This window comes from Dromiciops gliroides, chromosome 2, assembly GCF_019393635.1.
Source record: "Dromiciops gliroides isolate mDroGli1 chromosome 2, mDroGli1.pri, whole genome shotgun sequence".
NCBI classification, from domain to species: domain Eukaryota; kingdom Metazoa; phylum Chordata; class Mammalia; order Microbiotheria; family Microbiotheriidae; genus Dromiciops; species Dromiciops gliroides.
Window position 1 is genome coordinate 467,694,691 of NC_057862.1, and position 60,107 is coordinate 467,754,797.

Genomic DNA, 60,107 nt, shown 5'->3' on the forward strand with positions numbered 1-60,107 from the left:
TTACAAAAAACAGTTTTTTCAGTCCAGATCCATGCCATTCTTTCTCTTTATCTATATATTTTATCACCTCCACCTCTTCCCCACTTGTGTCCTTTAGATGCCCCAGTTTCATTGTACTGCACCTCCATTTTCTCTGTAAAATGGGAATAACGGGAGGTGGCCCACAGAAAAGCATTTTGAAAAGCAAAAACAAAGCAAGCATGAAAGGGCTCATTCTCCACCAACAGAGGGAGTACCCCGCTTCTGATTAGTTAAGAACAGATCCAGAATCAAGACTACTGTTAGCTCCTGCATCTCAAACCCAGGCCCTTTGTGCTCTGGCCACGGGAGCTGGGATGGGGATAAAGAGGAGAGGGGAGGGGTTTCCAGGCACTCAGTTGAAGATCCCAGGTGAGAAACCGGGTTATAGGAGCGCAGCGCGGGTTTTGCTAGAGGTGGGGAGGATCTCTGCGTTTCAGCCCGGCTAGATCGTGTGGGTATGGGCAGGGGGTGAGGTGGGGTGTGGAATGAGAATAGAGGCGCCCGGCCCCACATCCCCCGCAGGGCACCTTCTAGCACCGCCCAGAAAGCAGTAGCTTTAAGAGAAGCAAGACTGACGGAAAATTAGCAAACCGTCCCCGCAGTGGTTGGCCAGCTGCGGTGTCACTCAGAACAGTGCGGGGGTGGGGAGGGTGTAGCGTGGGGTGGGCTCACGCCTGAGTCACCCGTGGGGAGGGGCCAAGGACAGTTTGGAAAGTTTGGGAGCTCAGGGCCGCGCGTCAGACCCGGGACGGCGGCATGGAGGCGGGGGCCGGCGGCGGCTCTGCGGGGCCGTCGCCTTCGTTCAAGGAGGAGCTGCTCTGCGCCATCTGCTACGACCCGTTCCGCGACGCGGTGACTCTCCGCTGCGGCCACAACTTCTGCCGGGGTTGCGTGGGCCGCTGCTGGGAGCTGCAGGACGCGCCCGCCTGCCCTGTGTGCAAGGAGCGGGCGTCCCCAGCCGGGCTGCGCACCAACCACACGCTCAACAACCTGGTGGAGAAGCTGCTGCGCGAGGAGGCCTGCCCGGCCCGCTCGCGGGGGCCCCGCTTCTGCCGCCTGCACCACGGCCAGCTCAGCCTCTTCTGCCTGGACGACAAGGAGCTGCTGTGCGGCTCGTGCCAGGGAGACCCGCGGCACCAGGGCCACCGCGTGCAGCCAGTGCAGGGCACGGCCCGCGACTACCGGGTGAGGGGTGCGGCCCGCCGGGCCACCAGTGGGCACTTCGGCCACGTGGGTGGAGTACTGGAGTGGGCGCACCCGGGGAGGCCGCACCGCACGCTTAAAACCCGGCGCCTGGGCTGGGCCCCCGGCCGCTCCTCGCCAGCCTGGAGTTCCCCTGAGCTTGAGCTTGAATTTGGCCCGGCCCAGCTTGGCCCCGCCCCCTGCTTAACTCGCTCTGTTCCCGCTCTACTGACCGCATCCCTTCCTCCCCGCCCCGGGCCGAAGCGCACGAGGGGCCGGCGGGATGAACATAAAATTTTAGAATTATCCATAATTGTTAGAGGTCTCAGGAAGCCTTTCCTGGTCCCCCTCAGTCTTTCTTGCAAAAAGGGACAGGATTTTCTGTCCCAGGGCTCTTCTGCTTAATATTCACTTTCCAGCTTGCTTAGGGCAAGTCTCTTTCCCGCTTTCACCTTAGTTTCCTAATCTGTAAAATGAAGCAGTTGGACTAAATAACTTCAACGCTTGCTCCCTTCTAAGGCTGTACACACGATTCTATGACAGAATGAGAATTTGCAGTTATATAGTGTTGTATACTTAAAACATTTTCCTTACCCTGTGAGATAAGATATCGTCACTGTTTTACAACAGATCAGAAGATTTAGGCTCAGAGGGGAGTAAGGGTCAGGGCTAGAATTTGAACCCAAATTTAACGTTCTTTCTTCTTGATCACACTACCTTTACATCAGTGTGTGCCCCAAACCTGAAAATGACAGGATAATTTCATGTGGTTTTTAGCTATTGTTGGGTAAGCCTGGCAAGCTGAAATACACCATCTGAGATTCCCTTCCTCCTCCCTCCAGAGTAAAAGGTCAGAGCAGTTCCCTCCTGTCCTGACCAGGTCTTAGGTTTTCTGTAATTGGAAGGGGAAGAAAAGAAGGGAATTAATTCAGTGGCCTATGAGTATATTGCTTATAAGATTTTAGTTAAATCCCTTGACTGGGTAAAGAGGTGTGATGTCAGCCCCTGTCACTTCTTGGTATTCCTATCCACCTTCACTAGGCCTGCAACTCACATACTATGAAAGATGCTGAACAAATGCCACTATGGGGCTACTCAAATCTGTCCTGTTTCAGGGCCATGCCTGAAAATCCAAAGAATGGCAAAAATAGACCCTTCTTCCAAGGAGCTCACAACCTAATGGGGGGAAAAACATGCAAACAAACCGTGTCTATACCAGATCCATACAAGATATATAGACACTAACACAGGACATATACAGCAGTAGTGATCTGGAAAGAACAGCCAGAATGTCCCAGGGGTTGGGGAGTCGAGCCCCAGGAAAATCGATAAACATTCTAGAAGCAGTGGGAGTGATTTGTTTCCTGTTGCCAAAGTAAGAGGAGGGAGCCTTGATGGGGAGCCAGTCATAGGGAATTAAGTGTTGGACAGTCAAATGGGAGATGAAGCAGAGTCCAGGGGTCAAGGACCAAGGAGCTACAGCAGGCCATGCGCATCCACACTGACTGATTTACCGATTGGGCATTATAGATTCAGGGTCACCCAGGGCATGGTCTCAGGAGGAGAAGCCTCATTCATTTTCCTTGGAGGAGAGCAAATTACAGGAAAATTTCAGTGGATGCCACATTGGATCTGGAGTGAAAGGACCTGAGACCACAACCTATCTCTGCCACCTTTGTGACTTCAGGCAGGTCACTTCACCTATGGTTTCATCTATAAAATGAGGAGAGGAGATAAATGTTAATATTTAAAAAGCATTTAGTAACATTTTCCTTCCTGCCAGGCTCCAGGGATACTCATAAATGGAAGTGAAACACCCCTTGCCCTCAGGGTCATTATATTCTAATGGGGCAAGAGGACACATAGGGGGAGCCAGAAGGGAGGTCAGGGGGAAGCCGTACTCAAAGCATCCTGCTTTGGAAATGGCTGGAAAGTGATGTGAAGACCTGGCTCTGGGAAAGATAAAGACAGAAAATCGCCTTTCAGGGCCCACGGTGGTCTTGTGGGAAGAGTCCAAGGTTCAGTTGGGAGGGGGATGAGGCTAGATTGCCGATGACATGGTTCTGCAATGTGAGGGAAGTGTTGGACTGGGTGACTTCTAATATCTCAGCTCGAAAACTTTGATCCCAGGAAATTGAGCTTCAAATGCCTGCCTCCTACAGGACATATGTAGAGCTAGTGGGGACTATGGAAGTTATCTACTGCAAGCCCCTCATTTTACAGATGAGAGAACTAAGGCCGGCAGAGAGATTGAGCAATTTGCCTGCAGTCACACAGGTAATAAGGAGCAGAGCCCAGGTTCCAACCCTTGATTCTCTGACACCACCTCCAGAGTTCTTGCTGACTCTTCCCTGCCATGACCATGGAATACCAGAGTTTGAGGTGTACCTCATCCCTTTCTTCCAGCAACATCTAGGACCCTGGAAACTAAGTCTCTGGCCACTTTTAACCCTTTCCTTTGAGAGGAGCTCAGATAATCAAGCAGTGTAGAAAGAGGGCTGGCTTTGTCTCTAGCTTGGAGGAGCTGGACTTAAATTCTAGTTCTGGGACTGAGTACCTATGGGGTCTTGTGTGGCAAGGCCTTTCACCCTCCTGACCTCAGTTTCCTGCAGTATAAAATGAAGGGGGTGGACTAGATGAGATCCAAAGTACCTTCTGGCTTTAAATCTGTTCCTACATATTGGATGAACCCCCCAGCATCCCTTTACCCAGGCTTACTTCAATTCAGTGAACATTTACTATCTGTCTTTAGTGCTGGAGATACAAAGATAAAACCAAACCAACTCCTGCCTTCAGGAAGCTTCAATTCTATTACATATGGGGAGTGAGGAAGGAGATATCAAGAGAAGTAGGATGTACAGAAGCCAGCCAAGACAGTAGGTTGAGAGAAACAGAAGGAGATATCAGAGGGTAGAGGGTAGCCTTGATGACAGGAAGTTATCCTATGCTGTGCAGGGGACTTTGGTAGTGTTTACCTTAATGGTAGTGTTTTCCCTTTGGTGAAAATCTCTAGTTTATCCTGTATGTATCTTGTTTGTTTCCATGTTGTCTCCTTCAGTGGACTGTAAGCTTCCCCAGGGCAGGGACTGTCTCTTGACTTTTTTTGTCTTCCCAGTGCTTATCACAAGGCCTAGCACATAGTAGGCACTTATTAAAAGCTTGTTAGGGGCAGCTAAGTGGTGGTTAGAGTGCCAAGCTTGGAGTCAGAAAGACTCATCTTCCTAGGTTCAAATCTGGCCTCAGACATGAGCTGTGTGACCCTGGGCAAGTCACTTAAACCTGTTTGCCTCAGTTCCTCATCTATAAAATGAGCTGGAGAAGGAAATGACAAACCATTCCAGTATCTTTGCCAAGAAAACCCCAAATGGAGTCATGAAGAGTCAGACATGACTGAAAAAATGACTAAACAATAACAGCTTGTTATCTGACCAAAAGGCAATAGAGAGGCATGTGGTGGGCATAAGCATAGTACCTGGCACCTAGTAAGTGCTTAATAAATGTTTACTGACTGCTTGTCTAAAGAGTCCAGGATCTGAGAACTGAAAGAGGCCATCTGATACAACCCCTTCATTTTATAGAGGAGGAAACTGAGATTTAAGTTAAATGACTAGCCCAAGGTCACACAGCTAGTAAGTGACAGAAGCAGGGCTCAAACTCTGGTCCTCTGATGCCAAATCAATGCATTTCCCACCATTCAAGGTTTCTTGTCCAGGGACTTGTTGTCCTAGGTATTATTTATCAGCAGCATCCAACTGCTTCCAGAAAGAGTCTCAGTGCTAGAAAGGACTTATGTAAGAGGATGCGTACGTGAGACTGGAGGCTTCAGAGGGGAGTGGCAGCAACCAGATCAGGAAAGAAGAGCCTCGCCCAGAATTCTGTAAAACATGGCAGACAAGGTCAGGGACAGCCCAAATAATGATATATATGAATGTCAGGGACTCAGAAAAATAGTGGACCAGCCTAGAAATGGCGACAAAATGTCTTTAAGGAAGGAAGTTTAAATGGGAGTAGCTTGGGAGAAGCTCAACTCAGAGGACTGAGAGGAAAATCTCATGCAGGCAATTGGTAGAAGTGAGAGGCTTTGAAGGACAAGCCAACTCTGGAATTATCACTTCCTAGGACAGAACAAAAAGGCTATGCTACCTAGTTTAGCAATAGGATCTTAGAATGTTAGTGCTTGAAGGGACCTTAGGATCTAATCAATTGCTGAGAGTTAACATTCTACAAGAGGAAGACAACAATGTATACAGATTCATATAATATGCAAAATATATCGAGGTTCAGTCCAGTCTGACTCTTTGTGACCCCATTTGGGGTTTTCTTGGCAGAGATACTGGAGCGGTTTGTTATTTCCTTCTCCAGCTCATTTTACAGATGAGGAAACTGAGGCAGACAGGGTTAATTGACTTGCCAGGGTCACACAGCTAGTGTCTGAGGCCAGATTTGAACTCAGTAACATGACTCTTCCTGACTCTAAGTTTGACACTCTTTCCACCGGGCCACCTAGCTACCCCTATAAAATAAGCAGTAGCGATTGTTCCTCCAAAAAGCCACTTCATGTCTCTGCTCTGGCCATTTTCCCAGGCTGTTTCCCATGCCTGGAATGTTCTTCCTCCTCATCTCTTTCCATTTCCTTCAAATCCAAGCTAAAATCCCACTTCCTACAGGAAGCCTTTCCCAATCCCTCTTATTTCTAGTGCCCTCCCTCTGTGGATTATTTCCTATTTATCCTGGGCATTTGTACATAGTTCGTTATGGGGCTGGGACATAATCTGGCCAGCTAAACTAAAGAATGTAGGTCTGGGGTAACTCTCCTTGAGGATCTAAACTAAAGGACAGACACACCTTGGAAGTAAGGGAGATAAACCCATTAGGCTTGGCTGCTGCCCAGTCATTGCCAGGGGCCAGAGAACTCCAGAAATCAGAACAACCATCCCTCACCTGACTTCTCCCAGCCCACCCTCAATAAGGGTTCAGGTGATCACTCCATTTACCCCCTATAAAAGCTTCTGCCTTTCTCCTGTTCGAGGAGATAGGTACCTCAGAGAATCATCTCTGAACCATCTTCCCTTGAGAGAATACCTTGGCTTCTCTCTCGGTCTCCTTTCTCTAGTGCCTAAATAAAAGATTATTTTATTCTAATTGAATTTTGTGTGCAAGAGGGTGTGATTCTTTAAAGAGGAATACCTAAGGATCCCCACCAACAATTTCCCCCGTGACAGTTTGCATATTGTCTCCCTCACATTAGAAAACAGGCCCAGACAGCTGGATATCTGACAGCTAAGAAGTGGCAGAGATATGCTGGGAATGCTGGGAATGCTGGGCCTCTGGCCCCAAACCTGGCCAGTCCCACCCTTCCCACACCTTGCTGGAGATCATCTGAGCCCACCTTTGTCTTTCAGCGAAAGAAAACCTGAGGCCCCAAAAAGCTCATTGATTTGTCCCGGGTCAGTCAACTAGCAGTGTGGCTCTGTGTGGGTCACTTCCTCCTTGGGCCTAGTTTCTTTAGCTTTAAAACTAGGGGGTTTTAGACTGATCTCTAAGGACCTCTTCAGGTCCATGACTCGGTGGTATCTTCTGACTCAGCTCAGCACCACTCATAACCACATCTGAAATGGCTTGATAGGTCAGCTTGCTAAAGGAAAGACATATTTGCTGCTAAAATCATGATAGCAGAGTATAACGTGAAAAACCACTGGGAAATGACATAAAAGGAAATTACAGAAGTATTGCAGGAGAATGAATTCATTAGGTCTAAGAAGAAAAAAGGAAAATGTTGCCTCCTAGAGGAGGTTGGAAACTTCTCTCCAGGGGATATGGAAAGAAGGCTGAGTGTTATTCTTTTCTTTTCTTTTTTTTTTTTCCTTTGGTCCTCAAAAATTTAGAGAGCTACAGTGTGGTAATGGACCAGGAAAATATGTAAGCCTCAATTGGTTAAGGCCTAGATTATTTAAGGAACTGTGCAAAGTCATATAGGAACTTGTAGGATGGATAGTCATCTTGCTTAAAGAATGAAAAAAGAGAAGTATTGTTGGGGAGTGGATAGAGCATCACACTTGGAGCCAGGGAGACCTGGGTTCAGATCCTGCCTCAGATACTTATTTGCTGAGTGACCTTGAGCAAGTCACTTCACCTCTCTGAGCCTCGGTTTCCTCATCTATAAAATGGGAACAATGACAGCATCTAGCAGTTACCATATGCATCTTGCTCTTTATGAGAAAACAAGGCTAAGAACTGCACATGGTGGGAAGGAGTAGATAGCTTACAATCCGCACAGTTGAAGGGAGAACCCACCTGAATGAGAGCTGTTGGAGAAGTTGCTAATCAAGCTGTTCCCCATATAGATCTGTCATCCAGCCTGTCATGCCTAGAGAATCATTGAAATATATAATTAAATGACTTAAGTTTCTGGGCACCTTGATAATGATAGAGTCTTGGGGCTTTGTGTGTGTCTCTGTGCTTGTCTATACATGTATATAAACAGTGTTTCAGAGTAGCAATACTCCAGGCCCCATTTGCAGACAGATATCAGCTGTGTGCATATATGAATTGTTATCCTTGGATTATAAGGACATATAAGCTTTTTGTTATTGTTATTTTTTAGTTTTATCTGATTCCTCATGAACCCATTTGGGGTTTTCTTGGCAAAGATACTGGAGTGCTTTGCCATTTCCTTCTCCAGCTCATTTCACAGATGAGGAAACTGGTATAAATAGGGTTAAGTGATTTGCCTAGGGTTACACAGCTAGTGAGTGTCTGAGGTCAAATTTGAACTCAAGGCTTCCTGATTCCTGGCCTAGTACTGTATCCACTACTCCACCTAGCTGCCCTTCTGTTTATTAATATTTAAAGAAAAATATTGTATGGTACATATGTCCAAGGGAAGAGGCCTGAGCATTTAGCAATCCATTTATTTAATACTGATATCTTTTGGCATTGTATTTTTCTGCACTACAGTGCAAAATAACATTAACCTTTGAAATACATTTCTCAACCCTTATGGAATCATTGTTTCAAGCTCTTATCTGGTGCAAGAATCCTGTGTACGCCATCCTTGGCAGGCAGCCAGCTAAGCCCACATTTTCCCCCAAGGTTCTAATGAGCAATTTTTTCATATACTTTGCTGAAATCCAGGTATATGCTTGTCTTCAACATTCAATGTCACTCGCCAAGGATTTATGAAATTCCTACCTTGTGCCAAGGCTGGCTGTGCCAACTGCCAGGCTGGCACTTATTTAAGTACTTTAAAATGGGTTAATGATCATGATCTAGATTTTGCCTCCAGTGGTGCCAATCTACCTATCCTTATGTGTGTGTGTGTGTGAGTGTGTGTGTTTTTCCCTAGGGCAATGGGGGTTAAGTGACTTGCTCAGGGTCATACAGCTAGTAAGTGTCAAGTGTCTGAGGCTGGATTTGAACTCAGGTCCTCCTGAATCCAGGGTTGATGCTTTATCCACCGCGCCACCTAGCTGCCCCATACCCATCCTTTTATCCTATATGATTCTTGTGTAAGTCCTCTCATAAATGTTTTACTGAGGATCCGCCTGTTGGGCCAGAGATCTTCCCATGAGCCTTTTAATATTCAGAATTATCAGTGAAGTGCTCAGGGCTGTTCCCATGTTATCTTCTGCTCTCACCACATGACTGATGTACTTCCTTTTCTGATCATGCATGAAATGGTTCTCGCCACTTCTTGTACACCAGTCATCTTTGGTAATACATTACAATCTCCTTAATTCTACCATGCCCCTTGGACCACCTACCATTTTGATTCTTTAGAGATTGCATTACCAAAGATTCACGGCATCATTGAATCTACTAACCAGTTTAACACAATTGTTTTGAGACTGGATCTCCCTATTTTGCCTAGGCTTTCTTAGGCAGCCTGGTGGCCCTCTGCTCCTGCGGGGTTAGACTGAGAGTTGACGCTTGATCGTCTTTAGCCTTGCTGGAGCTCAGAACTCCCAAACTCAAGCAGACCACCAGGCTTAGCCTCCCTTGGTAGCCTGGATTAAAATAGTGTGCTGCCACACCCAGCCTCTAATGTGATTTTTTTAAAGTGTGTACATATATTATGTGGGATACACAGCAGCTCTGAGATTAAAAGTCATAGAAATTGAAAGTGACCTCCAAAACTTACCAGAAGTCATGTCTTTTCATCTAGTCGATTTCTTAAGATATATTATATTATACTGCCAAGTTTGACACCATGTGTGTTGATGTACAAATATGGAACAAGAAAATGAAAGGGTGGGGGCAGCTAGATGGCACCATGGATAAAGCACTGGCCCTGGATTCAGGAGGACCTGAGTTCAAATCTGGTCTCAGACACTTGACACTTACTAGCTGTGTGATCCTGGGCAAGTCACTTAACCTTCATTGCCCCACAAAAAAAAAAAAAAAGAAGAAGAAGAAGAAAAGAAAATGAAAGGGTGGAAGAAGGCAGATAGCAATCTAATTAGCCAATGAAGCCTGGAAAGCCCAATTTTCATTAAATAATAGAACATCTAAAGTAGAATACCCACCTTTCTTGTTTTTAAAAATGTTATCAGGGCAGCTAGGTGGCGCAGTGGATAGAGCACCGACCCTGGAGTAAGGAGTTCCTGAGTTCAAATCCGGCTTCAGATGCTTGACACTTACTAGCTGTGTGACCCTGGGCAAGTCACTTAACTCCAATTGCCTCACCAAAACAAAACAAAACAAACAAAAAACCAACCAACCAAAACAAAACAAAACAAAAAACAACCAAAAATGTTATCTTTTGTTTTTTTATCACCTATATTTCCCATTGTGTCCCTCCCCACACCCTTTCCAAGAACCATCCCTTATAATAAAAAAAATTTTTTTAATGAAGAAAAAAGTTGAGAAAGACTTAACCAAGATTTTCTCCCCTATTCCTTATCCCACATCACCCATATATGTGTGTGTATATCCTTTCTGACACTATTTCCTCCTTCACCCCTGTCACACATGAAAAGTGTGACTCTATCCCAAGTCAAACTCTTCTTCATATACAAGTGTTCCCATTCCATCCTGTTCTCTCCTGCAAAATGCTCCTATCATCCCTACTCTGTCACTGATCCTTATTCACTCCCAATCTACAGGCTGCTTAGTGCCTATCTTTAAACATGTCCATATCACCAATGCTCAAAAAACTTGATTTCTCAATCCCTACAATTACCCTATATCTCTCCCCGCTTTTTGTGGCCAAACTTGGAGAAGGCTATTCCCAATAAATGCTTCCACTTCCTTTCCTCTCACTCTCTTTTTAACTCTTTGTAGGCTAGCTTCAGATCTCATCATTCAACCAAAATGGCTCTCATCAAAGTTACCAATGATCTCTGAATTGACAAATCTTATGGCCTTTTCTTAATTCTCATCCTTCTTGACCTCTGGAGTCTTTGAGATTATCATTCACCCTCTTCTCATTCATACTCTCTTCTCTCTAGTTTTTTTTTTTGTGAAATTGTTCTCTCCTGGTTATTCTTCTACCTGTCTTACTGCTCCTTCTCTGTCTCCTTTCTTGGACCTCCAACCAGGTCATGCCTGCTAAAAATAGGGGTGCACCAAAGCTCTGTCCTGGGCCCTTTTCTCCCTTTATATTATTTTACTTGATGATCTCATTAGTGTTTATGTTTTCAATGATCATTTCCATTGAGATGATTCTCCATTTTATTGTCCAACCTTAATTTCTCTCCCGACCTCCAGTCTCACATTTCCATCTGCCTATTAGACATCTTGAAATGAATGTCCATTAGACATAGTAATTTCAACATGGCCAAAACTGAAATCATTCCCTATTATAGTTGAGGGTACCACCACCTTCCCAGTCACCGAAGCTCAAAACCTAAGTGTAATCTCAATACTTCACTGTCTTTTATACTGCACCCCACCTCACCATCCAATCAATTGTCAAGTCCTATCATTTCTACCTTCATAATATCTCCCTTGTAAGTCCCATTCTCTCCTTTGACTTGGAGCATGCCTTCATCACCTAATGCCTGGACTGTTGTAATAGCTTGATCTCCTTTTCTCAAGTATTTCCCCATTCCAAGCCATCTTCTACTCAGCTGCCAAAGTGATCTTCCAAAAGCACAGATCTGACTGTATCACCCTACCCAACCACCACCAGGCCACTCCCTGTCACCTCTGGGATCAAATATAAAATCCTCCATTGAGCTTTTAAAGCTCTTCATAACCTGCCCTCTTCTCACCTTTCCAGACTTCATACACCTTCCTCCCCTCTCCAGACTCTGTGAGCCTGTGATGATGGCCTCCTTTCTGTTCCTGAAACAAGTACTCCATTTCCTGACTTTGAACATTTTCACTGGTGCCCCATGCCTAGAATATTGCCCCTCTTCATTTTTTCCTCCTAGATTCCCACAAGCTTCAGTTAAAGTCTCACCTCTGCAAGAAGACTGTCAGTCCACCTCAACCTCGATATCTTCTTTCTGAGACTAGCCTCAATTTATTTTCTATATTATAGATCTTATTTGTATTGTACTTTGACATCAAGTGGTTATTCAATAGCTAGTTGTTGAAATAACCAGCTCCCTGAAAAATGTTCTTATGACACACTTTTAATTTGAATGGCATCATTAACATTTTCTCCATCACTTTCTTAAATCTAGACAGTCAACAAAATAATTAATCAAGCCCTGATTTATAGTATTTTCCAATTTCTGAGGTATAAATGCCCACACTGAAAAATTTCACAGGTTCAAATTGGCTCCAGCACACCCCTGATTGTTTCCCTCATTAGACTATGAGCTTCTTGAGAGAAAGGACCTTTTTTTGGCCTTTCTTTGAATCCCCAGCTCTTAGCCTGGAACATAGTAGGTGCTTAATAAATGCTAATTGGCTGACTGACAAATATATATATATATAAAAGACTGATCTTATATGTAGTGTCCCAAATTGATCATCAAAGGTAAAGGAGGTTTCTTTTTCTCTCTCGTCTTTAGGGCCACCAATTTTCTAAAGTTGTAAGATAAATGAATCATTCTGATTTCAAATACACTTTAGAAAAAAAAAGGCATAAATATAGGTATAGGGGCAGCTAGGTGGCGCAGTGGATAAAGCACTGGCCCTGGATTCAGGAGTACCTGAGTTCAAATCTGGCCTCAGACACTTGACACTTACTAGCTGTGTGACCCTGGGAAAGTCACTTAACCTCCATTGCCCCGCAAAAAAAAAAATAGGTATAATTTGTTTCTCAGTGAAGAATTCACCTTGCTATGTGTTGCTACCTTTAGTTGTTCCTTGCTTATTAACAGGACCCAGAAATTCCACATCCAATGGATTCCTGGAATCATCCTGACAGAAGCTATTTATTATTGTCTCTAAGTAGTATGTGCAATAAATATGTTTGATGAATCAAATAGCTTGATGGAAGGTATTATTATTATTGTATATAAGCAGCATATACAGAAAATCTTTTTCATTTAAAATTAAACAATGGGGTGCAGTGGATAGAGCACCGGCCCTGGATTCAGGAGGATCTGAGTTCAAATCCGGTCTCAGACACTTAATAATTACTAGCTGTGTGACCCTGGGCAAGTCACTTAACCCCAATTGCCTCACCCAAAAAAATTTAATTTAATTTAATTAAACAATGTAGTATCTCCCCCCCACACACACCTGTCTCCCTCATGGTGTAGTAGACTTTCATTTGAATGATCAAAAATGATAACAATTTTGATGACTTCTTATCATGGGATCAGAGATCTAGAGCTGGAAGGGAACTCTGACACCATCTCGTCCAACCCCCTCATGTTTCAGAGAGGGAAAGTTAAGTGACTTGAACAAGGTCATACAGGTAGTAAGACTTACTGTATGTTAGTTAGATTTTGGTTTTAGGTCTAGATCAGTCATGATCTACTTGGACAAGTCACCTTAACTCTTGCAGCTTCAGTTTCCTTATTGGTAAAATTCAGCCATTGGGCTGGATGGTTTCTGAAACACTTCTCATTTTTCAAATTCTATCATTCAAAAATTTTTGAATGATTTTTGAGATATAGGTGTTAATATGTGGCAATGTAATATGGTGGTGGGACGGGGAAGGGAACAAGCATTTATTCAGTGCCTACTATAAGTCAGGCATTGTGCTTAGTGCTCTCATTTGGTCCTTAGAACAACCCTGTGAGATAGGTGCCATTGCTACCCCCATTTTAAAGTTGAAGAAACTGAAGCAGACAAAGGTTAAGTGACTTCCTCAGAGTCACTAGTAGAAAGAATACTGGTCTTGGATTCAAAAGATGCAAATTCTAATCTTGGTTCTGACTCCCAACCCTTCTTTTCAGCTTCATTGTATAGTATTTCCCCTCCTCCTATGGAGAATATATCTACCATCAGGCCAAACTGGCCTTTTCTTTATTCCTTGGACACGTGACATTCCATCTCCCATCTCTATACTTTAGCAGTGGCTGTGCCCCATGCCTGGAATATACTACCTCTTCACCTCTGCTTCATAGACTCTCTGCCTTTAAGATAAAGCTCAAGTACTTCCACCTTCTACCTGAAGCCTTTCCTGATATCCCTAGCTGCTAATGCCCTCTCTCCCTTGTATATGTCATATATATTGGTATATGTACATATACACACATGCGTGTATATACACACATGTATGTATTGTATATAAAATACAATATATTGTATTGTTGTATATACACAGATTCCTTCCCCCCTACCAAAAAAAAATTAGAACCCTCCAGAGAAGGGATGGTTCCCTTCTTTGTATTTGTATTTTTAGTCCTTAGCACAATGCCTGCCACATAGTAGGTACTTCATAAATCAATTCGACCCCAAAATTCTAGCCCACATCAAATGCTTGTTGATTGATTGATATTTACCATCCTGTGTTAGGCTATGTTACTCCAGGCAAGTCACAGTAGTTCTTTAGTTTCTTCCTTGATCAAATGAAAATTATAATACTTATACTACCTGCCTCACTGAATTGTTGTGAGGAACCATTTTGTAAACCTTGAGGTGACAGGCCAAGGTGTGTTATTACTGTTTATTAATCACAAAGGATTTTAGAAATATCAATGGCTAACATCCTTGCTTGTCGCGGGGACCTAGGAGAATGGAAGATTAGCAAAGATGAACATACCTGACTCATGACCTCCTTTTTTCTTGTCTTCTTTTTCATCCAGGCGAAGTGCAGGAATATGGAGCACTGTCTTCGGGAGAAGGCGAAAGCCTTCAGAGCTATGCGTCGTTCTTACGAGGCCATCGTCAAGCATAATCAGGTGAGTGTCCCACAGGGGAAGCTGTGTGATGCAGAGCTTCTGCTCAGGACAGAAGGCAAAGGGGAAAGCAGAATGGTAGGCAAAGGAGCTGGGTAGGCACCGAACGTGGCACCTGGCTGATACGGTAACCTAAAAAAGAGGGCAATAACTTTGCCTGGCCCTAATACAGTGTGGCTTTTTGTACAGAACTTCTCCCTCTGCATCCTTCTGTTTTGGGAGCCCTAAAGCTTGCCCTACAGTCTCTGCCAGAGATAGAGGTACAAGAAAGAAGGAAGGAGAGCAAAAACAGTGTAGACACTTGGATGAAAGGAATAAATGAATGAAAGGTGGAGCTTGGAAGATCAGGACTATAACTTGGGGCTATTCCCTCTTCCTGACTCCTGCTGCAGCCGGCTTTGTCCAGGTCCTCATCTCTTCTCTCCTAGTTTGATGCAGTAGCCTCCTAACTGGTCTTCCTGCCTCTCCTCTATCCCCTCTACAACTCTCCTTCACTCTGTCACTCATGGAATCTTCCTACCTAATGCATTGTTCTGATCACATTACTCCTTCATTTAAAAAAAAAAAAAAAACCTTTTGGTGGTTCTCCATCCCTTCCTGAATAACATAAGAACTCCTGATCCTGAAATTCAAGCCTCTCTACAATTTTGGTCCAACCCATCGTTCTCAACTTAGCTCACTTTATTTCTCTTCAAATACATTCCAGCCAAACCAAACTATTCTCCATCCCCTGTTCTCGTTCAGCCCTCCTCAAACTCTGCATCTTTGCTTGAGCTGCCCCTTCCTTGCTTCACAGGGTTGTCATGAGGATTAAATGAGATAAAATGCATAAGATGCTTTATGAAATTTATATAAATGTGAGCTATCATTATCAAGTTTGACACATTATTCCTGGGCTCACAAAGAGTCAGGCATGACTGAAACAACTGAACAACAATAGGGAGTCTAGGGTAAAATATTGTCTTCCCAGCCTGGCAAAGGAAACTCTTCATGCTCTGGCTTCATCCTGCCTTTACCAGTGTATTGTATATATTCTGTATTCCAACTAAACTGTTCCCTAACCTTGCCCTATCCCTTTGTCTTTGCACAGGCTTCCCCCCATACCTGCAATCCAGTCCATCCTCACTCTGCATTTTACTATACTTTGCTTCCTTCAAGGCTCAGATCATGTGTCATCTTCTATGAGAGACCTACCCTGATCCCCTTAGTTGTTAGTATTCTCCCTTTGCCTATCTATTTATATGTTGTATTTCTTCTCCCCGCAACCTCAACAGTAGAATGTTGGCATCCTGAGGGCAAGGAATTTTTTTTTCTTTTTAAATAGTATTTTGGTTTTTTCCAATTACATGTAAAGACAACTAACATTTATTTAAAAAATTTTTTAGTTCCAAATGTTTTCTCTCTCACCCTCACCTCCCCCCTCCTCAAGACAGTAAGCAATTTAATATAGGCTATATATGTGCAACCATGTAAAACATATTTCCATAGTAGTTATGTTGTGAGAGAAGAAACAGGCCAAAAGAAAAAAAACGTGAAAAAATAAAGTGAAAATTGTATGCATCAATCTACATTCAGATTCCATCAGTTCTTTCTCTGTAGGTGGATAGCACTTTTCATATGAGTCCCTTGGTGTCTGGGTCATTGTATTACCAAGAAGAGCTAAGTCACTCATAGTGGATCATCACACAATGTTGCTGCTACTCTGTACAATGTTCTCCTGGTTCTTCTCACTTCACTTTGCATCAGTTCATGTAAGCCTTCTCAGGTTTTCTGAAATCTGCTTGCCCAAAGGACTGGTTTTTTTTTATTATTATGGCTTTGTATACCCAAACACCCTAGCATAATGTCTTGGACATACTAAGTGCTTTATTTTTTTTTCTGATACCAATTTTTATTTTTTAAACTTAAAAAAGTTTTTATTTTATAATTATTCTTTTTTTATTGTCTACAGTTATTTTATTTTATTTTATTTTTAGTTCTCAACTTTTGTTTATACATGCTTTACAATTTCAGATTTTTCTCCCTCCCACCCCTCCCTCCCCCCCTCCCCTAGACAGCAGGTAATCTGATATAGGTTATATCTATATATCTCTATACATATACATATAGATATATATATATACACACACACATATATATACACATAATAACATTAATCCTATTTCTGCATTAATCCTGTTACAAGAGAAAGAATCAGAGCAGTGATGCAAAACCTCAAAATAGAAAGAAAAAAAAAAACCAACAGCACCCAAAACAAAAGAAATAATATGGTTCAATCAGCATCTATACTCCACAGTTCTTTCTTTCTTTTTTTTTCTTGGATTTGGAGATCCTCTTCTATCATGAGTTCCCTGGAACTCTTCTGTACCATTGCATTGGTGAGAAGAATATAGTCCATCACAGTAGGTCAACACTCAATTACTAAGTGCTTTATAAATACTCATTAGATTGCCTTGGATTGTTTTCTGGAAAGTTTCCTTGGTCAGTGTTAATAATAAATGTAAGTTTACCCATTATTTGCTGACTTCTTGTCTGATGTTTTACTTTGTGGAACAGCAAAGGAACATAGCATGGTAGCTCAGGATGGACTGGAATAAATTGGCCATAGCAATGGATAAACAAGTGTGGGATGTGGAATGTGTCCAGCCACTACCAGCCTGCATTGAATTTCACATGGCTGTTGGCACTTTTCCTAGCCCTGATCACTACCTACCTGAGCTCCTATAATTTGTTCCTCACTAGCACATATAAAATACTGTTGGTGGACCCTTTTTGATATTGGGTTACCCAATTCAGAGCTAGACCTATTTGTTGTCTGTGTGCAGCTGGCTAGAAACACTAACCTGTGACTAATGAAGAAGCCAGTTTAAATTTTTTTTCAAAAACCTTTGTATAAATTTTGTTCAAAATATTCTGTTCTGCAATTTGGAAATGTGTCCAAAGGGCTATAAAACTGTGTATATCCTTTGACCCAACATTATCACTATTAGGTCTATATCCCAGAAATCATAAAAAAGGGAAAAGGATCCACATGTACAAAAATATTTATGGCAGCTCTCTATGTGGTGGCAAAGAATTGGAAATCAAGGGAATGCCCATCAATTGGGGAATGGCTGAACAAGTTGTGGTATATGAATGTAATGGAATGCTGTTGTGCTGTAAGAAACAATGAGCAGGCAGATTTCAGAAAAATCTGGAAAGGCGTAAGTGGATTGATGCTGAGTGAAGTGAGGAGAACATTATACACAGTGATAGCAACATTGTACAATAATCAACTATGATAGATTTAGCTTTTCTCAGCAATACAGTGATCCAAGACAATTCCAAAAGACTCACAGTGGAAAATGCTCTCCACATCCAGAGAAAGAACTATGGAGTCTGAATGAAGATTGAAGCATACTATTTTCACTCTTTTTTGGGTTGTTTTTTTGCTTTTTCTTTCTTGTGGCTTTTCCCTTTTGTTCTGATTTTTCTTTCACAACATGACTAATGTGGTGTGTCATTTGAAAATATATGAGGGTGCCTATCCCTGTCCTAAGTTTTAGGGAACTTAGCTGGGGTTTCTAATATATTGACACATAAATTAGAGGCTATAGCACCAGTTTGGGGCAATAAGCATTTATTAAAGCATATTAAATGTTAGAGAGAGAGCGAGAGCACATTGCTCAGAATTAAGAGTTCAAAAGCCCTGCATACTTAGATAGAAGAGAGAGAGAGAGAGAGAGAGAGAGAGAGAGAGAGAGAGAGAGAGAGAGAGTGGGGACCGTGTGGCCACCACTTCCAGTATCCCAGGCCCAGCATAAAATCCCAGGATGGGGAGAGGCACAGCGAGAAGAGCAGGGGAGATAAGAGAGTGACCCCCTTCTCCCCAAAGATCTTAACCTCGCTCAAGTAGAGGCGGATCACTGCATCTTGATCCAAGCTAATTGGCCAGTAACATTCAAGTCTATTGATAGACATGACTTAGGGTGTCACCCAGGTGAGTTAACTTCCTTTAGGTAGTCAGGAAGGTCAATCTACATTTCTTTTGCAATTCTACTGACTCTGAGTTGGCCCTGCAAAACCAGCCAGAGTTCCTGTGTGTGTGTGTGTGTGTGTGAGAGAGAGAGGTGTGTGGGGGGAGGGGTCTCTGAGTCCCCCAGAACACCCCATTATTAATAATTTTCTCACATTGGAGATATGTTAACATGATTGTACTGGATAACATATATCAGATTGCTTGCTGTCTTGGGGAAAGGGGAAGGTAAGAAGGGATAAAAATTTGAAACTCAAAAATCTTACAGAAATGAATGTTGAAAATTATCTTGGGGCAGCTAGGTGGCGCAGTGGATAAAGAGCCAGCCCTGGATTCAGGAGTACCTGAGTTCAAATTTGACCTCAGATACTTACTAGCTGTGTGACCCTGGGCAAGTCACTTAACCCCCATTGCCCGCAAAAAAAAAGAAAGAAAGAAAGAAAGAAAGAAAGAAAGAAAGAAAGAAAGAAAGAAAGAAAGAAAGAAAGAAAGAAAGAAAATGATCTTTATGTGTCATTGGGGGAAAATATTAAGTGAAAAAGATAAAACTTTTTATATACTACTTTGGAACATAAAAATGTGATTGTGACAAAATATGTTTGAAAAATAAAAAATGAGTAAGAAAAATGTAATTAGGAAATGTTTACCAAAATAAATAAAAATGCAATAAAACAAAATGTTCTCTTCTGTCCTTATGAAAGTTTCTTTTGTATTTTATTTTTCTTAATTACATGTAAAAACAATTTTTAATATTTACTTTTAAAATGTTGAGTTCCAAAACCTCTCCCTTCCTCCCCTCCCCCCTCATTGAGAAGGCAAGTAATTTATTATAGATTATGTATGCGCAATTATGCAAAACATACTTCCATATTAGCCACAGTGCAAAAGAAAACAGATAAAAAAAACCCAAGAAAAATAAAGACAGTGAAAAATAGTATGCTTTGATCTGCATTCAGATTCCATCAGTTTTTTCTCAGTGACCTTAATTCCTGTGCCCGTGTCACATAGCTAGCAGGTCTTTGAGATAGGGTTTGAACCCAGGTCTTCTTGACTTTAGGCCAGTGCTCTCTCTATTCCACTATGCTGCTAGCATTAATTACATTAGATGGCCGTTCTGAAAATGCAGAGCTACAACTCATGTAATTCTGACAGAGAGGTACCATAACAACCAAAGCTGATGAGGTCAGGGGCAGCCTGGAGACACTCAGACATTTCATCAGCTGTCAAAACCATATCTCTGCTTCCTCCATGAAAATATCAGTTCTGTTGGATCTAGAGGCTTAACTAGGAAGCTGCCTGACCCTGTCAGCAGTGGTGCCTCCATGAAAGACTGTGACCAAGGCCAGGTCCCCACATCCTGGCATGCTTTGTCAGGCCTCATCCCCAGCAGTGACAGTGTTATTAAGAAATTCTGGGAGTCAGTGCTGTCTCTCCGATTTCCCCTTCTCTGTGATGAGGGTAAACCTTGTCACAGCCCAGCCATAGGACGGAGAGTCTTTTCACAGTTGTGTAGCAGCTGGGCACTGTGTACTTACTGCCTGACATTTCTGAAGATTCCACCCCCTCCCCCAGCCCCCACTGAGTGGGAAGGCAAGAATTATAACTGACATCTGGATAGCACACAGTGCCTGGCATATAACAAATGCTTAATAAATGCTTGAAATGAGACATATATGATCTAATTTGAGCCTCAGGACAGAAAGAAGTACAGGGAAAGGAGGGCTTGGAGTCAGGAGACCTGGATTCTAATCTCAGTCCTTTCACTTATTACCTGTGTGACCTTGGGCAGCTAGGTGCTGCAGTGGATAAAATTCTAGGCCTTGAGTAAGGAAGACTCCTCTTCCTGAGTTCAAATCTGGCCTCAGATACTTACTAGCTGTTTGACCCTGGGCATGTCTCTTAACCCTGTTTGCCTCAGTTTCCTCATCTGTAAAATGAGCTGGAGAAGGAAACCACTCCAGTATCTTTGCCAAGAAAACTTCAAATGGGGTCATGAAGAGTCAGACACAACTGAAAACTGAACAACAATGACCTTGGGCAAGCAAGCCATTGGATCTCTATGTGGGCTTGGTTTCTTCTATAAAATGAAGGAGTTGTACTAGATGATCTTTAATGTCCCTTCCAGCTCTATATCTATGATCCTGTTAACCCTGTAAGTTGGTACTTGAGGTGAAATTATCCATTTTATAGAGAAGAAAACTAAGGCTCTTAGAGGGTACTTGCCCAGCACTATTTTGGATGCTGACCAGCAGGTACTTTCTCTGAAAGAGGTTTCCTGCTCCAGGGTTTTAGGATTACTGTAAGCTAGTAATGACAGTAGTGCTCCTAGTACTTAGCACGGTGCCTAGCGCATAGTAGGTGCTTAATAAATGTTTACTGATTGTTGCTTGCCCAGGGTCACATAGATAGTAAAGATCAGAGACCAGTTTTGAATCCAGATCTTCCTGAGTCCAACTCCCACAATCTCTCTACCATGTTCCATTTTCTCTTCCTTGTGCTCTTTAAGCAGAGACTGGGTGACCATCTGTCAAGGAGGCTGTAGGGTAGAGTCTCACACAGGTTAGACTAGTGGACCTCAGAGGTGTCTCATCCAGCTCTGAGCTTCTTCAGTCTGTCATACCCAACTAATTCATTCTCTCCCTCTCCCTCCCTCTCTCCCTCCCTCCTTCTCTCTCTCTCTCTCTCTCTCTCTCTCTCTCTCTCTCTCTCTCTCTCTCTCTTTTTCACCCCTCCCTCCTTCTGTGTGTGTGTGTGTGTGTGTGTGCGTGCACGCGCGTGCGCCTCAAGCAAGCTTCAGTGCTGGAACATTAGGCAGGAGTCTTGCCTCAAAACCCCCAAATTCTGACATGCTCCAACTTGACTGGCTGGTTGTATTTGCTTTTTAACTCAGTCTTCATGTTATTGAGGAAGATGCAGACAATCACCTCTCTTATCTGGGTCAGGAAGTACTCCAAGGTGTTGGCCATGCTTTGAGCTTCTTGACCCCTGGCCTAGATGGCATCCATTAACAGGGCTGGGGAGCCCACATCTTGGGGAGGTGCCTGATCACAGTTCGTTTTACCTCCTGCCGCAATGGAAATAACAAAGTATTAGTTTCAGCTGAATTGCTCGTGGGCCCCTTTGGTTTTGGAATGTTCGAGCTAAACATACACATCAATGTAGGATTATAAATGGAGAGATGAAAGAGATTATCCAGTGTTTCCAAACCCCTTTCAGCAACAGCAACAACAAAGTGAACTCCCACAGTAATTTAGTATAATGCTCATAATGTTCTTTGAAATTATTTACTGTTTAAGCCACCAATAAAGAATTTGTAGTGTGAACTCCCATGATCCATGTCATGAACTCCCTTAAGTATTCAAGAACCGCTAGATGGGAATCACTGAATCTTCTCCAGTGCCCCTCAATTTAGAGATGAGGGAACTGAGGCTAAGAAAGGATATGGGACTGGTCAAAGGTCACACAGCTGAGATTTGAACTCAGGTCCAGTGATACCAAGTTCAGCAAGCATTCACGGTCTAGCACTTGTTTTATTGAACTCCTAGACATACTTTTCTTGTCTTAGTCTCTGATTGAACTTTGTTGCCACTTGTGATGTATTTACCACAGCATGGCAGTTAGGTGATGTAGTGGGTAGAACACTGAAGTCAGGAAGACTTGAGACAAAATTCACCCTCAGCCACTTAGTAGCCACATGAATGTGCCCTCACTCAGTCTCCATTTCCTCATCTGTAAAATCGGAAGAATAGCACCTGCTTCACAGGGTGGTTGTGAGGGTCAAAGGAGATGATAGATCTAAAACACTGCAAACTGTAAAGTGCTGTGTAAATGTTAGCCATTGATCTTATCACTTACTGTCATTTTGAAAACTTTATTTACCAAGTCATCCTTCTTTAAACACAGAACTTCAGCCTCTGCTTCAAGGCCAGCCTTCCTCAGCCTTGGCAAACCTCCTCTCTGCTCCCATTCCTTGTCTGCCTCCAGCCTAACTTGGGCCCCTTTATCCTTGCCTCCTCATGCCTGACTGGACCTTCTCCCAGGCTCTTCTAACCTCTCCTCCCAGCTCACATTCTCCCCCATCTGCCTTAGGTGGAAGCTGCCTGGCTTCAGGGCAGGATCCGGCAGGAGTTTGAAAAACTGCGAGAGTTCTTGAGAGTAGAAGAGCGGGCAGCCCTGGATGCCGTGACCGAGGAGGCCGGGCAGAAGCTGAGGCAGGTAGAGGAAAAAATGAAACAGTTGGCAGAAGAGACAGAGGCCTTGGCTCATGAGATCGGGCGGCTACAGATGGAGATGAAGGAAGATGATATCTCCTTTCTCATGGTAAGGGGCTCAGCCCTGAGGCCTGGGGGACGGAAAGAATCCTATAGGGCTGGTTGGGATGAACATGAAGTTCTTTGTGTGAAGAGTATCAAGTTGCCCAGCAGCACGGGCTGATCCCACTAACTCATGCCCCACTTTTGGTGCTGACCAGCAGATATTCTTGCTGAAAAAGGGTTTCTTGCTCCAGAGTTTTAGGATTGCTATAAGCTATTAATGACAAAAGCACTCCCTGTGAGCCTACATTTCTCCAAGAGCCTTTGTAATGAACCCAGCGTCCTTATAGCAACCTGCTTGCTCCTCTCCTGTCATAGAGAAACGGGGGTGCTGCTTTGGGTGGTGCTGGTGCCAGGCTCTGGAGAGAGAATTAACTGGAAGCATAAAAGGTTCTGTGAAGTTAGGAACCTTCCATATTCTGTTTATATCTAAGTTCCACAGTCTAACCAAGGGTTTGGCTCACCTGGATGGAGTCAATAAAAGAACAGCAGAAATTAATAGAAATTATAAAAAAGGTTGGGGGCGGCTAGGTGGCACAGTGGATAAAGCACCAGCCCTGGATTCAGAAGGACATGAGTTCAAATTCGGCCTCAGACACTTGACACACTAGCTGTGTGACCCTGAGCAAGTCACTTAACCCTCATTGCCCCCCCCCAAAAAAAAACCTGATGAGTGGAACAGTTTGTAATCCAGCTAAAATGGTCTATTTGCTGTTCTCTGAACATGTTATTCCATCTCCTCCTGTTTCAGTACTTTCATTCAGCCTGTCCCTCAGACCTGGAATTCACTCCTTTCACATTCATTATCTTAGAATCCCTAGATTCCTTCAAGGAAAGAGGGAAGGAAACAAGCATTTATTAAGCACCTGTTGTGCTAAGTGCTTTACAAATATTATCTCATTTGATCCTCATAAAAACCCTGGGAGGTAGGTACTATTATTATCCCCATTTTAATAGTTGAGGAAACTGAGGCAGACCAAGGTTAAGTGATTTGCCCAAGGTTACCCAGTTAGTGTCTGAGGCTGGATTTGAATTCAAGTTTTCCTGACTCCAGGCCCAGCACTCTAACCATTGTACTACCTAGCTGCTTCAAGGCCCAGCTCAAGTGCCACCTCCTGCATGAGGTTTTTCCTGATTTCCTTAGTGGCTATTTTCCCTCCCCCTAATTTACTGTGTATTTTGTTGTTCTTCAGTTGTGTCTGACTCTTCATGACCCCATTTAGGGTTTTCTTGGCAAAGATGCTGGAGTTGTTTGCCATTTCCTTGTCCAGCTCATTTTACAGATGAGGAAACTGAGGCCCAAAAGGTTAAGTGGACTTTCCCAGGGTCACACAGCTAGAAGTATCTGAGGCTAGATTTGAATTCAGGATGATTTACTTTTCGCATATTTTGTATTCACTAATCTGTGTTCTTTTTGTTTCCTTCCAATATAAAATAAGCTCTTTGAGGGCAGAGATGATTTTATTTTTAGCTTGGTAGCACAGTACCCAGTACATAATAGGTGTTTAATAAATTCTTGTTGAATTTTATATTTTTCCTTTTAAAAATAAACCATTCTGGGCTTTTTAATTAGTCTCCTTGATTTTTTTCCTTTTAATTATTGGCTTTTAATAAAAAAAAAAAAAAGGTTCTCTACTTCTGATCTAAAATGTCCTGTGGCTTTAGTCTTTATAAATGGCCTTCGAAACATCTCTGTACAATATGGGGCATGGATAGGTTGGTTTAGGCCGAAAAGCCAAAGGGCTGACAACAAATAGTACTATTGCGACACCCTCACTTCCTTGGGCTTGGGAGGTGAGTGAGATTTTTCTGGGGCCTCTGTCAGTTTCATACCATGTGTCAGATGAATGTTGGCTTTTAATGAGTCCAGATGCTTATATTGTTACTGTATATTCTTTTTTTTTCTTTCAGAAACACAAGAGCCGTAAACGTAGGTAAGTTCCTAGAAGTAGCTGGGGAACAAATAAATCATAGAGCTTTCTTTCCTTCTTGCTTCCTTTTTTCCTCCCTTCCTATTACTTTCTTTCCTTTTCCCCTTTCTTCCTAGCAAAAAGTCACAGGATGTTAAAAAGAATCCCAGCTCAATATATTTAGCTGTCCCAGTTTGTGGCTCCAGCCACGTCCAGACATGTAAGAGTTCCGATGAGGCAGTAGCCAAAGCCCATCGAAGGCACATTCCAGAACCACCTTTGGAGCCAACAGAAACATTTAAAATGACTATATATAACACAATAGTGAATATTTGAGGACAGGAAGTCTGTATAATACAGATCTACCCATAGGATTTGAAGCCTCTTCTCCTACCTCACCATTGTTCCCACCCCCTTGCCCCTCATCCTATAGGTCTTGGCCAGTCCTTGAACCTTCAGTCTAATCTATGTCCTATTCAATTTGCTTTCCTTCTGTAACTGATGGTCCCTCCTCTCTCCCACCCTACAGCCCTCCCAGCGCCTACCTTACTGAACCCCCAAGTGTGACTGATTTTAAGGTGGAATGGTTTTAAATCAGGCAGGAGGACTCTAACTTTGCTCAATGGAAAAAAAGGAAAAGTGAATGATCCTTCTCCATAAGCACATCCCACCATGAGATTCTCAGAGCCCACTAAATTTCCAGAATGGTCAGTGGATCTAAAGAGCTCAGCTCTGTCAGGATGGGGATGTTTTTCTGATACAAGTACCCAAGAGGGCAGTTGACCCAAGAACATGAGCTCCTGAAGCTCCTGGACTCAACAACCTAGGGGCAGAGCCACAAAGACTGAGCCCTAAATAAGAGAAGTAGGCTTAGCCATCTCCAAGGAATAGATGCTACCTAGTTCTGTTGGTATTACCCATGGATACCCATAACGTACCTGAGCATCAGGGAAACAGGGGAGATAGTGTAGTTATTGCTTCTGAGGACTCCCATGTCACTGAGGGAATGACACCCACTGGACAATTACTAATGAAAACTTTCCTCCAATGAAATGACTTTGGCTCAGCCACGGTTTTAGGACTGGCCTGGGTGCTCTTACCCATGTGTGGCTTAGCAGCAGCAGATATTTCAAAGGGTTGTTCCCCCCACCCCCAGGGGCTTTTGGAGTCACTGTTTGTTATAAGAGGAGAAGCAGTAGAGCTTTGGGGATAGATCATAGCACCTGGCACACTGCCCCCACAGAGTAAGTTATCCCAATGGAGCACTAGGTGAAGAATTAGGGCTGCCACAGACTTGCCCATAAGGAAGGGTGAGAGAGATAATATAGTGCAGCATAAAGAGTGTTGGACTTGGAGTCAGGAAAGAGTGGGTTGAATCCTGCCCCAAAACACTTGCCAGCTGTGTGACCATAGGCAAGTTATTTAACCTCCTAGAAGAAGGGAGGGAGGGAGGGAGGGAGGGAGGGAGGAAGGAAGGAGGAAAGGAAGGAGGGAGGGATGAAGGAAGGAGGGAAGGAGGGAAGGAAGGAAGGAAGGAAGGAAGGAAGGAAGGAAGGAAGGAAGGAAGGAAGGAAGGAAGGAAGGAAGGAAGGAAGGATAAATGGGTGGATTATTTGTTAAGTACCTACTATGTTCCAGGCAATGTACTGAGCGCTTTACAAACAGTCCATCATTTGTGACGCTCACAACAACCCTGTAAGTGCTATTAAGATCCACATTTTACAGTATGAGGCAACAGAAGTATTTAAGGTTGGATCTTGAATTCAGGTCTTCCTGATTCCAGGCCCAGCACTCTATCCACTGTACACCTAGCTGCCTTTCAGTTTCCCTCACGTGTAAATGAGGGAATTGGACCTTTTGACTTCCAAATCTATGATGCTTTTATCTCTGATCCTGTAAAGTCCCTTCCCTCTCAGAGCCTGAGGAAGTATAGTGCTGGATTAAATGGTATTGAGTTTAAATGCAGACAGTTTCTATTTAGTAGTCATAGATTTATTCTATTGACTTCAAAAACCTCCAGAGGGCAGAACTAGGAGCACTGGATACGAATTATAGGGAGATAGATCTTAGCTCAATGTAAGGAAGAGCTTTCTAATAATTTCACTTGTTCAGCAGGTGTTTGAAGTGTTCTGGACCGGCCCTGATTTGCACTAGGCCCCTGGAAGTTCAAATTTAATACTGTAACAAAATAAGACATTCATAGGTCATTCAGCATTTAATCAAAGGAGATTTACTTAACTGTAGCCATGGCAGAGAGAAGGATGAGAGGCAGCTAGGGTGGCACCATGGAATAGAGCACTGGCCCTAGAGTGAGGAGGACCTGAGCTCAAATGTGGCCTCAGACACTTGACACTTACTAGCTGTGTGACCCTGGGCAAGTCACTTAACCCCAATTGCCACTAACATCCGGGGCCATCTCCCATCATCTTCATATATATCTTGTCACTGGACCCAGATGACTCTGGAGGAAAGAGTGAGGTTGCTGACTTTGCACAACTCTGCCCTCACCTAAATCCAATTCACTGCAAGTTATGGACATCACCTCCTGATGTCATGGTCCTTTTCAAGAATGAAGGACAAACAACAAAAAGTAGGAGAAGGGTGTTCAAAAAGGATACTGAGTGGGGCAGCTAGGTGGCGCAGTAGATAGAGCACCAGCCCTGAGTCAGGAGCACTGGAGTTCAAATCCGGACTCAGACACCTAACACTTACTATCTGTGTGACCCTGGGCAAGTCACTTAACCCCAATTGCCTCACTAAAAAAATTAAAAATTAAAAATTAAAATTAAAATTTTTAAAAAAGGATACGAGCATCTCACAAGCACTTCAGCTGAGTGAAGCTATCTTGCCTAGCTGCTCACTGGGCTCTACCAGCAAAGCCTTTGAGAGTGAGTGCTGTCAGCTTCTTGAGGCCATTTTGGGAATTTTTAGGAAGTAAACTCATTATGAGTTAGACAATATGGAAGCCAAAAAAGAGAATGCAGTCCTGAGGCTTCATTTAGAAAGGCATAACATACGGGGCAAGGAGGTGATGATAATTCTCTAATTCTCCAGCCTGGTCAGATATATGTGGAGTATAAGTTTCAATTTAGGCACCTTTTAGGCAGAACATTGACAAGTTGAACAAGATTCTACCAGGGAAGGGCTGCTGCTAGTGTGTTAAGGCTGTGTGAGGAATGGTTGAAGTAACTGGGGATTTTTAGCCTGGAAAAGAGAAAGACTTAGGAAGACGTAGTAATTGTCTTCATGCATTTGAAGAGCTCTTGCATTGAAGAGGGAGTAGAAATATTCTATCCCTTAGAGCCAAGCAGAGCTCAAACAACAGGCAGAGGTGGCAAAGAGACAAATTTAGGCTTGATGTAAGGAAGAACTTCCCAACAATTTGGAACTATCCAATTTGAAATAGAAACAATCTGTCTCAGGACATTGAGTGGGTTTTCCTTGTTGTTGTTGTTGTTGTTGAGTAGTTTCAGTTGTGTTTGACTCTTTGTGACCCGATTTGGGGTTTTCTTGGCAAAGATCCTGGAGTGGTTTGCCATTTCCTTTTCCAGCTCATTTTACAGATGAGGAAACTGAGGTAAACAGGGTTAAGTGACTTTCCCAGGGTCACACAGCTAGTAAGTGTCTGAGGCCAGATTCTCCATCCACTTGAGCTACCTAAGTAACCCCTCCTCCACTATGGGTCTTTTTTTTTTTTTAGTCTGAATTTGGGTACATTGTAGATTGATTTTTGTTTAGGTTCAGGGTGAACTACATGGCCACTGAAATCCCTTCCAGTTCTCTGAGTCTGATGCTCTGAAAGTGTCAGAGAAGCCTAAGTAGCAAGAGAAATAGAAGGCACCCCTTTCCTTTCTTTTCACTTCCCTGGTGCCCTTGTAGCCCCTTCTATTCCCTTATTTCCTTGCCTAGACTTTCCTGCACAACGAGCAGAGCCCATCCAACAGGAATGCTTATCGATGTCAGCAAGTACCTGGATTCCCTGCAGTACCGTGTCTGGAAGAAGATGCTGAGTAGTATCGAAGCTGGTGAGTGGGGAGGGTCTTTGGACTTCAAGGATGGAGGGAAGGAGGGAGGCGGGGGGGGGGGGGGGGGGGGTGCATAGTGGAGAATTCATTGAAATAGGAGTCCCCAGGCCTTCGATCCACCTCTGCCCCTAACCTAGAGGCAGGCTACTTCCCTAACTTTGAGCCTCAGTTTCTTCAACTGTAAAATGAGAAGATCAGACTAAATGTCCTGAAGTCTCTTCCTGCTCTAAACTTCTGTGACTTTGCTTCTGGGTGAGCACCATCACATACAATTGAGTCACCTGATGCCATTCTGTTTTGCCATGATGAGAAGGTCTTTAGTTCTGAGGCACGTGTTTGGATTTCCTGGAGAGAAGTGGAGAACTGGGAAAGCCTCCAGAACAGATTATTATCAAAATCCAGAAAACAGGCTTTATGAAGGCAAAGGAAATGAAATGGGTATTGGGTAGCAGAAAGCCAAGCCGATTCTTAATCATTGTCTGCTGAATGTTGTCGACCTGAGCTGAGCATTAATGAAATCTGTTGGTTTGAACCTAACTGACAATTTTGCCCTCTCAGCTTGTGTGAGCTGCATTTTCCATCAGGGCTCCCACCTGGGATGAGCAGAGACCTCCCCTAGTTCATTCAAAGCTCTAACCCTGTTCCTCCCACCAGCTCTGACTCAGCCACTGATGCTGTGGTTCAACCTTATTACATAGCTGCTGGTGGGCTCTGGCCTTTGAGAGAGCACACTCTGCCAGGCCTCTTCTTACCCATAATGCTGGGGCAGCTCCTGTGGCAATGACCAACTAAAAGGTGGTCAGGAGGGGAAAGGGGGTGTGGGAGGTGGAGAATAATAGAGGTTTCTTGGATAGGAAAAGGGGAAGGGAGGGGAAAACAGTTCTCCCCATCTCTCCTCCCTCATACCAGATCCTAAAACAGGCACATAGCAGCAAGTTTAACCTGATAAGATGTAAACACCTTACATACATTCTGTTTGTTAGGGTATCATCTTAGTGGATTTGGCCCACAATTTTACTCTATTCAGATCTTCTTGGTTGCCATCCAGCTAGGTGGCAGTTCCTATTTTTTGGTTTCCTTTTTGTATTCTCAAGGTTCTTAGCATCCAGTACCTTGTCTATAATGAGTGTTTTTTTTGGATATAGATTAATACTGATGATTTTTTACATTAATCCTCATTAATACTGATAAATGCCCTTTTGGAATTAAAGATCTAAAAGTGTCTCTGAAAGCAGGAGGAGATCCCGCATTTCGCCTAGTTTCCTATTGCCATCCAGATGATACCATTTTTAAAACACCCTATGTCTTTTCTTGCACCTTACTCTTCTGGTTGGCCCCATCCTGACAATACCTCATCCAAGTGCTAAACAGGACACCACCCTCTAAATCAAAACAAAAACCCTTCTAGGACCCTTTTCTCTCCTCTTAAGCCCAAATCTCCCCAACTGCAGCTAGATTTCAACGTCTCATCCCTACTTTCTCACTAATCTTCGATGTCTTCGTGTCTTCTACTACCTACAAACATGCCCTATGTCCTCCTCAAAAGACCTTGATTTAATTTGTCCATCCCTTCTAGCTATAAACCTATTATCTCTCACCTGTTTGATGGCTGAAGTCCCTCAGTGGGCCATCTAAAAAAGGTGTCTCCACTTCCTGTCCCCTCGCACTCTTCTTAACTCTCTCCAGTTTGGCTCCAGACCTTTGTGTTCAACTGGAATTGTCCTTTCTAAAGTTACTAGCCATTTCTAATGACTTTTTCTCCATCCTCATCCTTCTTGACCTCTCTGTAGCCTTTGATACTGTTGATCACTTTCTTCTCCTTAATACTGTCTTCTCTGTAGGTTTTCGGACTCTGCTCTCTCCTGCTGCTTCTTCTACCTGTCTGAACAATTCTCCTTAGTCTCCTTTGCTGGATCTTCATCCAGGTCATGTCCCCTAACTGTGAGTGTTCCCCAAGGCTCTCTCCTGGGTCCTTTTCTCTTTCCCCATCTATACTGTTTCACTGGTGATTTCATCAGCTCCCATGGATTGAATTATCTCTCTGCAGATGACTCTCGGATCTGATTTATCCAGCCCTAACCTCTCTGCTGACCTCCAGATTCATATATCCATCTGTCTATTGAACGTCTTGAAACAGATGTTCCTTAGACTTAACATGTCCAGAACTGAGCTCATTATCTTCTTCTATCCCCTCACTTCCTCCCATCCCTGCTTCGACTCTCTCTATTCTAAACTTCCCAATAATTCTCAAGGGCACCACCATCCTCCAAGTCTCCCAGGCTCACAATTTAGGTGTCATCCTTAAATCTTCACTCTTATCACCCCATAATCCAGTATTGCTTGTTGTTGTTCAGTCGTGTCCAACTCTCCATGTCCCCATTTGGGGTTTTCTTGGCAAAGATACTCGGAGTGGTTCTCCATTTCCTTCTCCAGTTCATTTTACAGATGAGGACACTGAGGCAAACAGGATAAAGTCACTCGCCCAGGGTCACACACCTAGCAAGTGTCTGAGGCCAGATTTGAACTCAGGAAGATGAGCCTTCTTGACTTCAGACTCAGAACTCTATCCATGGCACCATCTAGCTGCCCCAAATCTATTTCTAAACTCTATAAATTCTACCTTTGCAACATCTCTTGTATATGTCCCCTCCTCTGCTTCTGACACTCTCACCACCTCAGTCCAGACTCCTCATCACCTCAAGCCTATACTACCATAGTAGGCTGCTGGTCTCTCTGCTTCATTTCTCCCTACTCCACTCCATTCTGCATGCAGCTGCCAAGGTGATCTTCTTCAAGCATAGGTCCTTTCCTTCCTCCATAAACTCCAGTGGCTCCTTATCGCTTCCAGGACTGACCATAAAATCCTGTTTGGCTCTTAAGCCCCTTCATAAGCTGGTCCCTTCCTGCCTTTCCAGTCTTCTGACCCTTTACTTCCCTCCATCCAGTGACACCGGCTTCCTTGCTGTTCCTCCCATAAGAAACTCCGTCTCCCAGCTGAATGCATGGTCACTTACTTCCCCCCATGGTGGGAATGCTCTCTGCCCTCACCCCCACCCCCTGGCTTCCCCCAAGGTCCAGCACAAATGGTACCTTCCATAAGAAGATTTCTCCAGGCCCCTGCAGTGCTAGCGCCTTCTCTCTGAAATCACCCCCAGCTCACCCATGTGTATTTCCTGTGGACTTAGTTGTTTGCATATTGTCTCCCCCATTAGAATGTGAGCTCTTTGAGGGCAGGGACTGTTTTACTTTCATATCCCCAGAGCTTATTGCGTGCCTGGAACACAATGAGGCCTGAATAAGTGCTTGTGGTCTACCTTGCCCAAAACAAAACGAAGCAGTCCCTACTCTGGAGGAGCCTATGTGCTCGTGAGGGAGATAACAAGTACATATACACCCCCCACCTGATCCATCCTTCCCCCACTAACCTCCCCACAATTCACTGAACAACCCCCACTAACATCCTCCATGTTCAACTCACCTCTCCTAGAGCACTCCCTACAGTACCTGCCGCTCTATTTACTTTCATCTCTTATTCCTTACCACCATCGCTTTCACCCCCTCCTCCTTCCCCCACCTCAACTAATCTCTGTCATCCTACTGTCTCTCCTCTCTACTTCCTGGCCTGGAGTCCTCTACTTTTCCTCTTGTTCACCGCACTCGGCTTATCCCACATACCCCAACCTCAGATTCTGCCGGGTAGGAGGTTTTAACAAGAGGGTGCAAGTGGCAGATGTGGTCGCTAAGACTTGGAGCCAACTCTAGCCTGGTTGCTGTTTTGAGTGATGCCCGCCCATGCAGATCTAGGAGCATCCACCAGATGGCAGCAGCAGCAGCCTTTCAGAGAAAAACTTTTGAGGTGCTCAGTTCAGATCCCTGCAGTGCTGGGGGAGGGGGTTCTCCACCATTTTGGGGTCATGGACCCCTTAGGTGATCTCGTAAAGCCTATGGACCTCTTGTTAGTATATAAAATACATAGGATTGCAAAGGAAACCAATTGTGTTGAAGTTCAAGGCATCAAAATATTTAAAAAAAAAAACAAGGTTGCAGAACAAAAGTTAAGAAACTCAGCTAATAGTACACTGGTCTGAATGATTACAGTTTTAGGGATCTTCGTGGGATCAGAGCATGTTAGATCTCAAAGAGACCCTTCCCTAGGGCAGGGCTTCTTAAACTTTTTCCACTCACAACCCCTTTTCATCCAAGAAATTTTTACATGACCCCAGGTGTACAGGTATATAAAATAGGTATACATAACCTCTTACTTTTTGGGGGGGTGGGGCAATGAGGGTTAAGTGACTTGCCCAGGGTCACACAGCTAGTAAGTGTCAAGTGTCTGAGGCCAGATTTGAACTCAGGTCCTCCTGAATCCAGGGCTGGTGTTTCATCCACTGTGCCACCTAGCTGCCCCCTAACCTCTTACTTTTGCCAAACTTTTCACAACCCCCACATTCAGTTACATAATGCCATATGGAGTTACAAGCCCAAATGGAGTTGTGACCCACAGTTTAAGAAGCTTGGCCCTAGAGGGCATCTTACCCAATAGCTGAAGTGCAAGGTGGGTCAGCCTCCACAAAATAGGTCTAAGCAGGCAATTAACATTCATCAAGCAATTGCTATCTGCTAGGCACTATGCTAAGTGCTGGGATAAAAATACAAGCAAAAGAAAAACATTCCCTGACCTCATGCAGATTACATTTAATGGAGGAAGATGACCATAAAGGGAGAGAAAAGTTTAGTGGGACTATGGGGTATAGTCAGGGTGGAGAAGGTACCTGCTCAGGGGAAATATTCCTGGGCTACAGGTATAGTCCCCTACCTACAGTGTTTGTTGGCCTTCAGAGTAATACATACATATACATATATATTTGTTTATTTATCTCTCTATCCCTCCATCTATCAAGCAGATCTCTCCCTCCCAACTGTGCTTCTTACTCTCTGCACTTCAATGGACACATCACTCTCTCATCACATGGACATGCACATACATAGACATAGACATAGACAGACATACAAAGAAACAGACACAGAGCTGGACAGAGAGAGAGAGATCTCTGAAGGTCAACCTTCATACACACACATATACAATACATATATACACACATACACATATATATGCATACATACATATAATATGACGTGACCAGTAATAAAGGATGATCTCCAGTTTTTGCTAGGGTCTTAAGCACTCCCTAGGACCAGGCTAGGACTGCCCACTAGCGCTGGCCTCTCATGACAGCTAAGGAAGGGGCACCTATGGGATGGACAGTTCTGCCAGATGGATACTTAAGGCAGTAGTAACTGCTAACACTTAGTGCTTAGCCCAGAAATCTTGACATGCTCTCTATAATCAACATCCCTTAGGTAATGGTGCTCCCTTCAATTCAGTCAACGTGTATTACATGCCTACTATGTGCTGTTGTTGTACTTGCTGTCATTCTGCATTGGTAAAAATTAAATGGAAAAAATTTTAATTTAATTTTTAAAATTAAATGCAATCCTTTATAGCCTTCATCGCTCTGGTCTGACATACCAGGAGCTCCTGGCAATAGAATGAAATCATTCTGAGCCCCAGCACTGACCTATTTGCTTGGAGACATGGCCTCTCCCCATCAGACGGCACAGCCCCAGGGATGGCCCTGGATGCCTCAGGGGCCCTGGAGGTCAGGGGACAGTGACCCCTCCAGAGCCTGGAGCTTGTATGAAGCCACTTGGGGCACTGAATGACCTGCCCATGTACCTCAGTAGTCAGTGCCATAACCTTGGAGGGCATCGTTTTAACCCTTTCTCATCCACTGCAAGAAGCCTGAGGCAGGCCCAGCTCCTCTGAACCTTTGTTGTGTCGGACCCCCTCCCGGGCAGTCTGCTAAAGCCTATAGATCCCTTTTCAGAACAATGTCTTTAAATGCACAAAATAAAATACACAGGAAGTCAATTATGTTGAAATAGTTATTGAAAGATTTAAAAAACCAAGTCAACGCAGGCCAGGTTAAGCATCCTACTCCATAGTCTCTTGGAACGGAGACAATGCTGATCTCTGGGATGGCTGATTCTCTGATCCAAGGGGGCTCTCAGAAACCTGGGAGAAGCGGCATGGTGGCCATCTCTGACACACATTAGCTGGGTGGCCTTTCCACTTCTCCATGTCCGGGCAACTCTCAGACTATGAGTTGTAAAGCAGTTGCCAGTCTCCCCCGGTAAAAAGAATCTCTTCATGGGGGATTCCACCTGCCTTTAAAATCACAGGGATGGGAGAAATCAGAAGGCGGGGAGTGTGTGGGTGCGTGTGGGTGCGTGTGCGTGCGCCCCGTGGCTGAAATCTCTCTCATTCATCTCTCCTAGTGCCCTTCAGCTTTGACCCCAACACGGCAGCCGGCTGGCTCTCCGTCTCGGACAACCTCACCAGCGTCACCAACCACGGCTATCGGGTGCAGGTGGAGAACCCCGAGCGCTTCTCAGCGTCTCCCTGCCTGCTGGGCTCCCGTGCCTTCTCCCATGGCTCCCACACCTGGGAGGTGGATTTGGGTGGGCTCCATAACTGGCGGGTGGGCGTGGCTCGGACTCGTCCAGAGTCTAGTGGGGACGGGCACTCCCACAGCTGCTACCACGATGCCCGCTCGGGCTTCTGGTACATCTGCCGTACCCGAGGAGTGGACGGGGACCACTGTGTGGCATCCGACCCTTCAGCTTCCCCCCTGGGCCTCGTATTGCCCCAGCGCCTGCGGGTAGAGCTGGAGTGTGAGGAAGGTGAGCTGTCCTTTTACGACGCGAGCGCCAGTCCCACCTCTACACTTCCACGGCCGCTTTGGGAGGTGCGGCCCTATTTCTATATAGGTGGGACACGCAGCAGACACTCCCCCTAAGCCCCTGCGCTCTGTCCACTCCATATCCAGGTCAAGGAAGAGCTCTAAGGCCGAGTGCTTTGGAGTTGAATCTTCTCCCTCTCTAACTCAATGTCCGTCCCTCCCACTCTCCCCCATCTGGTATCCCTTTTCCTTCTCTACCTCTCCACTGCCCCTATCTTCTCCCCAGTGTGGTATAGGGGAAAGAACACGGGTTTTAAGTCACAAGGCCTGTGTTCAAATTCCAGTTTCACTACTTACTACCTGTGTGACCTTGGGAAAGTCACTTTCCCTCTACTGGTCTTAGGTCTTTCGATTTTTATTTTATTTTAATTTTATTTTTTAGAGACTAAATCTCCATATCTCACCCAGGCCAGAAGTTCAGTAGGCACACCAAAGCCCAATCCAGGTACAAAAAGCTTTAACCTGCCCCCATTTTTCTGGCCTAGGACAGCTTGCCTCTCCGCAGCCTGGTGCCTCTCCTTTACTCTCAGGGGTTTCTCATATTGATAGCATAGCCACCCAATCCGCTTTAGCTCCACTGCAGCCCAGAACCCCCACACTCCTGTGACCCACCAGCCTCAGCCTCCCCTACTAGCAGGGCTTACAGGTGTGGGCTGCCACTCAGCAGTCCCCTCATCCATAAGATAAGGAATTTGGAATGGATGACTTTCAAGGTCCCTTCAGGCTCTAATAGAGTCTGGGATGCTGGGATGCCTTCCCAGTTTGGTCACCAGATTTTCCAACTTGTTCTGTGAGTGATAGTCATAGAATCTAGAACCAGAAGAGACCTCAGAGCAACTCCATCTTACAGAGAGAGGGTAAGTGACATACCCAAGGTCACTTAGGTAGTAATTGGCAGAACTGAAACCTGGGCCTGACTATGAGAGGATAAAGAGCAGAAAGAGCAGGGTTTTTTTTTTTTTTTAATAAACATTTTATTTAAAGTAAAAAAATATATAGGTGGGAAGTAGCAGTACAGAACTAGAAAACAATGGGTCCAAATTTTGGAGAGCAGAATCCATCTGTTGTAAAGAAAATTATATACATTATAGTAACATGGCAAAATGGGATGCTTTGGAAAGCAGTAGGTTCCCAATCACTAAAGGTCTTCCAAAAGAGCTAAATTATCACTTCTTTGGGTTTTTTAATTTAATGCTGCATTTAAAAAGCAGACAATTTCCATACATAAATCAAACATGCAAAAAATAGGACTGTATATGAAATGTGAATTCTATCTCATACAGTTGCTCTAAGTATAATTTTAAAGTTCTGCTTGTCATGTATTTGATCTTCCCTTGAGTGAATCTGAAATATTACAACTCCTTAAAACTATTATTACTAACAAAAACCTCCCATTAACCTTACTTTCTTCCTCCCAAATTCTCCCTCCACAATGGGGAAGTGGAGGTTTGCAGGGGTTTTTTTTAAAGCCTGAGTGCTCCTTCCTCTCTGACCTTTTGGGGGTGGGGGAGCAATGAGGGTTAAGTGACTTTCCCAGGGTCACACAGCTAGTAAGTGTCAAGTGTCTGAGGTCAGATTTGAACTCAGGTCCTCCTGAATCCAGGGTTGATGCTTTATCCACCGCACCACCTAGCTGCCCCTTTTTTGGTTTTTGGTTTTGGTTGGGGTTTTTTTTTTGGGGGGGGCACAACCTTCTTTTTTTTAATTGAATTTTATTTTATTTTCACAAAGATTTGTCTTCTCTCCCTCCCTCCCTCTCCCCCTCCCCTGACTGAGAAAGCAAGAAAAGTAAAATGCTTGTTAAAACATGCACAGTCGTGCAAAACAAATCGCCACATTGGCCATGTCCCCAAATATGTCTGTTTTCACTCTTGAGTCCACCACCTCTCAGGAGATGGGCAGCATGCTTCATCATGAGTCCTCTGGCATTCTAGTTGGCTCTTGGGTCGACCGAAGTAGGGTTCCTTCTCTTTCTTTTCATCCTCCCTTCCCCAGCACCTGAACAAAGTTGCCACAGCTCAGTTCTCACCCCCTCTTCTCTGCACTTCCTTCTTGCTCTTGACTTTAACTCATCTATAATCAGTTCCCAATTTACACCATAACATGTTGCCCAAACCCGTGTCATAAAGAAGATGGTTGGGGCAGCTAAGTGGCCCAGTAGACAGAACACCAGTCCTGGATTCAGGAGGACCTGAGTGCAAATGGGCCTCAGACACTTGACACTTACTAGCTGTGTGACTTGCCCAGGCAAGTCACTTAACCCCAATTGCCTCCCCCAAACCCCCAAAATAAAAACAAAATAAAGAGGATGGTTGACGCGTCACCCATGTCTATATAAGAATGACACCTGAACTGTAAGGTGTGTTCTTCACCATAGACTCAGTATCAAATCATAGAAATAACCAGCAGGATGTCTTATGGGATAAAACTTCCATGAACCTCTACAATCATGTTCTAAATCCCCTAAAATGGGTATAGATGTATTGTTCACTTTGCTTAAAGCACCCCAATATACCATAAGGTATACATGCTGCATGTAAAAATAAAATTACTGTATCTTAGATTGCACCTATGACATGATAAAAATAAATATTGGACATTTAATTACCCATGCTACTTACTGCTTTAGAATCTGGGGTGGCTATCTGGGGAAGACTCATCTTGCTAGCTGTGTGACTCTGGAAAAGTAACTTACCCCTGTTTGCTTCAGTTTCCTCATCTGTAAAATGAGCTGGAAAAGGAAATGGCAAACCACTCCAGGATCTTTGCCAAGAAAACCCTAAACAGGGTCACAAAGAACCGGACACGACTGAACAGCAACAAAATCTGGGGAAACCTGAATTAATGCTTTGTTTTCCTCTTAATAACTTCCCAGATGTATTAGGGAATAACTAGAGTCTCAGAAAAATTGAAATTGATATTCAGCCATAGGGCAATGGGGAGGTGCATGTGTTAGCAGGCTGCAACACATTTTAAACACAGAATTATGTAGAAAAAGTGACTGCATTTTCTCCCAGAGACCTAGGTACAAGTGGTAGCTCGAATCTCTAGTAGAGAGGTATCTAACACGCAGCCCAGCACTGTGAGAACCAGATTAAAAATGTAATTGGGAAACATTTGACCAAATAAACAAAAATACAATAAAACATAGATAATATTACATTATAAAACTAAGTCGATATGCGGCCCACAGGGATCCTTCTGTACAGATGAATGGCTCCTGATTCTATTTCAGTTCGATGCTGCTACTCTAGTACCATCACTATAGTCCTGGATTTCCGATACTTTATGGGTTAAATAGGCTTTGGAGGCCTGTCCTGGGGCCCTAAGCACCATTCACTCCCTTGCTTCTGTTGGGGTTGTTGGGGTTTCTTAGGAATTCCTCTTTATTTTTTTATTTTTATTTTTTTTAGTGAGGCAATTGGGGTTAAGTGACTTGCCCAGGGTCACACAGCTAGTAAGTGTTAAGTGTCTGAGGCCGGATTTGAACTCAGGTCCTCCTGAATCCAGGGCGGGTGCTCTATCCACTGCACCACCTAGCTGCCCCCAGGAATTCCTCTTTAAAGAATTATACCCTCTCACACACAAATCCAATTAGAATAGAATAATATTTTATTTTGGCTCTAGAGAAAGGAAAACCTTGAGACAAGTCTCAAGGGGAGATAGTTCCAGAGAGGTGGTTCTCTGAGATATCTATCTCCTCCAGCAGGAGAAAGGCAAATACTTTTATAGAGGACGAATAGTGGAGGGACTGATGGTGTGATCATCTGACTATAGAAAGTTCCCTTATTGGGGGAGGACCATTGCCCACCGGTGGTGGCTGGGGGAAGTTGGGCAAGAGACTGCTCTGATCTCTTCAGCCATCTCAGTCCCCCTCATGCCACCCAGGCAGCAAACTCGCCTAGGCTTATCTCCCGGAGCGATGGGAGAGACTGGAATGAAGGGTGGTGGTCCTTGAGTTAACTCAGTCCCAGTTGGGTGCTGCTTATCTCTTTAGGTGTGTCTGGCCTTTGGTTTAGCTTCTCAAGGAGAAGGTTCCCTGATTTCCCCCAGAAAATGTCTGAGGTATCCCAGGTCCATAACACTTCTATAAGGAAATGGCTTCTAAATTCTAAACAGCCACCTCAGGAAGAATCTTTTCCAGCAAACTTTTTAAAGTTGGGGACTGCCTGTAGAAAGCCACAAACCAACATGTTTTGAACAAATTAACAAATAATTATTTTAGCTAACATTTCTATGAGGCTTACTATGTATGTGCCAGGTACTGTGCTAAGTGCTACACAAATATTTCATTTGATCTCACAACAACCCGGGGAGGTAGGTAGGTGCTATTATTATTCCCATTTTACAGGTGAGGAAACTGAGGCAAACAGGTGAAGTGACTTGCCCAGGGTCACACATCTAGTAATTATCTGATGTGAGGTTCATATTCAGGTCTTCCTGACTCCAGACCTGGCATTCTATCCACTCCACCACCTAACTGCCCTTAGTATTTTTTACATATTTTAGTACCATAGTTGTCTAGTATTTCTATATATGATAGTTGTAGCCCTGAAACCTCCTCTAGGACCTTCTTTAATGAGCTATTTAGGTGATCCTCAGTCCTCTAAGATTATCCCAGTGGAGCATAAGCTATGGAAGTTCTATCAGAGAGAGGCAGTTCGGCACCGTTGGATTACTGGCCTTGAAGTCAGGAAAACATGGGTTCAAATTCTGCCTCAGGTGCTTAATTAACTTTGTGATCCTGAGTGAGTCACTTAACCTCCAAGCCTTGGTTTACTCATTAGTAAAATAGAGATAGCACTTGCACCTAACTTTCTGTGTAATTGCAATGATGAAATGAGAAAATACATGTAAAGTATTGGTCACATCTTAAAGTATAATAACAAATGTGAACTGCTATTATTCCCAGCCAAAAAGGGTTTTCCATTAGAGTCCCAAAGGTGGAGTGGATGTCTACTCTCTGAGGACCAGCCTTGCTAGATTCAGAGACCCTCATCATCAGGTTAACCCCAGGGTGAGAAGTTTTTGGCCCAGGTGAATTCTCAAAACAACTAAGTTGTAGCAAAAGCGCTGCAATCTGACCTGGTGGAGGGAGAGCGGATACCAATGAACTCACAGATCCTTTAGGTCTGTATGTATCATGCACATGTTGGTATGGTGAGATATTATGGTAGAAAGTGTAAGGGGCAGCTAGATGGTACAGTGGATAAAGCACCAACCCTGGATTCAGGAGGACCTGAGTTCAAATCCAGCTTCAGACACTTGACACTTACTAGCTGTGTGACCCTGGGCAAGTCACTTAACCCTCATTGCTCCACCCCACCCCCAAAGTGTACTGGAGTAGGAGGCAGGAAACCTGGGTTCTTAGTCCTACTTTTATCACTAAATAATAACAGTTCACGGAATTTCTATCACCCTTCGCAATTTACAAAACACTTTCTGAGGCTTATGATCTAATGGTGACAATGTGCAAATGATTATGTGCAAATAAGATCTATATGGGATAAATTGGAGATAATTTGTAAGAAGACTGAAAATTTAGGAAGGAACCAAGTTATGAAGAATTTTAAATGTTTAATAGAAGAATGTATGTTTGATCCTAAAGGTAATAGGGAGCCACTGTCATTTACTGAGCAGTGGGGTAGCATGGTAAGGTATACTGTGCTTTAGGAAAATCTAACAAATATGCAGAGAATGGATTATAGGCAGAGAGACCACCCAGAAGTCTGTTTCAACAGTCCAAGAAGGAGGTGGCAAAGGCCTGAGTTAGAGTTTGCATAACTAGACAAAAGGAACCATATCCAAAAGATGTTATAGAGAAAGAGTTAACAAGATTTGGCCTATTGAACAGGTAACAGAAATGAGTCTCAGAAAGGTCATGGCTTGTCCTTTATTAAATAGTGAAGTCTAGACTCAGAGCCAGGTATTCGGCTAGAAGCTCTTTTCTCTTTTCCATTGTACCACACTACTCTTAACCTGCTGTGTGGCCTAAGGCAAATCACTTGACCTCTCTGTTTCCTTATTTGCAAAACCAGGGGCTTGGATGAATTGGAGATATCCTGGCACAGGGGAAAGAGCACTGACTGTGAATCCGGGGAGATCTTGGTTCAGATTCTACTTCCAGCCCTGAACCTATGATCCGAAGAGTCCCATAGCCAGGCATCTTGTACAAAAGAGTAAATAATACAAGGAGTAGAGACAAAGGAAAGACTAAGGGGGGAGTATGGTAGGTAGCTGCCTAGGATGCAATACATAAGCAGTATAAAACAAAGGACACTGTTTAATCCACCCTTTTATAAATGCGCATGGGTTGCCATATATTATGGAACAAATAACCCAATGAGATCATAGAACCATTTGAGTGTGTGAGTAAATATACATATTTTAATGTCAGGAAATTTTGCTCTCCGTTATGTATCTATTTTGTGATAAATCAGGTTGCTTGTGTAACAGCTAAGACTCTAGAGGACAATAGCCCAGGGGGAGGCCCCTACAAGTTCCAAACCTCGCCTGGGGTACACATTTGTGCTTTGTCCTAACGACTGGACAAGCTTACATGCTGTCCAGGCAACAAGTCAGCCAATAAGAATTTATTAAGCACCTACTATGTGCTAGGAACTGTACTAAAGCTGGGGGTAAAAGGCTGAAGATAACCCTTTGCTGTCAAGGAGGTCACAGTCTAACATCCATAAAATCAATCAACAACTCTGAAATATATAACAAAAATGTTGTCACATAGCAGGGCACTGGTGATTTGTCAGAATTGTTGAGACTGAAGAGATCAAATAGCTAGTCTCTTTGTCCAAGGGGGATAGACTGCAGCTGGAGAGATTTCAACCAGGCTAAGGATTGGGAGGTGGGTCAACAGGTTGACAAAGGCACTGGATCATCTTCTTCCCTTAAAGGTCACCACAAAAGGAATGAACTCCTAGCCGGACACAAGGGGAGGGATGTGGTAGCTCGGATTAGAGGGAGGCTTGGGGCATAATTGGGCTGGCTCTTTTCCAAGTACTGTGGGATCTCCATATCAGGAGCTGCTGCTATGGGGAATGCATTTAGATTAAAAGCTGATGTCATCTGACACACAGAAGGTCTCCTGAGCTGCCTGCTGTTTATTCTGGTTTGTTTGTGGGTGTCAGCTGGGTGGGTCTTTTCTGCCATGGAAGAACTTACTGCAGGGATGAAGATGAGAGGGCTTGGTTTCTATGGTTACTAGGATGGCTGGGATTTGCATAATGCTCTCCATCCAAGAGGCAGTTTAGGAGCAATGTGAGGTGGGAAAAGATAGAGCAGGAGCTATCTGAAAGGCCAGGGTCATGGAGAACAGCTATGGGGGTGCTTGGGTTCTTGCCCACAGCTCCACAAACCTAATGGATCCCCCCTTGCCTCTTCCCTCCCAGACCTCCCCCCACCCACTACCTCAGTCAATCAGTCGCCAAATGTGGCTGATTCCATTCTGTTTCTGTAATCTCTCTCCCTTGGCCCCCTTCTCTCCATTCCTGAGGCTACCACCTGTTTTCTTTCCTTTTTTATGCATTATTTATTTATTTTTAACTTTTTTTTAAAAATTTGAGTTTTGGATTGTCTCCCTTCCTCCCTCCAACAACTCCTCCCCCACCCACTGAGAAGGCAAGCTATATGATATCAATTATACATGGGAAATCATGCAAAACATATTTCTACATTAGTCATATTGCAAAAAAAGCAAGAAAAATAAAGGAAGTGAGAAAATTATACTTCAGTTTTTAAGCAGAGTTCATCAGTTCTCTCTTGGGAGGTGAATAGCATTTTTCATCCCACCACCTGAGTGTTGACCTTCATCACTTCTTTTCTTGGATTCCTATCTCTCCTGTCTCTAATCCAGCTTCTGCTCCTGCCAAAATATTCTTCCTAAAGCCCAGATCAGGCTGTTGTACCTCCCTGATGCTCCTTCCTCTCTTTATGTCAAACATTTTTTCACTGACATCCTTTACACCACCTCCTTTAAATTGTCTTGCTTTAGACCTCCTCAGGTTCCCTTTTTCCCTCTATTTGACTCAGTTCAATTCAGCTAACATTATCAAGGGCCCAGTGATTAAGGATGACAAAAAAAAAGAGAAAACATCAATAATTTTTAAGTACCTATCCCATGCAAGATATAAAAGCAAAATAGAGATCAGTGTCAAGGAGCTTACATTCTACTGGTCTTATTTAACAAAAGAAAAAAAAAATAACCAGATCAGACTGGCCTTTAAGTCCCTCTGGAATTTTGTTCCAGTCTTATCTCACACGACCTCCCTCCATGAACTAGACATTCCCCCACCCCTAGAATCCTACCTCCTCATCCCAGGCTCTCAGAATCCCAGTTTTGCTTCAAGGACTAGCTTTAGTGTTATATCCTCCAAGAAGCTGTCCCTGATTTCCTAAGCTGTTTCTGCTCCTTTCCTCCTCAAATGACCTTAGATTTCTGAAGCCCTCTCTTTGAGTCCATCCAATCCCAGCTACCTTCACCTCCCCTTTGTTCTAAAGATATCTTGTTGCTGTGCATTCTGAGATTGGTCTACCTCACAAAAGACTGGAACAGAGACCTCAGAAAGGTCATGTGTGGAAGTGACCCTGGGCAAGTTACTTAACCCCAAATGCCTTACCAAAAAAAAAAGAGGTGGGGACAGTTGATGTGTATAGTGATAGGGAAAATAAGAAAAAAAAGGATTAATGAAACATTTTTCAAAATACAGAAAAGAACAGAAGGAGGTTCGAAAAGGAACATCAAGAAGTAGAACAATTTTGTTACCACCACATTAAATTAATAAATACTTTTAAAAAATTTTTTATATAATAGGGGCAGCTAGGTGGCGCAGTGGATAGAGCACTGGCCCTGGAGTCAGGAGGACCTGAGTTCAAATCCGAGCTCAGACATTTAACACTTACTAGCTGTGTGACCCTGGGCAAGTCACTTAACCCTCATTCCCTCACTAAAAAAAAAAATTAAAAAAATAATTATATAATAGAAATTCATAGCTTCCTATAGAATCTTGTCTGTTCTTTGTATATTGAGATGTTCATGTTCATTGACATTTATTTAGTTGATAAAAACAAATTGTTGTTTAAAGTGTCTAGTCTAGGGGGCAGCTAGGTAGCATAGTGGATAAAGCATTAGCCCTGTATTCAGGAGGACCTGAGTTCAAATCCAGCTTCAGCCACTTGACACTTACTAGCTATGTGACCCTGGGCAAGTCACTTAACCCTCATTGCCCGGAAAAAAAAAAGTTTCTACTCTGCCATCTTGGCTGTTTCCTCTCTTCTGTGTCTTAAAAAAAAAGTTTTACTGATGCCTTTTTTGTGTATATTTATTACTACCAACTAAGCTACCATTATCTACCTAAAGCAAAAGCCCTTAATTTCAACAAAGATGTATAATAAAAGAAAAAAACCATATTGGCTATATTTGAGAATACAAAACTCCTTCATTTCCAGTCTAATACCTCTCTTTCAAGTGGCAGAAGCTATGTTTTATCATTAGTTGTTTGAAGTCACCACTGATCCACTTTGATCAGAGTTCTGAGCTCTATCAAAGTTGTCTTTCTTCTTATTATCACAATCATGTAAATTGCTATCCTGGTTCATTTATCCTACTCATTAAACTCTGCATAATTTCATATAAGTCTTCCCATCTCTCCCCGAATCCAACATATTCATAATTTCTTAAGGTATAATAATCTTCTATTACATTTACATACCACAATTTGTTTAGCCATTCCTGAATTAATTGGCACCACTTTGTTTCCAGTTCTTTGCTACTATAAAAAATTGCTGCTATAAATATTCTTGTACATGTAGTCTGTAGTTTCTATCCTTCACCTCCCTTGTGTTTATATCTGTATGTATACATATACACATATGTGTATATATGTAGGTATATGTGTAAAAAATTGTTATATTACTGGGCAGCTAGGTGGCACAGTGGATAGAGTGTTGGGTCTGGAGTCAGGAAGACTTATCTTCCTGGGTTCAAATCCAGCCTCAGAAACTTCCTCACTGTGTGACCCTGGGCAATTTGCTTAACCCTGCCTGCCTCACTTTCCTCAATTGTAAAATGAGCTGGAGAAGGAAATGGCAAACCACTCCAGTATCTTTGCCAAGAAAACCCCAAATGGGATAGCAAAGAGTTAGACACAACTGAAATGACCAAACAATACCGTAAGGGTCAAAAATAGCTAACAGAGGAGCCAATGGCCTAAGAAAACAAAGGATCAGGAAAAGAGGAACTTCATAGGATTCCATGCCAGGGTAGAACTTTTGAGTCAGTCACACGCCTGCGAGATATACACACACACACACACACACACACACACACACACACACACACACACCCCAAATCACTAAGTCAAAGTGTATGCACAGTTTAGTGACTTTGGGGGCATAGTTCCAAATTGCTTCCATAATGGTTGGATCAGTTCACAGCCTCAGTAGGGCATGAGTGTGCCTGTTCTCCCCAACAATTGCTGATTAATGTTTTGCTACCCTGCATTCCCAGGGTTGGTGAGCTCACTTTTTTAGAACCCATTTTTGGGTTATCCAGTCATTCCCTGCTAGTCTCCAGAACCATACCCTGGTTCTAATTCAAAACTACTCTCCCCATAGCTATCTGTCCACTGACTATACTGTCATGGAGTTCTGTGGAGTTCTTCTTTTCCTGGTTCTTTATCTTTTCTTGGGCCACTGGCTCCTCTAGTAGCCCCCATTTTGGACCACTGTGGTGGTGCACCCAGGGTCCAAGCCTTCCCCAGAAGATTAGCCTCCAGGCTGCAAATGGACTCCAGAATGCCTCAGGAAAATCCACAATCTTTGCCAAGTCATCTTTGATAAAGGATGTTACCAAATCCCCCCTCACCCTGTTTTCTTACATCTTTTGACTCTCTTCTGAAAGCTCTTATATTTTATCGAACCATTCCTTCCATCTCCCAACCAGAATGTCACCAGGGGAGCTTTATTCTCTCATTTGTCAATATGTGGTTCAGTAGTTCATCTAATAATTCCCCATAAGTCATTCTAAACCATGCATATAAAAACACACATGCATACATACATAAGAGTATCTAAACCTCTAATCATAATAGATTTAAATTCACACACATACACACACACACACACACACACCCATATGGCTTTCTGGAGACAGCTACATCTACTTAAAATCATAGTTCACAAGTCTCCACCAATATATATTTTTAAGAAATCCGATCATTAGAGCCCATGAATTTAAGTGAAATAAGTGACAAAGAGGACTTCCCCATAAATAAAGGAGTAGACTTTCACACAGATTGTTATATTTCCCACAGGGGGAGAAACACAATCATATACTCATGACCAAGAAATACTCATGGATGTGAAATGTATAGAGAACACATGTATAGGAGCACGTGTGGTTGAAGAATACACATAAAGTGGCACATGTTTAAGGAAAACATATGGCCAGTGAACATGTATGAAGAGGCACATTCAGTACAGGATAATCACTCCTCTGAGGCAGCAAAACCACCAATGCCCCTTTTTTTTTTTTTTAAGTGAGGCAATTGGGGTTAAGTGACTTGCCCAGGGTCACACAGCTAGTAAGTGTTAAGTGTCTGAGGCCAGACCTGAACTCAGGTCCTCCTGACTCCAAGGCCGGTGCTCCATCCACTGCGCCACCTAGCTGCCCCCTGATACCCTTTTAGAAAGGCCATCAGACTTTGGTGTTCACCAGTGGTCCATGGAGGTGAGGTACTTTGCTGCTCTGTTCCCTCTGACCTGCTGCTCTCTACTGCTCTCTGCTGTCATTTGCTGATCTATAAGGCTATGCAAGCTCTCAATTTTTTGTTGCTCATTGAGGCTCTCTACAGGAATAGGACTGCAGTGTACAGAGAGAGGATTAAGTCCTTCTAATAATAGCCCAGGGCAATTCCTGGTGCACTGAGTTATGTTACAGCCAACACCAGAAGAAAACCTCTTTACTAAGACCTTGAGGGAGGGGCAGCTAGGTGGTGCAGTGAATAAAGCACTGGCCTTGGATTCAGGAGTACCTGAGTTCAAATACGGCCTCAGACACTTGACACTTACTAGCTGTGTGACCCTGGGCAAGTCACTTAACCCCCATTTCCTGCCAAAAAAAAAAAAGACCTTGAGGGCTGACTTGTCCAACCAAGGCTGCACTAGACTCAAACCCAGGACCCTTAATTCTTGTTGCTCCACATATTCTCCCATAAAAGGGGTCAGTAAGGCTAGAATTCTTTTTCTTTAAAAACAAAAACAAACAAAAAAACAACAGGGACAGCTAGGTGGCACAGTGGATAAAGCACTGGCCCTGGATTCAGAAGGTCCCAAGTTCAAATCCGACCTCAGATACTTGACACTTACTAGCTGTGTGACCTTGGGCAAGTCACTTAACCCTCATTGCCCCACAAAAGAAAAGAAAGAAAGGAAGGAAGGAAGGAAGGAAGGAAGGAAGGAAGGAAGGAAGGAAGGAAGGAAGGAAGGAAGGAAGGAAGGAAGGAAGGAAGAAAAAGGAAAAAAGAAAATAGAAAAAAAACTAAGGAAGTTTTATTGGCCTTTCCTTTCCTTCCTTCCTTCCTTCCTTCCTTCCTTCCTTCCTTCCTTCCTTCCTTCCTTCCTTCCTTCCTTCTTTCCTTCCTTTCTTTCCTGCTACCTTACCTGCTCTGACCTCCCATCACATCCTCACTCTCCACTAAGAATGTCTATTTTCTTCTTTGCCTATCTGATGGGTGTGAGATAAAACCTGAAGATTTTTTTCAACCTGTTTTTTCTTATTTGGATTTTTTTTTCATATGGCTTCTGATAACTTTCATTTCTTCTTTTGATTTGGCAGAATTTCTTTTCATAAAATTCTGAGGAATATTGTTTATTTGGTTCCTAACCTTTAAGAGTTTTCCCCTCACAAGCTCAGAGTTCTTGAAATAACTGTGGCCAGAGTTTAATACTATATTCAGATGGGCCTATGTGAATGTGTATGGCCCTGCATACAATAATCTAACTGAATATGTGCCTGTACATGTTCATATCTATGCTTTTCATGTGTAAATGCCCCTTTATACACCTATACAGCAACCCTTCTTTGCCTCTACCTCCTGGAATTCCTAGTTTTCTTCAAGGCTTAGTTCCTATGCTACCTCCTGTGAAAGGCCTTCCCTCATCCTTTGAGTTCTTAGTGTTCTCTCGCTCCATCACAAGTTGTCATTTATATTCTTATTTGTTTCTATGTTGGTCTTTGACTCCATCAGAATGTAAGCTCTCTGAAGGCAGGGATTGTTTTTCATTATGTCTTTGCATCCCTAGTGGCCAGGGTAGTAGCTTGCACATTTGTTTAGTTGTTTCAGCTGTGTCTGACACTCCATGATCCCATTTGGGCTTTTCTTGGCAGAGATACTGGAATGGTTTGCCACTTCCTTCTCTAGCTCATTTTACAGATGAGGAAAACTGAGGCAAATGGGATTAAGTGATTTGCCCAGGGTCACACAGCTATTAAGTGTCTGAGGCTAAATTTGAACTCAGATCTGACTCCAGGCCCAGCACTCTAGCAGCACCTAGCTGCCTATAGGAAGACCTTAAAAAGTACTTGTTGGATTAGAAGGGGAATGTAGGGGGCAGGAAGGGAAGGAAGTATAGGGAAGCAAAGGGAGAAGCTTCATTAGCCCATCCTGACATCCTACCCCATCATCAAGCAAAATACTCTCTCCATAGTAAGGTCCCCACATTCTTTGTGGTGAGGATCAGAATATCTCAAAGAACACTGATGTAGAGCTGAATGGGAACTTAAAGACCATCTAACCCAACCCATTCATTTTACAGATGAAGAAACTGAGGCTAGAAATAGTAAGGTCACTCAGATAGTAAGTGGAAAACTAGAATTTGAACTCAGGTCCTCTTATCTAAATCCAGTTCAGCCCATAGCCTATCTATTCTCCCAACACATGAATGAATGAATGATGGAATGAAATAGAAAGTATTAATTGTCTACTATGTTCCAGGTACTATGCTAAGCACAATAATAAGCAAAAAAAAACAGTTCTTATTTCTACTTAATTACATTCTAATAAAAGAAGGCAATACATTTAGGGCAGTGGTTGTCAGGGAGGAGTAGCAATTGATTCATATATTCTTTCCAAGAATGGTGGTGATTTGATTATTGTTCTTTTTTTTTTTTTTTTGGTGAGGCAATTGGGGTTAAGTGACTTGCCCAGGGTCACACAGCTAGTAAGTGTTAAATGTCTGAAGCCGGATTTGAACTCAGGTCCTCCTGACTCCAGGGCTGGTGCTCTATCCACTGCGCCACCTAGCTGCCCCTGATTATTGTTTTTGGAGCCAGAGTTGAAAAGCGTGGAGTGGGCATGTGCTCAGCAGCATGCATGGCCTGGCATGGAGATAGCCAGGAAGTGGTGTGTATGCTTCTGTCTGGGTGAGAATCTGCCATTCAGAGCTCAGAGTCCCAGGGATGGGAATCAGAGCTTCTTGTGGAGAAGGAGAAAGAGGAAGAGGGAGATCCTGGCATGCAAAGTACCATGGTATGGAGATAGTGAGTTGTACATTTTTACAGGATTGTACATTTTAAAGCAGAAGAAACCTCAGGGTTTATGCAGTCAAAAGAGCTAGGTTCAGAATGGCCCTGCCACTTACTATTGACATTGGAACAACCATTTAGCATTTCTGGGCCTCAACTTCCTCATTTATAATAGCTGATGATGAATCCGAGGTCCTTTCCAGCTCTAAATCTATGATCTTGTTATTCTAGTCCAAAGCCCTCATCCATAAGATAAAGAAAATGAAGCCCAGAGGACTTGATCAACAGTACTCAAGTAGTAATTAATTTTCAGAGGTGAGATTTGAACACAAGTCCTGACTCCAAATATAATGTCCCACATCTTTTGCGTGACCTCTTATGTACAATTCACCACTGGTAATACACTGCAGCCAACTGACACCCACCTTTCTTCTCTGCCCTTTGGGTGACCTGCAACTTTGCTCAGAAATTATGGTGTTTCATGATTCTCAGCCAGATAGTATTCCCAGAAGAACATTGGCTGTTGGTGTTCACATGATGGCTTTTGGTTCCAGGGAGAAGTTTGGGGTTGTTGAAAACATGTTGAGGGATTAGCAAAATGCAGTCTAAGCTCTCTCCCTTCCTCCTGTAGAATTCTGGATCCAGCTCATTGTCCATTTGCAATGTCTAATCAAGATACATGTATTGATGAGCCAACTAAATCCATTCCAACTGCATCTTAGACTATGCACTAGGAGACTTCTTCAATAACGTGGTTTTGGGAACACAGTGTTTTTGTTTTGTTCCGTCATTTCAGTTGTGTCTGACTCCACATGACTCCATTTGAGGTTTTCTTGGCAAAGATAGTGGAATGATTTACCATTTCCTTCTCCATCTCATTTTACAGATGAGGAAACTGAGGCAAACAGGGTTAAGTGATTTTCCTAGATCACATAACTATTAAGTGTCTCAGGTCAGATTTGAACTCAGGAAGAGGAGTCTTCCTGACTCCAGGGCTTGCACTCTATCCACGACATCTAGCTTCCCTGGGAACACAATGTTTAGATGAATTTGGTGATTTTTTTACAGAGGCCATGTAGGGATACCATGAGGAAGATTTTTGAGGTTGGGGAATAAAGCTCTTCTCAAGAGTCTTGTTGCCTAAAGGAGGCTTTTAAAAACCTGCTTTGTTGACATCTCTTGTACATGCAGATCAAGGCAAACAGACCTCAGGGTAGAAATTGATCCAGGAATCTCAGAGCCCATGTAACTCAAGCCACTGTTTAGCTCCACAAAAACCACAAATATTCTTTGGGCTGCACACAGGCCCACTCTTCCCATCCTCTCATCCTGGGCAGAATGGAATGAAAGCATGGTACAGCAAAAAGAAAACTGTCTCTGGAGACACGTACCCAGGAATCTAACATGACTTACCTGTGTTACCTTGGTCAAGTCCCTCAACCCCAGAGACTTTGGTTTCTCTTCTACAAAATGATGTGATTGGCCTAGGTAGCCTCTGACAGCCCTTCTAGCTCTAGACCTATGATAATGATCCTATTTTCTTATTTTGTCTTTTTATCCCCCAGCACTTAGCAGGATGGCAGGCACATCAGAGACATTTAATAAATGGCTCTTGAATCGAAGTCAACAGACTTGAGTTCAAAACCTGCTTCAAACATTTAGCTGTTATAGTAGGTGAGTGATTTGATCTTGCAGGACCTCATTTTCTCTGGTGTAAAATAGAAAGAGGAATGTTTACACTATCTACCTCAAAGGATTATTGTGAGGAATGGGATTTAAAAGGAATTGCCTTAAACTACTTCTCAAATCTAAGTTGCGGGGCAGCTAGGTGGCTCAGTGGATAGAGCACTAGCCCTGGAGTCAGGAGTACCTGAGTTCAAATCCAGCCTCAAACACTTAACACTTACTAGCTGTGTGACCCTGGGCAAGTCACTTAACCCCAGTTGCCTCACTAAAAAACAAACAAAAAAAACAAATCTAAGTTGCCCTGTGCAAGTTGGGATAGCTGCAAGCTCTAAGGCTGCCTTCTTTTGTGTGTGTGTGTGTGCATGCGCGTGCGCATGTACACACAGACATACACACACTCTCTTTCTCTCTCTCTCTAATAAGCTTAAAATTGCAATAAGACTATTGGGGCACCCTGTATTTATATGTGTTGACTTTCCCACGGGTCAGTTGACAAACATTTGTTAAGCAGCTACATAAGTTCCTTGTGAATAGGATTGCTTCATGCTTGTATTTGTATTACCCTGGCGTGCTAATCCTCCTGGAACACCTAGGGCTGCTCACCCACCTTTGGTGTTCACCTGATTCACCCAACTCTTAGCTGTGGCTACAAGAAGCTATAGTATAGCTCATGCAGTAGCCACACCCCACTAAGACCTTCTCTCCTGATGGGCTACCCCAGGTTGAGGGTAACTGACAGGTCTCAAACTTGTCAGTGAGGTAGGAGGATGTCTACCCCAAGCATGTGAGGACTTCCCTCAGCAGAATGGATGAATGAGAATAATTTGTTTCAACGGCCATGAAGATGGCTGAAGCAGGTGCTGTGGAGTGCTTAGAGTTTGGTCAGACATCCAAGATGCCAAAGTCATCCTCTGAATCTCAGACCACCACCAGTAGTCTTGAGTTTTGTCTTCTCACTGGACTTCCATGACTGGAAAAGACAGGGAGGTTGACCACTTGGTGCAACTCTGCCACACTTAAATCCAATTCAGTCATGAGTCAATACATCACCCATGATGTCATTCATCGTCTTCAGAAACAAATCATTATGACCTAGCACAGTGACTGGCACGTGGTATTAAATCTGGTTGATTGACTGATGGATGGATTGATTGACCCCGTGCCCTAGTCCCAGATGGGGAGCCAGTATGCTTTACAGAGAAGAATGCATGCTGCCCACCAGGTGGACCACTGTAGAAGAGTTTTAAGAGAACATTTACAAGAGAAGCCAACGGCAGGGTTGAATTGATTGTAAGATCCTACATTTAGGTGGAAGGGTTGTCAGACTGGATGATCTTCAATGTCCCTTTCAGTCTAAGTCTATGATCTTATAATCACCACAGTGATGCATTCTCTTATGACCCATGCAACCCATCAGAATGGCAAAAGAGAAAGAGTTATGGTTTGGGAGTCAGAAGACCTGGGTTCAAATTATACCTCTGCTCTGTGATTAGGCAAGTGTCTTAACTTGTTCAGACCACAGTTTCTTCATCTATAAACTAAGGGGGTTGGATTAGATCAGTCAGCAAGTTTATTAAGCATCTTCTATGTGTCAGGCACTGTGCTAAGAGCTGGGGAATTTTTTTTAAAGGCAAAAGACAGGGTAGCTAGGTGGTGCAATAGATAGAGCACCAGCCCTGGATTCAGGAGGACCTGAGTTCAAATCCAGCCTCAGACACTTATCACTTAGTAGCTGTGTGACCCTGGGCAAGTCACTTAACCCCAACAGCCCTGCAAAAAAAAAAAGGCAAAAGACAGATCCTACCCTCAAGAAACTCACAGTCTAACAGGAAAGACAACATACAAACAACTATGGACAGACAAGCTATATACAAGATACATTAGAGTTAATCAAAAGAGGAAAAGCACTAGCATTAAGGGGGATCAGGAAAGGTTTCATGCAGAAGGTCAGATTTTAGCAGAGACTTGAAGAAAGCCAAGAGCTAGAAATGAGGAAGGGGGACATTACAGACATGGGGGGCAGTCAGTGAAAAGACATGAAGTCAGAAGATGGTATGGCATGTACAAGGAACAGCAAGAAGACCAGTGTCACTGCGTCACAATGTACAAGGGAGGAAGATATAAGAAGACTGCAAAGGTAGGAAGAGGACAGGTTGTGAAGGGCTCTAAAAACCAAGCAGAGGATTATATATTTGTTCCTGGAGCCAACAGAGAATCACTGGCCTTTAAGAGCTGTCAGCCTCGTACTTCCAGAACAATTTGACTGCTGAAAGAGGATGGATTGGAGTGGGGAGAGATCTGAGTCAGGGAGACCATCAGTCAGATGATCTTAGAACCCAGATCATCTGGGCTCGAAATCTACGATCTTACCAATGAGGAGACTGAGGCCCTGAGAGGAATTCAGTCACCCAGATTCACACAGACTGTAGGTTTCAAACCAAGGTCCTCTGCTTCCCAGTCTAGCCCTCATTCCACTACATCACTGTGTGAATGAGATCACGGTTACAGTGAAGCACTGAGATGCAAATTTCATCTTGTTAGCCTCAGCCCACCTTCCAGACTGTTGATATTATTTTAGATCCCAACTCTGCCATCCATCTTATTAGCTATTCTTCCCAGCTCTGTGTCATCTGCAAATTGGATGTCTGTCATCTATGTGCCTTCATCCAGTGCTCTCATTTTTGCCTTACCTCACTCAATCCTGCTTTCTCTCACTGTTTCTTGACTCATCCCCTGCTGTCACATGCCTGGGTATACTTGTCTTTCACCCCTGATTTAGTTCCTGCCCACCCATCCTCTGGCAGCCATTAGGAGTTCTTATAAATATGGAAGGAATCCCATATGCATGTACATCTAAGAGGGGGCTGATGATTACTGTATCCACACTCACCTAATTTAATTTTCCAAATTAAGGACCTCTGAGGCAGGAAATAGAAACTAAGGAGGGCATCATCAACTGTTAAGTTTTTTAAAAGAAGGTTTTGGTGGGGAAGATGGCAGAGCTTAATACATATGACCTCATTAGCCCTCAGTCAAGATAATATCTGCAAAGTGCTTAGCACCGTGTCTGGCCAATAGAAGGCTATTAAATGCTTATTTCCTACCTCTTCCTTTCCTTCCCTTCTTGTAGGGAAGAAAAGGCAAGACAGAATTTTACAGAAGAAAAAAGCGAATTTTCAGGAAAAGTAGCCAACGGTCCTACATTGGCTATTAGAAGATCCACATCAATTAATCCACAATCATTTATTAAGTCCCTACTATAGACCAGGTATTGGGGATACAAATATCAACGTTAGTCAGTCCTTGACCTCAGTGATCTTACTTGGAGAGAATGTAGTATGTTCACAGCTGAGTAAGTAGAGGATATATATACAATAAATACAAAGTGATTTGGAAGGGATACTTATAACAGGAGAAATCAGGAAAGATATCTTGTAGGAGGCAGTACAACACCAAGCACTGAAGCGACCAAGAGCTTCCAAGAAGTCAAGATGAGAAGGTACTATACTCCAGGTGTATGGAACAGTGGGTAGAGATGAACTCCAGGTCTCTTTCCTATTTAAGGAGGCAGTAGGGTTCAATGGAAAGAGTGCTAGGTTTGGAGTCAGAGGACTTGAGTTCAAGTTCCCACCTAGCTGTTTATGACCAATGGGAACTTCTGTGCCTCACTCTCTGGGCTTCAGTTTCCTCCTTTATGAAATGCAGGGGTTGAAAGAAATGACCACTAATGTTCCTCTCCAGCTTTGATGAAATGAAATGAGTCTTTCTGTCTTTCTTACACAGAAGTCCCCCTTTCTTAGATTCCTTGCTTTCCTTCTCTATAAACTACAGATGGGATTGAATTTGATTCAACAAATATTTAGGAACCCCAAGGAAAATTTATGTCTCTCCATCTAGGAGTTCTTTCCAAAAAAGCCTTCTCCCAAGACCATAGCCATGCCTCTCTGAGCCTCGGTTTCCCCATCTGTATTATGAGGTAATTGGACCAGATGACCTCTGAGGACTCTTCCAGCTCTAAATCTATGACACTTACTGGAGATGGTATGTTCATTGCCCTCTTGCCAGATTTTTACCCATTTACTTACATTTTTATGGGCCCCATCACTATGCCTAAAACCCTATGGATTCACATAAGATTTGTGGTCTCTTCCAACAGTAGTAGCCTTCTTTGTATGCTGTAGGACAATGATGGCTGACACATCTATAGCATTGTAAGGTTTACAAAGCCTTTCTATCCAATATCTCATTTGAATCTGCCAGTAAATCAGCAAGCATTCATTAAATGATGCTAAAGTGCTGATAATACAAAGAAAGACAAATACACTCACTGCCCTCAGGGAGCTTGTATTCAGTGAGGAAGACAACATGTAAATAGCTAGGTAATACACAATATATAAAGAGTAGACAGAGGGGCAGCTAGGTGGTGCAGTGGTTAAAGCACTGGCCCTGGATTCAGGAAGACCTGAGTTCAAATCCGGCCTCAGACACTTGACACTTACTAGCTCTGTGACCCTGGGCAAGTCACTTAATCCCCATTGCCCTGCAAAAAAACAAAAAAACAAAACAAAAGAGAAGACAGAAGGCAATCTTAGAGAGGATGTTTAGCATATGGAGGCAGTGGGGGGGGGGGAGCAAGGGGACCCAGAAAAGACCTCTTGTAAAAGGTGAGCTTTGGGGGGCAGCTAGGTGGTGCAGTGGATAAAGCACTGGCCCTGGATTTAGGAGTATGACCCTGGGCAAGTCGCTTAACTCCCATTGCCCCACCAAAAAAAAAAAAAAAAAAAAAAGGTGAGCTTTGAGCTCAGTCTCACTGGAAGCCAAGGAAACTAAGACACAGAAGTTAGAGGTCAGAGCATTGCAGGCATGGAGAAATGTCTGTGAGAGAGGTGGAAACAAAAGATGGAATGTCATGTTGGAGAAATGGAAAATAGGCCAGGCTAAGAAGACAGGAGAGGTAAGAATGGGCTAGATTATGAAGAATTTTAAATGCCAAGCAGTTTATATTGGACCTTCACAACAACATTGTGAAGTATGAAGGACAGATATTCTTCTCACCATTTTACTGAGGCACACCGAAGTGACTTGCCCATTGTCACACAGCTAGTCAAAACTAGAGGCAGGTCTCTCTTGTCTCCAAGTTCCATACTTTTCCCAACATTCTACTACAACTACTCTGAGCCTCAGTTAACTTCTCTGTAAAATGAATGAGCTAGCTTAAATGAGAGCTAGGATTCCTTCCTGGAGAAGAAAATGACAAACCATTCTAGTATCTTTGCCAAGAAAACCCCAAATGGTTTCACAAAGAGTCAGACATGATTGAAATAACTGAAAAAAAGATTCCTTCCAACTCTAAAACTTATTTTCCTGGTTGAAGAACTGTGACTTAATGAATCCAAAGATGAAGCTTCAAATCCCCTTAATAGATCTGTGATCCTGAACAAGTCTCTTAAACTCTCTATGCCTCAGTTTCCTCTTCCTGTGTAAAATGGGAGCAATGTAACTCCTTGGGACCATTGTGTGATTCCAAAATGATTATGTGTAAAGTACTCTGAAAACTTTAAAGAACTATATACCTAGTTAGCATTATCATCATCACCATCACCATTATTATTTTTTATTATTATGCCCAAACCCTGTCCACAGTGCTGAATCACAGCCTATGCACAGTCAACTCAATTAAGTGTCCAGCTATTTTTACTACATTCAGAGGGAATTAATTGACAAGTATTTACTGAATACAGAAAAAGAATCCTGATCTCAGGGAGCTTACCATCCAATCGGAGAAAGAAAAAGTAAACACACACATGACAATCCAGGACAACAGGGTAAAAGATGGGTCCAGACAGCATATGATCCCAGTGAGTAGTACATGCAGAAGTTCTGAGCATTGTGAGCTATACAGCTCTAAGAAGAGATAAGACCTGAGCCGGGGCCTCTCAAATGGAGACAATTTGGCAAACCCAGCAGGGAAAAGGTTGTGAGCAAGGTGACAAGGTCACAAAGTCCAAATTATACTTTACTTAGCTCCCTTTTAGTCTTTAGAAGGAAAAAGTTCTGTTTGAACCAGGGCAAAATGCTCTTCTCAAATCTAGTGTCATATGATCTCTGCTCACTGAAATTTCCTGATTCATCTTCTTTTTTTCCCTCTTCTAAACTGTGTACCCAGAAGCCCACCTAGTTTCATTAAACTGAACTTTCAATTTCTATCAGTTTATCCTGAGGTCTACCTTGTTCTCCTCCTCCTCCTTCTTTCTCCTCTTTCTCTTCCTATTTCTCTGTCTCTTTCTTACTTTCTCTTCCATCTGTCTATCTCCTACTCATAACCTTCTTCTAGGTCTTTAGTATTCTCTCTCTCCCTCCCTCCTTCCCTCCTTTATTCACTCTCTCCTTCTCTCCCTACTCCTCTCTCCCTCCCTCCCCCCTCTTCTCCCTCTGTGTCTCTGTGTCTGTTTCTATGTTTCTGTCTTTGTCTCTCTCCCCTTACCCTCACCTCTCATACAAATTACCTAAAAAGATCCTAAAAATATGGTCTCAACTCTGCTCCACCTGCACTCTACTCTTTACAACCTCCCACTATAAATCAACATATTTTCTTTTTCTTTTCACATTTCCCCAGCCCTCGCATATAAACCAAACAGGACTCACTCAGTACCGTTAGATATGGTTCCAGCATGGGGCCAAGAAATTCCTCCAATCCATCTCTGGAAAGCTGCTTGGATCTCTTGCAAATGGTTACTGACTCTTTCAAGTAATGGGGCCATTGGTCTCAGTGAGACTTTGGTGATTTTATGGCCAAGACTGCCAAGCCACCCAGAATGGCCATCATTGTAAAGCCCTGAGCCAAGATCCTGGTCCGCATTATCATCTGTGATCTCTGGCTGTTACCACAATGAAAGCATTAGAGTCCATAAGACAGAGCTCCAGCTGTGGCCAGACAACCTATGGGCACCACCAGGTTCTCACAGACCTTGCATATAAATTTGGCCCTGACGGTCTCATCCCACAAATGGTGAGCACTGGGGGTGAAACCTTCAACGACTGGGGGCTGCTCAGGGTCAAAGACCACCAAACCAGGAAATGGCATTGTAGCAGACCCTGACCCCTTGGTCCGAGGACCCTTCAAATTCCCCTAATTGATTATTTATATTTAAAAGAGGTCCATGAGATTATAACCACAAAATACCTTCAAATAAATAATTATAACTGACATTTTATATCACACATTTTATATCACATTTTAAAGCACTTTATATGTTCTATCCCACTTGAGTCTTAGTTCTGTAAGGCAGATATTATAGGCATTATTTCCCCCATTTTACAGATAAGGAAACTGAGGCTCAGGGAAGTGGAGTGACTTGTCCAAGGTCACACAACTAATGTCAGAGGTGAGATCTAAATGTAGGTCTTCCTGACACCAGATCCAGAGCTCTATCCACTAAGACAAGTCATGGCCAAGACCCAGTACCCAGTCAGGTACCAAATCAACTCTCGCCTCCTTTTCTCTCTTTAAAATCTTTAACTGATATCAATTAGGTGAAATATAATAGCTGTGGATCTGTTTATCCTGAGTGATTATTAATAATTAATGTAGAATCTATGTTATTAAAAAAAAACTTTAACTGACCAGTGGAAACTAAATGTTGTAATCATAATCCTACAATCCTTTGGTTCTCAGTTCTCTTACTATACTAACAATGTTACTTTTAAACTATAGTTATACATTTTCAAACTAGTTTAATGTATCTGTGACACACTAACATATCACCTAGGAATTATTGCTTAGACTATACAAAGCCCTTTCCTTCTTAAATATATTTGACCTAGGGGCAGCTAGGTGGCGCAATGGATAGAGCACCGGCCCTGGATTCAGGAGTACCTGAGTTCAAGTCCGGCCTCAGACACTTAACACTGACTAGCTGTGTGACCCTGGGCAAGTCACTTAACCCCAATTGCCTCACCAAAAAAATTTTAAAAGCTAAAAATATATATATATATATATATATATATATATATATATATATATATATATTTTTTGACCTAAACCTGGTGGCCACATTTTAGGAAGGATACTGACAATTAGTAAAATGTCCAGGGGCAGGCAACCAATATGGTGAAGGACCTTGAGTTCATGTCACATGAGGCTCAATTAAGAGAAGTGGAGAGGTTTAGCCTGGAGAAGGCTTACTACCCCTATTTCCACACTAGATGTTTTCAAACTTGTGAAGTCACCTGCAAGAGGAATTTAACCTGTTGGCTTTGTCCCAAGAGAGTAAAGGTGGGAAAGAGTAGAAGAGAGGTCTGTGCCTCTGTAGAGAGGAAGATTTAGGGAAGAAAGGAAGGAAGGAAGGAAGGAAGGAAGGAAGGAAGGA

General features: G+C 43.3%; 1 protein-coding gene across 1 annotated transcript; it reads left to right on the forward strand.

The window, feature by feature from the left end:
• Nucleotides 1–735: 735 nt before the first annotated feature.
• Nucleotides 736–36,562, forward strand: TRIM35 (tripartite motif containing 35). Its single transcript, XM_043986034.1, has 6 exons — nt 736–1,206; nt 14,358–14,453; nt 22,555–22,785; nt 24,690–24,712; nt 28,598–28,713; nt 35,053–36,562. The coding sequence occupies exons 1-6, from the start codon at nt 778–780 to the stop codon at nt 35,571–35,573; spliced, it is 1,416 nt and encodes a 471-aa protein (XP_043841969.1). The 5' UTR covers nt 736–777; the 3' UTR covers nt 35,574–36,562.
• Nucleotides 36,563–60,107: the final 23,545 nt, after the last annotated feature.

Excerpts from the sequence above, each read along its gene's own strand:
- TRIM35 (XM_043986034.1), top strand. The coding sequence starts at position 778 with ATGGAGGCGGGGGCCGGCGGCGGCTCTGCGGGGCCGTCGCCTTCGTTC. Across the intron at positions 1,207-14,357 it reads GCACGGCCCGCGACTACCGG|GCGAAGTGCAGGAATATGGA; the intron begins GTGAGGGGTGCG and ends TTTTTCATCCAG. Across the intron at positions 14,454-22,554 it reads CCATCGTCAAGCATAATCAG|GTGGAAGCTGCCTGGCTTCA; the intron begins GTGAGTGTCCCA and ends CATCTGCCTTAG.